Source organism: Nymphaea colorata, chromosome 12 (genome assembly GCF_008831285.2).
Source record: "Nymphaea colorata isolate Beijing-Zhang1983 chromosome 12, ASM883128v2, whole genome shotgun sequence".
Lineage (NCBI taxonomy): Eukaryota > Viridiplantae > Streptophyta > Magnoliopsida > Nymphaeales > Nymphaeaceae > Nymphaea > Nymphaea colorata.
In genome coordinates this window covers 10,167,059-10,238,549 of record NC_045149.1, presented here as the reverse complement: position 1 = coordinate 10,238,549, position 71,491 = coordinate 10,167,059, and the positions used below count along the sequence as shown (strand labels likewise).

The 71,491-nt window shown below is 37.7% G+C and overlaps 5 protein-coding genes across 8 annotated transcripts in view; 2 read left to right on the top strand and 3 right to left on the bottom strand.

Moving 5' to 3' along the window:
- LOC116265506 (OVARIAN TUMOR DOMAIN-containing deubiquitinating enzyme 12-like) overlaps positions 1-10,295 on the top strand; it is a 10,813-nt gene extending 518 nt beyond the window's left edge. For 2 of the 4 annotated variants that reach the window (XM_031646160.2, XM_031646159.2), the window contains exons 2-11: positions 765-1,272; positions 1,360-1,523; positions 2,531-2,604; positions 3,116-3,170; positions 6,040-6,114; positions 6,249-6,322; positions 6,429-6,477; positions 7,301-7,385; positions 9,672-9,728; positions 9,826-10,295. In XM_031646160.2, the coding sequence (XP_031502020.1) occupies positions 951-1,272; positions 1,360-1,523; positions 2,531-2,604; positions 3,116-3,170; positions 6,040-6,114; positions 6,249-6,322; positions 6,429-6,477; positions 7,301-7,385; positions 9,672-9,728; positions 9,826-9,842 (972 nt within the window). In that variant the 5' untranslated portion in view covers positions 765-950 and the 3' untranslated portion in view covers positions 9,843-10,295. Of the gene's footprint in view, positions 401-764; positions 1,273-1,359; positions 1,524-2,530; positions 2,605-3,115; positions 3,171-6,039; positions 6,115-6,248; positions 6,323-6,428; positions 6,478-7,300; positions 7,386-9,671; positions 9,729-9,825 lie in introns of all 4 variants that reach the window. The other 2 variants (XR_004175081.2, XM_031646161.2) reach the window with 2 other exon arrangements.
- A 1,389-nt stretch (positions 10,296-11,684) lies between these two features.
- LOC116265707 (transcription factor TCP11-like) lies at positions 11,685-13,319 on the bottom strand. The gene has a single exon (XM_031646518.2). It carries the CDS (start codon positions 12,604-12,606, stop codon positions 11,974-11,976), a length of 633 nt encoding a protein of 210 aa, XP_031502378.1. The 5' UTR covers positions 12,607-13,319; the 3' UTR covers positions 11,685-11,973.
- Positions 13,320-20,556: 7,237 nt separating this feature from the next.
- On the top strand, positions 20,557-24,252 carry LOC116265706 (ruBisCO large subunit-binding protein subunit alpha). Its single transcript, XM_031646517.2, has 8 exons — positions 20,557-20,717; positions 20,872-21,055; positions 21,653-21,774; positions 21,999-22,206; positions 22,294-22,439; positions 22,542-22,848; positions 23,142-23,593; positions 23,681-24,252. Exons 1-8 carry the CDS (start codon positions 20,664-20,666, stop codon positions 23,966-23,968), a joined length of 1,761 nt encoding a protein of 586 aa, XP_031502377.1. The 5' UTR covers positions 20,557-20,663; the 3' UTR covers positions 23,969-24,252.
- Positions 24,253-27,884: 3,632 nt separating this feature from the next.
- On the bottom strand, positions 27,885-41,424 carry LOC116265508 (pumilio homolog 1-like). Its single transcript, XM_031646163.2, has 12 exons — positions 41,149-41,424; positions 40,412-41,011; positions 37,438-37,966; positions 37,171-37,350; positions 36,538-37,084; positions 36,301-36,442; positions 36,113-36,220; positions 35,284-35,496; positions 35,093-35,203; positions 30,668-30,862; positions 28,445-28,619; positions 27,885-28,364 (listed from the first exon to the last, which is right to left on the bottom strand). The coding sequence occupies exons 2-12, from the start codon at positions 40,997-40,999 to the stop codon at positions 28,336-28,338; spliced, it is 2,817 nt and encodes a 938-aa protein (XP_031502023.1). The 5' UTR covers positions 41,000-41,011; positions 41,149-41,424; the 3' UTR covers positions 27,885-28,335.
- A 1,142-nt stretch (positions 41,425-42,566) lies between these two features.
- Positions 42,567-50,018, bottom strand: LOC116266023 (laccase-15-like). Its single transcript, XM_031647079.1, has 6 exons — positions 49,902-50,018; positions 49,510-49,661; positions 48,220-48,464; positions 47,061-47,189; positions 44,170-45,123; positions 42,567-42,878 (listed from the first exon to the last, which is right to left on the bottom strand). The coding sequence occupies exons 1-6, from the start codon at positions 49,974-49,976 to the stop codon at positions 42,748-42,750; spliced, it is 1,686 nt and encodes a 561-aa protein (XP_031502939.1). The 5' UTR covers positions 49,977-50,018; the 3' UTR covers positions 42,567-42,747.
- Positions 50,019-71,491: the final 21,473 nt, after the last annotated feature.

Genomic DNA, 71,491 nt, shown 5'->3' with positions numbered 1-71,491 from the left:
GAAGCTTGAAACGGGAACTGGTTCTGTTTTTTATTTTTATCTTCTTCATCGTCTGGTTGAGCGGTTTTCTACTTTTCTTTATGATGTGGTGGTTGCATCTCTGTTACTGGATTGTTCAAGATTATTGATATGGACGTCTTTGAGACTGTTATCAGTAGAAGCAGTGAATGGAACTGCGCTAGTGAATCTGGTAATTGATCAATTGAAGCTGAATCGGTGACAAATTTGCATGTGGAGTTATCCAGGCCGACATTTTTCTCAAGTACTTTTTATTACGGTTACGGAATTTTCTGCCATTAATGAAGAAGTATGAGCAGCAACAAGGATCTAGAGCACGTGCGTGGGCTGTAGTTAGAATGGAAACTTTGTGAGTAAGGAGAAGAAGGCTCTTTCAACTGAGGTATTTGAGAAGTTGATGTTGAATAGGTTTCAATTTGAATGCACTTGCGAGAAGATTTTAGTGATCTGTGATGACTTGTAGCTTCATGTTAGATCATGACCCCGTCCATATGGAAAGTCGATCTCCAAATCCTTATTTTTCTTTGTTGGTGAAGTGGGTACCATTGTGGACCATATGGAGTTGGTTCTGTTTCTTTCTTTGTCAATATCGTATGTTTGTCGAGATTCAATGACAAAAGATTCGGTGGAGTTCCTTGTTTAAAGCCACTACTTGAATATATGCTGACAATAAGCTGCTGCTTTGGAACATTTTTCTATTGGCTTTTTTTTTTTTTGTAACTGAAATAGATTTGCTTTATCGCTAGGTGTTGCTGGACAATTTTAGTCATTCCACTGGACAGGATTTAGAACCATATTTTCAAACAAGATATTTTGAACGCTCATGAGTGGTGCTGCTTGCTCTTGGTCGTTCATGTTGAGTGACTGCAAAAGAATTGATCATCTAAGGGACAACTGCAGCTCTTTTCTTGGCTTGACATTGAGAACCAGTAATGGTTACTTATGAGACCGATCCATTTGAATCTTGGGGTCTCCAAATCCTGGGTGATCCTTATCCTTTTCCGACTCCAGCATGCCTTTTCAGTTCTCAAAATGAACCAACCCTCTATATTGAGCAATTTCCCAGGGAGCTTCAACTTACCAACCATGACAACGTACAGAACGATGAATTACTTGCATATTCCCTTCAACAAGAGTTAAACCAACTTGCTGTCACTGAAGCTTCTGGTTCTGGAGATTCTAGTGAAGCACATCAACAGGAATCTTTTCTTGCACAAGATTGGATTGCCCACTCCATGGCATACTCTAGCTCAGGTGCTTTATTAATGCTAATCAGTTGCACTTAATCTGGTGGTCTTTCTTGGAGTCCATTAAAAAATTTTGGTTTATCACTGTCTGCAGGATCTGATCAAGACAAAGAGTTTGAGCCACCTACTTCAAGTTCAAGTACTGAAACAAAATTGTGTGATGGAGAAGATTATTATGGTTCCCTTCAAATGACAGACGCATGCTCAGCATGGGATGATGAACTCTGGAGGAGGTTAAATCATATGATACCTATTGCTGTAAGCACTTCATAATTGTATCATAAAATTTTTTCACTGTATTTATGTTTTACCAGATAGCAAGCTGATAGTGATAGGCAGCATATTTCAGGAATTATTTTGTTAAACTCTGGCTCTTTGATTGGTTCTAGTTCACTACATTTTCATTTAAGTTACATCATCTGAGATAAGCTGGCATCAAGCTGCACACCTTGGTTTGTTGGATACCTGACCCATTTCTGGCTGGGCTTGGTATCAAATTGCAGACCAGGCCTGATAAGATTCAAAAGGTTCCTGGCTTAATTATATCTGTGGTCTTGGGTCAGATGTTGCGCTCTTTTGGTTAACTGTGCTTATGATATATATTTATTTATGATGCCCATTATTTAATAAATAAAAAGCCATATTTTTATTTTTATTTTTTCTAAGTAACATATTCTTGTGGTCTTTTGGTTGTTAATAATTTAAATATTGTTAATTAAAATAAAAATGTATTTGGGATTCAGTTCAACCTGAAGAAGGCAAGTGCTACTTTTGGAAGCCAGGAACGTTATCAGTTATCCCAGCATAATCGTTGCTGATTCAGGGGATTAGTTTGTTATGGTAGTCAATCAGCTGTAACTATTGCAGCCTGATATCCACCCTAATCTGAAGGAATTGTTTGTCGTATGCATAGCCTACTCCAGAAAGAAGTGGGTGTAGGAAGTTAGGAACTATGCAAGAAATAACTTCTTTATATGTACATCTGAATTTGCCTTGTTCTATTCAGTTCATGTGATGGTTAAAATTTTCGAAAGGATGGGGAAACTGATTTTAGGAAGCCCATGAAAACTTAGCCCTATGAGCCTACCTGTCCATTATACCCTCGTACTGGACTCTCTTGATGCTATGAATTTGCTTGCTTGATATGTTGCGTTCATATGTTCTTGGAACTCTACTGCAGTTATTTTTGTTCTTGTTGGTTACTGTTTATATTTACACTTAATAATATCTTATTTTATCTCATGCGAACCATCAATTTTTTCCAGCACGTTCCTAAGATTAATGGGGAAATTCCTTCTACTGATGAAGCTACTTCAGATCATCAAAGGCTGCTGGACAGGTAAGATACAGTGATTTTTTGCAGAATCCAGATTATTTCTCTTAGGAAACAAGTAAGTCTTTAGTGGCAGTCCTGGGAATCTAGTGGAGGTGGAGGCTCTCGGCATGTTAGAGGCATGATTGTTATAGACAGACATCAACTTAATCTTCTTTGGAGGTTGTTTGGAACCTTCAATCTGACTCTTACCTCAGATTCTTAGATAATCAGACTAAAACATTGTTCTTTTTTCCTTTTTTTTTCTGTGTTTGTGGAGGACGTGGTGATTTTTTGGCTAATTCAGAGTGGAAAGGGTGAAGATAAGGATCTAAGAACATTCAAAACCATCTTATATTTGGCCTTCTCTCAGCTCATGTGCCTTTTTGTCACAAGAACATACTCAAATTGCATTTTGAGAGAAACTTATAGCATAGATGATTCAGGCATCTCTGCATCTTCAGCATTTCATCTCAAGGTAGCAACCTTTGCAATCATTATGTATGGTTAAACAAGATGGTTTTGTGTTGTTTGACAGATTGCAGCTGTATAATTTGACGGAAGTTAAGGTGCAAGGTGATGGAAACTGTCAGGTTAGTTAAATTGGAATTTTTTATGATCTGAACGTTCTATTGTATGATCTCTTATCTACAATTTGTTTGTATAACTGAAACTAATTTTTTAGTTGCTTCCTGTATAGTACTTTCTCTGTTTTCAATGAAATTGTTGTCTGTCTCCTTCTGCTGAATAATAGTATGTTATCTTAGGTGTAACTTTTAATCCTAATTAATAATGTTACCCTCTTCCGTTCACCAGTAAAGAAAAGAAGTCATGGAGAAGTAATTCTAGGAGATCCTGTTCATCAACAGGAAGCTTATAAGAAATTTTCTTTTGCTTCAATTGGAGTCTAACTTTGCATGTCAATTCTCTTGATAGTCCATTATTTAGAACCTTTTCATGTGTACGGTTAGAATCCTCAATGACTGTGAGTTAATGTGAGGAATCATTTCAAAGTTAAAGTCTCCATATCATTACAGTAGGGAACTATCTCATACTTGGTCATCTTAACAAGGCTCTAGGATGATGGAGGCAGTGTCACATGGCATTTTAAATTACCATAGTCTTACATTTATGCATTCTTGAAACGTTTACCTAAAACTAAAAAATATGATCCTGACCTTATGCCTTTTATGTTCGACAATGCTGTTGACATAGCATATGGTGATTACAGAAGCAAAGAGGGAGTGAGAGAAAAGAGAGGGATGTGTGAGAAAACAGGAGAGAGAGAGAAGCAGAGAGAGAGAGAGAGAGAGAGAGAGAGAGAGAGAGAGAGAGAGAGAGGGCTAATGGATCCAAGGATGTTGGTGGCATGCCTCTCTTGGGGGGCCTCTTGAGGTTTAAATAGATTATTCCTTAGCTCAAGATGAATGGCCTAGATTAATTCATGAAGCCCTAGGGTTTAGATCAGTTTAAAAAGAAGAGAGAGAGATCTGTACAAACCCCCGGGGTGCCTAGGGTTTTTCACCCTCCCTTCTTGGGTTTTGAATCCAATTTTGGGTCCAGTTGGCCTTATTTACAGATCTAGGGTCTGGGTGTCGGTTTGAGATGGATTTGGATCCGTCTTGGGCATAAGATGAACGCATTTTCATGGTGGCAAAAGTCTATGCAACAGGATGTACAAATAAAACACTTTTTCTTGGAGAGGTAAACCATCATGAGAGTAGTGGTAACAGTCTTCTATAGGTTCCCCCAATCCTGGAATGTAAACTAAGCTTTGAGTTGTGCAACTGTTGGTGCCCATAGGAATTGAACCTTGAATACACGTTTGAGTTTGACTGCTAAAACTGTCCCGCTACACCAATCCATTTGTATATATGCATACAATAATTTGAAAACAAGGAAAGGAGAAAGTAAGGACCAGAAGCAAAAGCATGGAAGCTTCTCATATGGTGTCCACATTTCCAAAGACGCTTCTGTCTGTCACTGTTTCACTCAAGACAAGAAACTAAAATTTTTCACCAACAAAAACTGACTCAAGAGATGAAGAGGAGAATAACACTGTTACTGGAAGCCCTGAAGTTACTCTAGATGAATTCACAAACTGGGGATGTATACATGCAGGAAGATTTTGTCCATGTGCAATCATTGAACAGGTTTACCACGTGTTAGGATTCTGAATAGAGTCAGGTTGGGAAGGATGCTACCTCGTCTTAAGTTGACATGCCAAGTGAATGCACTATATAATAGAATCATGTAGGGAATCTCAGATTGGTACTAAATCCAACCATTAGTACCCCTGAAGAAAGCAAGGAAAGTGGACATAATTGGATTTGGAATCAATGTTAGATGGGAAAAGACATTCATTTTTCACATGGGCTTAGAGCGTGCTACCCATCTTTCACTTTGTTACATTTCAACGCATGAATTTGGGAACAGTTAAACCATTTCTTGTCCCAGTTCAATTGTCTGTTACCTTGAAAACATTTCCTATCACCTACTTTCTTGTTAAGGGAATACATCAATGTGTCTTCGTTGTTGTGCTTCAATAAATTTCCTGCTATTCTGCTTAGCCATGACAAGTGCACCTAGGCAAGTGAGTGCACAGGCCCTGGCAAGCCCCCTTTTTAATGATGCTATAGTACTTAGGTGGGGTTAGAAAATCAATTGTCTTAGCATTGTAGGATCATAAAATTTGAAGTGCACATTGTGTGTTCATCAAGTAAAAGAGCTTTTCCTAGGCAACAAGGGCCTCGTATTGTAGTGGTGGTCCCTTTCCTTCCCCACCCACTGCAACTTTCAACTTCTCTAACCCAGCTGATTGGACAGAATGTAGACAAGTAATGGGCTTAAATAAAAGCTATGGTCTTGCTTTTTGGGAGGAATCTGTATATTTTCTGTCATTCCAAGTCTTATATGGAAATTTGTTAAAAAGTGAAAAGTTAAAAATGCTAGATGGCGAATTGTGCAGCAGATTTGTGTCTCTGAGGAAACTATATCCTGACTTCAACAATCCTAACAACCCTGACTTCTGTGTGTATCTCCCCTCAGTGAACTTTCATTGTCTAACATTCAATAAGGAGACAGATATGGTAGTTAGAGTGTTACGTTTTAGAGAAGTCAGGTTTTATCTTCTCTCTCTCTCTCTCTTTCTCCTTCACACACACACATATAAATATATATATATATATTTATATTATTTATTTATTTATTTATATTTATATTTATATATGTTCTTCCTAAGTGTTTCACTTCTGTTCATTGTTAAACCTCTATATCATAGTTCTTTAAATTTTAAACAGGTGGAAGCCTCTGCAAGATGTTTGTTTTCATAATTCACTATCTTATGAGATCTTGAGTCCCCTACTTATATCTTGTGAACAATAAAAGTCTTAATTGACTGGATTAATAATGTTTCTCTGTTGAGTGCAGTATGAACATTTTACGTTTTCCTTTCTTTCTCAGTTTCGAGCACTGTCCGATCAGTTTTATCGCACGCCTGAGCATCACAATTTTGTCAGGCAAGAAATTGTAAATCAGGTAAATTTCCCTTTTATTTGGTTTCACCAGGATCGTCTTTTAATAGTTCAACTCTTCCTGAGTTTTACTTTGGCAGTTGGACTGCTAATGTGTTATCCTGAACATGATCCTTTTTTGTATAATTCTTTTTTCAGCTCAGTGCCCAACCAGAAATTTATGCTGGATATGTGCCCATGGCTTACGGTGACTATATAGAGAAAATGTCAAGGTATGTTGTTTAGCTGCAACAGGCTTCCTCTCTGTGGACTTAAGTTTTTATTGATCATCTTTTTGGAATTTCTTGTACCTTAAAATTTTTCCCATGGCGAATACAGGGATGGAGAATGGGGTGATCATGTCACATTGCAGGCGGCTGCAGATTGGGTAAGATGTGATGTTCTGCTAGGCTGTGCCTTTCCTTTTTAGTGTTTAAGCTACATCTCAGAGCTTTACGTTTGCATCCACTCGAAGAAACTAGACAAACTAGTTCTGGCTTTTGTTCAGAAACTGCAGTTAGCTGCACGTTCAGGCCATGAATAGCCAAAATAATATAGTTGCTTTTACCAGAATATGAACTGGAGTTTTCCTAAATACTTAAATTTACAAGTGGCAAGCCTTTGGCTGATTGTGTAGTTTCAGATAAGTTACTGCAACTCTCATTGCCACTGTCAAACTTTCTGCAGCATTTTTGCCATAAGCCATCTCGATGTGTCTGTTAGTTCTCTCTACCTTGACTATTAAGCAAATATCTGTCTTAGCAGTCAATTAAGGCAGTGACTTATTCTTTATAACATATACATTCGCAGATGCAAAATCAGATTGACATATGTAGCATGCCCATGAACTCGTTCCAGCATCGTAGCTTTTCAAGAATTTTAGGCAATTCAGCAATGATGAACTCATGACGGGATTCAGAGTGGTAGAGTTTTCAAGCAAAAGTGCATACCATATTCGCTCAAATAACTAGTTCTATTCTCTATCCTGCTAACCTTAGTCAAATCCTAAAGTTTTTTAAAGGAAGAACAAACCTCAGTTGACCTAGTTGTATTTGTTTATGGCGTCTTGTCCTTGTTCTCCAACCTGAAACATTGTTGTCCACAGTATACCAGATTTCAAGCATTTCAGCTCTTGGAAAAATTATAATTGTATCTGAAAAACTAAAGGTAGACAGTTCTGGTGATGTCATAATCATTCTTTTGTGTTTCAGTATGGAGTTAGGATATGTGTTTTTACATCTTTCAAGGACACCTGCATCATTGATATCTCGCCAAATGTTCAGAAATCAAACCGAGGTATGTGCAGCATTTTGAGGTGCTTTCTGAAGAATCTAGGGACAAACTCAGTTATATAAAGCTTCATGTCATGTTCAAGTTTTTAAAACGTGTTTACCATTTTGCGGGATTTTACATTTATTTCATGTTTCCTTTCAAAATGTTTAAAGAGTAGAAAAAAGTTTCTACTGCACTTTAGGACAATTGGTTGAGACTTTATCCAGATTCCAGTTTGCCTTTGAAGATTAAAAGGGCTTTTGTCCCTTTCAAGTTGATGCTTCAAAAGGTTGGGAACATTAAAATTCTTGTTTGTATTTCATGTTATTGATCAGCCTTAGCTGGTGACAGCCCATAGATTTGCAGTCAAATTTTATAAATTTTAAATGGTAAATTTGGCCTGCTACCCATGAACACCTGATGCAAGATGTGCATGAGGTTCTGGTACTGCAGAAACGTTTAGGGATGCGATCATTCAAACTCATACTTTGAGGATGTTCAATGGGTTGAGCCAATTCGGGCTTGACTCGAATTCGCTCAGCTCGAGTTCGAGATAAGAACTCAGTTCGTTCAATTAAATGAGTCGAACTTGAGATAGACCGACAGGCTTGACACTATTAAAATCGTCTAAGCTCGTGGGAGTTCCGTGGGACTTGCAAAAGGCAGGTTCAATGTTTGAGTCCCCTTGTCCCTTGTCCATGAAAAACCATTTTTTTAATATATGGCATGTGACTCTGGATAGTCTAGAGTAGATTGTTTCTTATATTCGGATCCAGGCTTATTTGGAATTTAACGTTATTTTTGGGTTTGGATCTTTTAGTTTTATGGACCCCAGATCTACTTCAGATCTCAGGTTTAGGGCCCTTAAAAAGGCCTCTTTTCTTTTCATTAGGAGCTAACTGATGTTGAGAAAACCTTAATTTCCTTTTGCTATTGAATTTCCCTTTGTTTTCATGCATTTTCTCTTTCTGTTTTCGTCTTCTGGTGCTTTTCCCATGGGGATTAGAGTGTAGAACTCTAATCACTGTGTCAGCTTACCTAAGCTTAAGCCAGATTCAAGCTCGAGCATAGTCAAGCCGAGTTCTAGCTTTCTCCTGCTTGAGCGAAGCTTGTGCTGTGAGTTTAGAGACTTGAGCTGGCCGAGCTGTTCATGAACATCCCTAACTATAGTCTCATCCATTTCTGCTGCTGCATTGACAGGAAAAGAGGACATACTTTGTCTTTATTGCCACTCTAAATTTCATCTCAGAAGTTACATTTGGCTCCAGATGTCCCAATCTTGTGACTATCAGAATAAGTTTTAGCTATGTCACATGGGTGTGGATACAGGTGCAAAATATTTTTGAAAACTTATATATATATATATATATATATATATATATGGAGAGAGAGCAACAATGAGATTGTAAGCAAACAAACATATATATTTGTTGTTTATATTCATTAAGTATACATTACTAAACAAAACATACCAAAAAAATGAAAAATCTGCATCTGAGTCTGCTGTCTGAGCAGTGTCCCATACCCACACCCATGCCATCTGTGTCTACACAGGTATGGTGCCCCACCCATAGGGTTTCTGTCTTTGCCCAGGCTGAAAGCCAATGAAAGTGAGAACCTGATCGTTCATGACTGATACCTTGATATGTTCTTGAACAAGATCATTGGGGAAGACTTTTAAAGGACAGACAGTAAAAACCTACTATATGTGTATGCAGCTGTTAACTTTCAAACCCAAAATATTCATTTTGCAACTGTCAATACCTACATACTTCTTTTGCTCACTTGAAGTGCTCTGTTGGAAACAATGCCCTACATGAAGACTAGTTGATATAAGCATCCAGTAATTATGCAATATAGTGCAAATATATTTATCATTTAATCACATTCTAAGTAACAAATTCTACAAGTTCAGAAATAGGTTTAGTTCCTATTTTCAGAAGTTCATATTCACTATGGCTTCTTGCATGGTGTACACCTCCCTTATCTTCTGCTGGTTCATGGCCCATGTCGAATAATCATTTGTACAACATATTGAGCAGTTATGCAAAGAAAAACAATAATATAAACAGAAGTAAGCAACTCTCTCTTTCTCTCTCATTAACACAGCAAGTGCATATACTGGTGGATACAACAATTGCTTCATTTCCATGGATGCAAGTACAACTATATGTTTTATGCAATGGCTACTTGCTGACGTGTGTTTTCTTGCATGGCTTATGCTTGCCTAATTATGTCATTGATAACATGTTCCTTTTAGAAAGAAAATCTCTCTGATTGAGATATTGCATGCATTATAATGACGTGCAGTTATATTCTTGAGCTTCTGGGCCGAGGTGCATTACAACTCAATTTATCCGGAGGGAGGTAATATTGACGGCCAACTACTGTTTCCATAGGCTGCTTTGTTGTTGAATATTGTTTGTTCCCAAACTGACCAAAGTTTTCCTGGACTTTGAACCAGAAACGCCCTCCAACTGACTTAACTGATAATCTTGTTGGAAACCACAGAAGACAGGAAGAACCATCTAGTTCTGAAAATAATGGTTATGAGATGGTCCACCAAAGAGATTGATGAATTCTCTGGTACTGGCTGCAGTACTGATTACATTGAAAATATATTACATTTAATACCTCTCAGTTTATATGAGAAGGATATGAAAACAATATTTGCAGATCGTGCAGGGCACTTTATGAAGTTATAGTTGGCATTAGGCAACGCAAATCAATGGGATTAGGAAACATAAAGGAAGGCCGATGGTACACCGCAAGATACTTGAAGCATTCAACGGCAACCTTTCCTGCTTATCTCCTTGCTTTTCATATTGGTATTTATGAGGGTCGTCATTATTATTCTGTAATCATATGAGGGTTGACAAATATCTGCAAGAAACGTTGATGTTTAAGTACATAGTATATCTTATTTTCCCACTACTTCTCTTTGAAGGCTGTATTTTTCTGCTCTTCTTTCTGGAAACCGTCACTTGCACCTTGTTAGTGGAATTTTTTTTTACCTCGACCAACTTCAACTGAATGAAGTTGCCAAACCAAATCAAAATGATCCCAAGATTTCAATGTAATCCACACACATTCAGGTGGATCAAGATTGACCAAAGGTTTAAAACGACAAATGTTCATAACCAGGATTTCACGAAGGTCGTTAACTGCAATTTCTGTTGGCAAACTGTTGCAAAGAGTTCATTAACAATATAGAACCAGTACAAAGGCAAATGTTAGGGGACCACATCCTGTACTTTCGGATAAGGAAGCTTTTAACCTTTTAATTTAAAGCTAAGCAAGGAGTGACCTGATTTTCTCTATTGGGTTAAAGACATGGAGAACTGTAGGAGTGTTTAAATGACGCTATTTATTGATTTCACATGCAAAGTCCATCTAGAAAAAAAGCTTCGACTGCCCCACCTAAGTAAGTGAACATGCACCTTTTAAGTGAAATCAAAGGATGCCTAATATGCTGTCTAAAGAAAAGCTCGATGGCTTCAGATTCAAACCCAAGATGATGCAGAACAGTGTCTGTGCTATCATTGCTAACTCATTCTCATTTGCAATGTCATCAAATCATCAAATGCAAGTTCAATTTTCAGTATATATATATGGTAAAAGCTTAAAAGGGCACTTGGATGTGAGCCCAATTACCTCCACAAACAGGTTTGGGATGTGTTCTGATGGTGTGAAAACCCAGTTTGACCAACACTCTCCCTTAATTCATGAAAAAAAAAAGGTGTTCTTAGTGTACCACCCAAATGCAGAAACCCGTCTTTCAAAACCCATTAAAAATTTGGTTTTTACAAAATCAAGATTTCTTAAAACTAAGTTTGTGAGGGTGTCGTCCAAATGCATCCTACAGGAAGTAGAACTGTAGAATACATGTATATTATAAGATGTAGAGCTCAAAGATGCCCTTTGGCACCTGGATCCTGTTTCTGTCCAGTTTCACTTCCACATTATCAGAAAAATGGAGGACATGGTCCCGCATTCGGCGTTTTGAGAATACCAAACGCGGTGCTCGCTGAACACGACCAAGTTCGTAAGCTTTTGACGAAAGGGCAAACCTAAAGAGTCGTACAGCCGTGCAAATCAGTGACGAAGTTTACGAACTAAGCAGCATACGGATCCTGAACTCCAAGCGTGAAGGACACGCCTGGCACAATCATGCCAAACACGACCATGTTCATCAACTTGCCGTCAAGCCTTCCTCCCTAGTCCCTGACCAGTCGTGCTCAGTGTTCTCTCTAAAAGCACACGCTTCTGCTGCTGCAGTAAGTTCAACAGCGTTCTGTAATGGAGATCTAGGAACTCCGAAAGTCTCAGAAAATTCTCAAGTTATTGTGCTGCGTGAAGACCACCATGGACCCCAACAAACAGAAGAAAAAGGGCGACTCCATTATTCCTCTTGAATGGAAAAAGCTCTTATAATCTATAGGAGAAAGATTCATGTTAAAAAGAAAAGAAAACTCTACAAAGCCCATCTCCAACGCATCAGATCTCGGAACTTCTCCACAGCAAAGCAGATGAGAGAGAGAGAGGGTGGGAGAGAGACCGATTTGAATGGGCAGTCAGACAAGAAACGTTTCTTGGGTTCTCTTCAACTTTCTCATTCGTCGAGCCTCTGCTGCTCCTCTGTCTCCTCTGAGACGGGCTGCAGGAGCATGGCCATGTATGGCATCTGCCGGAAGGGCGCGCCAGGAAACTCCATGCCCATCCGGCAGATTGTGGCGGCGTCATAGCCGGAGACCGCGAAAAGGTTAGGCGCGGGCGGCATGGGAGGCGCGGGCATGGTCTGCACCGGCTTCGGGGTCGACGCAGAGACAGAACAAGAGCCGGAACAGGAGGTAGGTGGGGAGGATGATGAGGAGGGCGTGGCCGTGGCTGGTGGTGCGGAGGGGAGGATCGGACCCGAAACGGCGGATGAGAAGGCTGGGATGGTGCCCGTGCCCGTGGCGGCGACGATGGCAGGCTCGGCCTTGCGGAGGAGCCACTCAATGGTCTCGCCGTCGGACTTGTGGCCGAGCTCCCTGGTCAGCTGGAAGATCCGGGCGGCACAGAGCGCCGGCATTCGCACTCGCCGACCCCGCCCGTTCACCTTGGTGTGCCGGTCCTTCGATGAACCCTTCCGAGAGACGACGACGGCGCTCGCCTTCCGATCGCCTCCCAAACCGCTGCTAACCCGAGGCGGCGTCGCCTCTGGATGCTGCTGTGATTGGTGCAGTACAAGCTCGGTGCCCATGCCCTCGACACCCTCCCCGACGATCCTCTCCTCCTCCCCCGACTGGAAAAAAAGGGGGGGAAAGGGAAGGGAAGGTTGATTCAGATGGACCACCTTCCTTTCCTCCGTTGCCCTCTCTCTCTCTCTCTCTCTCTCTCTCTGTGTGTGTGTGTGTGTAAGGACTATATACCTGTGCGTTTTCTCTGTACTTATTTTTTGGTGGATGCTCTCTCCTGCAGCTGTGTTGTTTAAGCCATTGGAAGGAGGGTTTCTTTCCCCTTTCCCCTTTCCCCTTTCTCCAGATGTGTGAGAGAAAGGTCGGTGGTAAAGGGGTTTCAGAAAGAGCGAGAGAAAGAGAGGAAGAGGGTGTTGGTTGTCTTGTTCTGGCTATTAAGGGTGTTGCAGGATTCCCTTTGGGAGATGGGTTTTTGGGAGTTTCTCCTTTTAGGGTTTAAGAATAAGAGAAAGAGAGAAGAAGAAGAGGGCTCTGTTCTGTACGGGGAAAGGCAAAGATAGCTCTTATTAAGAAAGGCAGCAGGGAAAGGCTACTCCTACTGCTATTTTCGAGTTGCGACTGCTACTGCTAAGCAGTAAGTGCTAAACCCCGGGCTGTTAGATTAAAAATCTCTAGCTGCCCTTCACAAAGTAATGCAACTTTCTATGGCTCAAAGGAAAAGAAGAGGAGCATCGAATTACCAGGAAAAGGAAAAAAAAAAGAAGTTTGTCTCTTTACTTTTAGTTGTGCTTCCTGCATCGCATCGTTTTCTCCTCGAATCATTTTATATTAATGCAACATTTTTAAAAAAAGCCTCCGCTTTGTTTTCTTGAATGCTTTCATCCAATATTAATGCAATGTTTCACAAAGCTTTGCTTCATGTATCATAACCATGAGACTGAGAGAACGACCCCTCTTGGGTATTGATTAAGCAGTTTTAAACTTTGGTTTTTTTGTTCTTGGTTACTGCTATCAAATGATATTTAATGGCTTCCGGACAAGTTAACATGGTGACACCCTGCTTACTGTGTCTATTTAAATGATGGGTTTTTATGTCCGGAGATACTTTTGGTCCTGAAAGCGAAGTGCCAGTAAGAAGGCTTTTTGATAATCTTTTGAGGAGTAAATGCTTCGAATATTTCACAAAATCAGGCTTGGAGTTACAAAAGGAAAAAATTGTAGTCATATTATAAAACTTTTTATGTTTTATTAGCTGCTCAGATTAATGGGCAGTTGTAATAAAAAATTTTTTGAAACTCGAGCATGTGTTTCTTTTCTATTTCACTAAATGCTAGGCACTTTTTACTTAATAGTGAAGGGAAGATCTCTCTCTCTCTCTCTCTCTCTCTCTCTCTCTCTCAAAGTACAATCTGTTCAAAGCCAGCCTATCTATGCAACCATATCACAGATTTCAAAATGGCTGGAGTCTTGAAGACAAAGAAAGCTACTGTAGACGAACAGATTTCTTTAACAGTTCTATTGCTTAGGTTGTGAGCATAATGAGTCAACGCACGCATTCTCCAACCCATGCTTCTACGTTGGCAAGTTAAAGAGTTTTGAGACACTCAAAGAATTCCATAAAGCAACCCATCTTGGTGAAACTAAATTATCACAGCAAATTCATCTCTTTTCAGATGTATATGGGGCTGGGAATTTCATTGACAGGAAGCTCATAACAAGACGGTGTGTTTGTTGGAAGAAACCTATTTAGAAAACTAGAAAACAAAATGTCGTTTCCTGTTATGCTACAGAGGCCAGTACAAACTACACAGACGTGGTGGCCTTAGCTACTTGTGTTGTCGTTTAGGCTAAAAATTACCTCAGACATTTTAGCTTGGAAGCCAATATTTTGATGGGAATGCATCGTGACGATCAAACAGCAATGCGTGTCATGGCTAGTCCAGCTTTCATAGTGCACAGATGAAAAATGATCGAAGATCTAAAGTGGAATGAATGAATTGTTGAATACATTTTATCTACATCTAATACTAGGAACGTTCTCTCCACACCTTTTTCAGGTTACTATATTCTTTTGATAAGAAGGTTGAATCAAGCCGGCAATTTTCTTCTCAATGTTCTCATGAATGTCTCACCAGTTTTTTTTCTTGAAAAAGAATCTTCTTGGTGTTGTCATGGGTGTGGGTGTTAGCTCATAATGTTTTAAGGTCTGAACCATATAAAAACACCTTGCCTCCTCTAGCGCATGTTTGTGATTCAAAGCACGAATTATCGTCATTTACCTTGTCATTATGCAGGACAATTAAATGGGTAGCTAAAAATGGGCGAATGGCAATTACTCTTTCATAAAACAGTAAAGGGCTTGCAATAAACCTATGTCAATCCATGGTGACAGCATGGCTTGCATTTCCTAGTATAAATTATCTCCAAATGTAGGTTTATATATATATATGGAGGTGACACGAGATCAACAACTCAAGGGGGAGGATGGTTCTCAAAGGGAGTTACAGGGTTTCATCACTAGAAACCTAGAGGAGAAAGGTGGAGCTGAATGGAGAGATATCAATGGAAGAAGAGAGTCAGAACGTGCAGGGATACCAGCGTTTTCAAATTCATGGTCAGATTTGGTTGGTTCTTCATTGGAAATGGAGGTTGAGATGGGAGCTCTGGTGGTTGTGGAGAAAGGGAGTGGGCATTCTCATACCATGATTTTAGCATCTGCTCTTGAGGAGATGAAGTTTCCTTCCAAATGGACAACTTTGTGTTGTTTTGTTGGCAATATTTATAGCAAAAGTTTTCATTATGATTTCATAGCTAGGAGATTGAAGAAACCTCGGGGAAAATTAGAAACCCTAGGGTTTTTTTTTTTCTTGGTGGGGGGAGGGGGATTTCTTGGATCCTGTATTTAGAAGTTGGGCAGTTGGATCCTAATTAAGGACAATCTTGAAGTCCTCTTATGCAGGTTGATAATGTGTCTTGTGGAATAAATGGATGCTTGAGATAGTGGCAAAGGCTTTGCAGGCGATTTTTTTTGTGCAGACACTTTAATAGTTTCTAGGTTAGAAAGAGTTTTGCATGTGTTTATTTGGATGTGTAGGTGAAGCTTGTTCCAAAAAAAGCAGTAGAACTAGAGATGGATGAGAGTGAGACGATTAGGTCAGGAAGCTTTGTATGAAATTTGTATAACATTTTGCACACGGCATGAGGCGAGTTTGTACGTTACAAAGAAAGTGGAGGTAAGGCAATCTGAAAAGCAATAAAAAACTGTAAATAAGGGTTGAAAAGAAGTGAAGCTAGCAAGAAGAGGGATGATGTAGGCAGGGATGATGAGAATTAGATAGGAAGGGCAGAGGTTTATTTGTGGAAAATAACCAAATGAGGGAAATGGAGCAGATCAATGAGATAAGTTTGGGGTTCTAGTAGAGGCTTTTTAAGATGAGAAAGACAAGACATTGATGGAGGAGGAGAAGGATCTTAAACATAGAATTGATGCACTGGTGGATCGGCGTTCTAGTATGGAATACCACAATATAGAGGTAAAACTTTCATCTTATGAACAGGGGACATCACCCTGCCCAGGTACACTCGTTATTTCCTAGAATTTCCTAGATGATTTTTCAAATCATTCTGTGGAGAGTTGGGCTGTTTAACAGGTTGAGCTAACTTGAGCTTGACTCAAACTCGCTCAATAAACTTGACTCGAACTCGATTCATTTATTAAACGAGTCAAGTTCGAGTTAAGAAATGAACTCGACAACCTAAATGAGTCAAGGTCAAGTTAAGTGGGCTCAGCTCGAGAAAGAAAATATATAAAATACGTCTCATAAAATTATAAAAAAAATAGATTTCTCAAATGGGTATGCACATGACTGGTATGTGGGAGATTCTATGTTCAAATCTATATGGTGCCTCTTTCTTTAAAAAAAGCTCAAGCAAGCTTCGGCTTAAATGCCGAGCCAAGTTCATGTTTTGGTTCAATGTATGCAGAATAAATAAACAACTAATATGAAGGGGACGGTTCAAATGCTTTTGACAATAAACCATTAGCACTTGAGAAGTAGAATCTTGACCCTGAGGAATTGGATGTTGCATCAATTAGGAAGTGCTTTGTAGAAATGAAAATTTTCACTTGGAACATTAGGGAGATAGTTAAACTAGTTGTTCAACATAACATGAGTTGGAATTTCTAGTAGTAGTCTCTTGAGGTGGTGCTTTTATTTGCCCCAATGTTAAAGAAAAATAACTTTATGAATTGCAATAGAATGCATACTTGAAGATGTGTTGGTAACAATAAGAAAAATTTGTAAATATTGGATCTTTATAGAATGTATGGATCATCGGCCGAAGGCTAGGTATGTAAGTTTTGTTATCGTTTGCATCCTCGTAGGCTGTTTCATAGTGAGTCTTTTAAGTATTTGGTTGAGAATATTAGTAGAGTGGACACCCTAATGATGTCGCACGATCTTCATTTTTTGAGGGAGAATCAATATATGCGCCATAGATCATCGAAGGACATTAATTGGTTTGTAAGAGTTTGTATTATTGAAGTTGTTATTATTAGATACAATAGCCGTATAGGAGAAAAAAACAACCAATGTAATATAGATTGAGCAATTATAGACAGTGATAGCGGGCATACTTCACATGTGTTTTCTCATCTGAAATTCTTCCAAGTTCTATGTCAGATCATTGTGTTTTACTTCTAACTGTTGAAGAAATAATGGATGTTGGAGAAAACACTTTTCAGATTTTTATAACTACCAGACTTTTTGCATCTGGAATGTCAAATAATGATTAGAGAGAGCCAGATCAGGTTGTCCCCTGATTTGCCTGTTAAACAAATTGGAATCCGCAGAGGAGAAGTTTATATGAAATCAAAACTGGAATAGTAACATAGAGATAAGAGCTCAAAGTTTGAAATGGAAATTTGGGAATATTTAACAAAGGTTTTATTTGAAGCAGGGGTATGATGTAGAATATGAGAGGTACATCTAGAAAGAAGTCGAAAAATCTTTGTTAGAATTGGTGATATTTAGAAACAAAAGGTCAAAATAACATGGTTAGGTGACAAAATCTTATAAATTCTTTCAAATAATGGTAAAACGAAATTAGTTGAATACGAAAATATTGATGATGGAAGTGAATGGTTTGTTGCAAAAATTGAGAATTATCCATTATGCCTATAAGAGCTTATTCATAAAGTTTTTTAGGGGTAAAGAGATGGAAGTTGGCTTGATTGGACATTTAGGGGAGAGATATATGGCCAACACTTGAAAATGAAAATATGTTAAAAGCCTGTAAATATTGATGAAGTAAGATGATGGTGTTTTTGATGAAGAATGTGAAAGCTCTAGGCCCTACTGGGTTTGGGGTAAATTTTTTAAAGTTTATTTACATATAGTTGGTTTTGAAATTTTTGGGCAGTGTATGACTTTTTTAAATCTGGCATGTTGGTTCATCAAGTGAATAAAACATAAATTGTGTTGATTTATAAACAGCAACAGTTACTATAAATACAGGAGACTTTCAGTTATTAGCATTCTATAATATAATTTATAAAGTAATTGTTGAACTTATGACTAAAAGACTGAACATTTTATTAGCAAGGATAATAGATAGAGACAATAGTGTTTTTTTTTTTTATCAAGGTGATTGATCAAAGATTAATTTTTATTAGTGCATGAAACGTTTACTAGTATAGACAATGGCAACAATTAAAGAGTTGCTTTAAATTGGATATTTCCAAGGCATGTAATGTAGACAGAAACTCGGGGAGATTCATTTTATAATGCTATAATATATTTGATATTCCATGAGCACTAGGTGAAGGAAGTTTTAATTGTGTGACTGAAATCTTAACCAGAAGCCTAAAGCAAATGGTTGAGAGAAGATTATGGAAGTGTTGAAAAACCTGAGATTTGATGAAGTAATTCGTGCTGCACTTTTTGCAGATAACTTAGTCTGGTTTAGTTGTGCTGACAATAGATTAATCAGAAGTGTTAAAAGAGGTACTGGCTGAATTTGGTGAGAAATTAGGGTTAGCAGTTAACCCATATAAATATGTTATTATCCCTTTTAATTTGCAGCAATCTAGAAGTGAGATTTTATCAGCCTTAGGGTGGCAAAATGGTGGTTTGCTCGTATAGTAATTGGGTTACCTCTTTATAACTTTATATGAGATGATGGAGATTATCATGATATTTCATTTGCTTAACTAGCATGATGTCCACTTAACTCAAGGTCCACTCGTTTATGTTGTCGAGTTCATTTCTTGATTCATACTTAACTCGTTTAATAAACGAGTTGAGTTCAAGTCAAGTTTATCGAGCGAGTTCGAGTTACCTCGACTCGTTGAAAAGCTCTATGCCTTGCTCAAGTGCAAGGATTCTCTGTTCAAAATGCCTCATCAGAGCGAGGTCACAAAATGCTTGCTCGAGCTCGAGGGTATTGAAACCATAGATCCAAAGGTTTTTGTAAGCTGAAACCCTTGTTGGTCTGAAGTGTTTTTTTTTTAAGGTTTTTGTCATTGTTGCTCTTCTCTTCTCTATAGAGACCTCTAAAGCTCCGCTCTCATCATCTCGCCTCCACTACCATCTCCTTCTGTAGCAGGCAGAAGCCCACGCCTTTGCTGAAGCTAAACGAGTTAAACAAGCTCAAACGAGTCGAGGTCAAAATGCATCACTATGATAGACTCGTGTTCAAGCGAACTTTATAAAGCTCAATTCGAGCTGGTGCCGAGCAAAATAAAAGTCAAGCCGAGTTCGAGCTGACTGAGCTCGGGTTCGACTCTGCTCGTGTTCAGTCCTAATTGGAAGGGGTAATGGCAGAGAGAGTTAGGTTGTGCATGACAATGTAGCCCAAGTCAGCCTAGAGCAGTAGACCAAGCCAAGGGACTCAAATGTGGACATAGCGTTGTGGTTATCGACCCTGGTTGTGGCCGTGAACACCTGATGAGTGCAAAGCATGCTCAACTACTGCCATTGTGTTGGCTGCCACCTTTTGCTTGTTGTCTATAGCAATTGGTTGTGCTAAAGCACTTGTGTATGATCGAATCCCATGTGTGTGAGCTGCCCGGTTGTTCTACCGCCCTTGAGGTTCTCCCAAAGTTTGCATAATATGTCAATTGAATGATGTTACTTTATTTAAAAGAATGTCAAAATCTATGTAAGAATGACATAACTCAATTTGCTGGATTGGAGATCCAAGGAAGTATTGAAGGAAGCAGTTTGCCCTATAACTGTTTAATCTAATAATAAAGGATGATGTTGTCCCATGCAGGTGGGTCAAAGAGTGGAGGGATGCCATCAGCAGGTACCAGTTTGGGTAATAAGAACATTTTTTTTTTCCCTTTTTTGTTAGGGATTTTCTTTAATAGCATTCTTTTAATAATCTTGGGGGTAGTTGTATTTATGTAGTCAACCCATAAGAAGTATGATACAGTGTGATGTTATTTCTTTGATTCACTTTATTCTTTGATATAAATATATGTTCTTTTGCAATAAATTCACTTTATTCTTTGATATAAATATCAGTTTTTTGGTAACAGATTGTCATTACAAAAACATTTTATATAGGAAAATAAATGGTTGGGATATTTCTAATTTCTTATTGCAATTGAAGCCATTTAGCTGGATCCCAGTTATGAAATTTGGATCCGATTACTAATCAGATTTGGACTTGACACGTGGTTTCATAGTTAAATAAGAACTGACCTTGACAAGGTTTCATTGGAATCCTTTACATCCATGAACACCTAAATCTAGTAACTATTCGGGGCGACCCGAACTCCAACCCGAACTAAAAATATATTAGATGGGACATGTTTACTGACCCAGAGGGCTTTTTTAATGTATTTTAATGTAAAAATATGTCCTTAAAAATTATATATTTTCGGGTTCAGAATTCATCCTTGTTGAAATCCAAATAACCATTAGTTTGGTTTGATACATATCCGATCCCTTGGAGCTCTATCTCGAAGTGGAACTCTCCAGAGATGAGAAGCTTCTGGAACCAAAGCCCTCGCCTTAAAACCCTAACAAACTGTCCACTCTCTCTCTGCTCCCTTATCTTTCACCTTGCCCACCACAGCGTTCTTCTCCAGAAACAGTGGTGTTCCATTCCCTAAATGGCTTCTGCAAACGCTATCTCTTCCACCTTGAATCTGCGTTACCCTCAACAGGTATTCCTGAATTCAAGAGGAAAATTCGTCTGCTTCTCTTGTTGCTGCTCTGAGACGTTCTTCATTTGTTTTTGGGTCTTATTTGCCTTTAATTGACGTGGGACTGTGGGTTTTTTCTTTTTCTCTCTCTGTTTTCCTCGTTTTCGGCTTGAAGGAAGGGTTGAGAAGAAGGGTGAGCCAGAAGCAGAGGCTGAATTTGTCCCGGCCCAATGGAGGGAGGAGGTTGAAGGTGCGCGCCGTGGCCAAGGAGGTGGCCTTCGATCAGAGCTCCCGCTCTGCACTGCAGGCCGGCATTGACAAGCTCGCAGATGCCGTCGGGGTTACCCTCGGTCCCAGAGGTCATTCCCTCCTTCTCCTCCTCCTCCTCCTCCTCTTTGCTGACACTTATCATTTTCGATTCGTGTGCAATATCTTAATGTACATCGTAAGACTTAGAATTTAGGTACAATGTAGAGCCTAGACATTCTGAACTTCAGGATTTTCTGTAGTTCATGCTGGAAATGATGTTTGTTGCTCTTTTACACCTTTTTGTGGGGTAGGGGTCGGACGTGTGTGGTTACTAGCTTGTCTTCTTGTATCAAAAGTATCTTGGCTTATGGTCTAATTGGAAGCTCTGATGCCTCAATTTGAGTTGTTTTAGAACGTAATGAATCGTGGTAGTCGTTGATTATGCTTTCGCAGAAATTGAAGTAGTGGTTGTTTTATGCTTGTTGTATCTGCTTGTGGCTGTAGTGTGAGTAAAATTTCATGGGTACTGGTTCTTTTTTATGTTGGTTTTGTTTCGATAGTAGTTCTTTTAATGATCAATTGTATTTATGACTGCTTCGTTGTGGGTCAGCTCGCCTTGATGTGTGGTACTGCTGGAAGCTTGTCTATCTCCTGCTTGGTAGCTATAGTATTCTGAAACCTTGACAAAGTTTATTTGTGAAATGCAGGTAGGAATGTCGTCCTGGATGAGTATGGCAACCCGAAAGTGGTGAATGATGGCGTCACAATTGCTAGAGCTATTGAGCTTGCAGATGCCATGGAAAATGCTGGTGCAGCATTGATTAGGGAGGTACACAGGATTCACTACCTCTTCTTTCATCCGTATTTCTTACTATCATCTGATCTCTTGAACCCACTGAGTTTTCTAGATGTTTTCTTGCGGAGCTTGGGCACGGGAGATTCTTTCTGTTTGTGTTTTCTAAGTCTAACGTGTTCTGCAGAAGGACGATGTTGGCTGTTTTAATATATTCTTTTCGGGACCGCTATTGATTATCTCTAATATATTTTAAAAAGGTTGCTAGCAAGACAAACGATTCTGCTGGTGATGGCACTACAACAGCTTCTGTACTAGCAAGAGAGATAATAAAATTAGGCCTTCTGAGCGTTACATCTGGAGCAAATCCAGTCTCTATTAAGAAAGGAATTGATAAAACTGTGCAACGGTTGGTAGAGGAGCTAGAAAAGAAAGCTAGACCAATCAAAGGGCGTGATGATATTAAAGGTATAACTCGTATCTGAAATTGTTGGATATCGTATTTGTAGCTTCCTTTCTTTTTTCCTGACTGATGAACATGTATTTTGTTTGAAGCTGTTGCATCCATCTCTTCTGGGAATGATGAGTTCGTGGGAACCATGATTGCGGATGCCATTGATAAAGTTGGCCCTGATGGTGTCCTGTCTATTGAATCTTCATCATCCTTTGAGACAACTGTTGATGTTGAAGAGGGGATGGAGGTGCTTTCAACTGCACCATTTTTTGTTCTTATGATGTCTTATGGGCTGCTAATTCATTTGCTTGACTGCTAAATTTCCTTGGATAATGAATTATGGCTGCAGATTGACAGAGGCTATGTCTCCCCTCAATTTGTTACAAATCCCGAGAAATCAATAGTAGAATTTGAAAATGCTAGAGTGTTGGTGACTGATCAAAAGATCTCAACCATAAAGGAAATCATTCCTTTGCTGGAGAAAACCACCCAGTTGAGGGCTCCGTTGCTTATCATTGCTGAAGATGTCACTGGAGAGGCATTGGCAACACTGGTTGTGAACAAGTTACGTGGTATACTCAACGTTGCTGCAATCAAAGCACCTGGTTTTGGTGAGAGAAGAAAGGCCCTACTGCAAGATATTGCTATTGTAACAGGTTTGTATTTTGCTTCTCACCCCGGTGGTTAAGATGCCAAATTTTCTAAAGTTGCTCATGCTAATGTGGTTGCATGAACTATGGTAGAGATGGCTAGTGTAAAAGGTGGTAGGTTATTGGTGTCTGATGTGTATGTTGTAAAAGGTGGTAGTTCATATGTCCAAGATTATTTCTCAAGCATATGATATTATGAAAGAAGATCTGAAGAATGGAGGCTCCTCCTTTTCCTAGTATCTGTTTATTCAATTTTGCTTTTGCTTTATGTCTATACCAATGTTTTCATGTCATATTAGGTGCTGAGTACCAAGCTAGTGAGCTGGGTCTTCTTGTGGAGAACGCAACAGTTGAGCAGCTCGGTATAGCAAGAAAGGTGACGATCACCAAGGATTCGACAACTATTATTGCAGATGCTGCTAGCAAAGATGAGATCCAGGCTAGGATTGCGCAAATCAAAAAGGAGTTAATGGAAACAGATTCTGTTTATGACACTGAAAAGCTGTCGGAAAGAATTGCTAAGCTATCAGGTGGTGTGGCTGTAATCAAGGTAGGTGCTGCCACTGAAGCAGAGCTTGAGGATCGGAAGCTGAGGATTGAGGATGCCAAGAATGCAACCTTTGCTGCCATTGAGGAGGGAATCGTCCCTGGTGGAGGAACTGCTTTTGTGCACCTTTCATCCGCAGTTCCAGCCATCAAGGAGAAGCTGGATGATGCTGATGAGCGGCTTGGAGCAGACATCGTGCAAAAGGTACTACGAGCACCAGGTGTGCAATCTCCTTTTGAGGAGAGCATTTCCTTGGCTTATTAATTTAAATCATCTACTGCTATTTTGCAGGCACTGGTGGCACCGGCAGCATTAATAGCACATAATGCTGGAGTAGAAGGTGAAGTTGTGGTTGAGAAGATAAAAGGAGGTGAATGGGAGGTCGGCTACAATGCAATGACTGACAAGTATGAAAACCTGGTCGAATCTGGAGTCATTGACCCAGCCAAGGTCACGCGCTGTGCACTGCAAAATGCAGCATCTGTCGCCGGAATGGTTCTTACAACGCAGGCCATTGTTGTTGAGAAGGCCAAGCCTAAGGCACCTGCTCCGGCTGCACCACAAGGTCTCACTGTGTAAATTGGAAGTACATGTTCCTTGTGGCTGTCGTTAACCATGTTGGGAGGAAAACTAATGCAATAAGGAGACTTGAGGGGGCTTGTGCATGGAGGGGCGTTAGGATAAATATTATTACCGATTTTTGTACTGGTGTATTGGGCAGGCGAGATTTTGTAGTTTCTCACTTTAGTATTGGAAATGTAGTCTCCAGCAGGTGGCAATCCCCTAAATTTTGGGTACACTGGTATGTGCTGTGGACTTGGTTGTTTCTCTTAAAATATGAGATGGATGGCTTGGTTCTCTTTGATCCAGTCTACTCGGTATGTTTCTAGCCATATTAGAATTATAGCTGGAAGTTTATGTGCTCCATTTCTTAAGATGGGCTCCGATGAACAGCGAGTGTCGTGCAAACTTGTTAATGTATGATTCCCAATTTCTCGGCGAACTTTGAGATGAAGGTCGAAAAACTTCAGTACTCAAGGTGGGATTGTTTAGTCTCATCTTTACGTGTTCATAGATAAAAACGAGAAACACTCTCAACTGTTCTTGGTTTTGAAATAGTTTCAACCGTCCTTGATTGGTTGCTCATTAGTTGTAGGATTAATGCCATTGATAAGCTTGTTTGAAGTGCTATGCTATTTGGTGCAAGACTCTAACAACTACGGCCAAGTGCGAATTGAGTTATCGGTGTTCGTTTACTAATCTAAATCACATGGGCCCTTGCTTGTGCTATTGAGTATGCTGGAGCCTGATGAAGCCCCCAGGAAGATCGTGTAATACAAGCTTTGACCTCCCTCACTTTTATGCCTTCGAGTGTGGCCGGTTCTCTTCAAGGACCCAAGAGAATTTTTGCTCAGACTCACATTGCAACTGCCGATGCGCTATCCTTGAAACCGAAGGGTGTAAAAGAATTTTGCAGCAACAAAATCTGTTCAATCTTTCTGGTTGGTGTTAGAAGAGTGCCCAAGTAGGGTAGTTAGTCCTCTTGGCTTGGCGACGTTTGGGTATGTCTAAGCTTCAAATCTGGTAGAATAATTACTTGGAGTGATATTCTCCAGCTTATAGACAAGGCAAGTGCAGTCTTAGCTCCTTCACGTAAACTCAATCGGACATTGACAGTTTCTTAGGAGAGCAAGTGCTTATGGTTGGCCAGGTTGATTTGCCCCTCATGAATTTATGGGCCACACCAGTGAGCACCTTGCAAGAGCCTGGAACTCAAGAAAATAATTTCACTTCTATCTTTGGAAAAGCTTCCTAGCGCCAATAAGGGGTCGCAGATGTTGGTTGTTGAACTTCCCCTAGTTAAATGTTTCAGGAGCCCCACCTTGCAACTTCTTTGGCCATGTTCAACAAAAAAGAACTGCCACTGTGCTTGCTTGGCACAAGTTTTCTTTTGGTGGCACAGAAATACATGAATGCTGAAATTTTCCATGTTCATTGTGAAAATGACTAACTGTGCTAGCATCATCCTGAGGGGTGGAGGCGCCAGGACAAAATTGCTTCAGAAGTTCTCTGTGGATGACTGCGATCCTTTTCCTAGCGACTAAGGCAAAACGTCTTCATGGCAACTGCAACTTCCAAGAGACAATGTTATTAGAGAAAAGACAGTGCACGGCTTCTGGTGTTTATGCAATCTGGTTTGTGTCTCACGATTCAAGCGTATTTACCGTAATCACCAGATTGGCTATTTATTTGGAGGCTGTTTTCTGTGTTTAGAAGCCAACAAGGGAACCCATCTTCCTCCTTTTTACTGGAAGGTCATTTTCATCCTTTTTTAGAGGGAGCCATCGGAACGTTTGCTTCCAGGGCGGATCTCCAACGCTCTCTCCATTTGTGCCTTGATTGGGACATGTGGGTCGAGCTCGCGATCAAAACACTTGCCAAGCGAAGTAACAGCAAAGCCCACAAAGCATTCGCAATTTTGAATGACACTAGTGCAAAGCACCCACTGTTTTTGGATTCTATTTTTGGCTTATGGCTCAATCAAGGGTATCTGCGTTATCTCTGGCCTTCTCCTACACTGTCGCATGTTAGGGCCTACCATATAATCTGCTCTGATTTATTTGTGCCTTTCAGCAATAAAAGCACATCTGTTGAGCCAACAGAGATTGGCGCATTAAAATCATTGATCTTTAGGGTACCAAGAGAATTCATTGACATTTATTCTTACTTTATAAAAGAATTCTTGACATTGATTGGATTTTATGAAACAATTCTTGACACCAAAAGAGTTCTTGGCATAATTGAATTCTTTTGGATGGTGTGCCAGCATTCAGATTGCTAGTGCAACAATCCTGGCCTTCTTCCCTTCATCGTAGCCAAGCAGCCGAGGCTCTAATACACAGAACAAGTCAATCGCGTGCAAGCTATGCAAAACTGAGTCCGGGCCAACAGGGACAGATCGACTCACCACTTGGTAACTTTCCTTGCTACAGCAAGTGGCCCAAAGCCACCCATTATATTTCCCGCATCTCTCAGCAACACCAAGCAGCAGTGCTCAGAAACCGTTTTCCGAGCAAGAAATCTTTGCAGCTACCCAAGAGCTGTCTAGCTGATCTAAAAGCTCCAGGATTAAAAGGTTTCAAAGTAGACTTTCACAACTGGTTCTGGGACACAATGGAGGTGGAAGTCCTTGTCTTCAAGGAATTTCATCAAAATGCTCGTCTTCCATCGGCTCTTCACAGGGATGGAGCCGGAAGATGCACTAATTATTGAATTTTAAATTCTTGAAGGGCGGTGGATATGTAAATGAGAAAAATTGCATGAAAATATCGATATGAAATTGAGCATTTTTTCTGTAGTTTTGTGTGGGCAGTTGCCCACATGTGCCATAGCTGCCTCTGCCCTTGCCTCTTCATCAAAGTATTATTTCTTCTCCAAAAGAAGGCCGACTCTTGTGATATATCAAATTTTCGGCCTTTACCAATCATTTGGGCCCCAAAAAGAACATTTCCAAGGTCATAGGCTCATGCCTCACCTGGTGTCATCTTCCTAGCTTTTTTTTTTTTTTAAACTGCTGCCCGCACTGTGAATTCATTTTTGCTTCCGAATTAGCTCATTCTTTGGCTTCTTTCATTCTTTGGCTTCTTGCAGTTTCATTCTTTGGCTTCTTGCAGCTACCCGCTTTACAAGTTTCTATGTTAAAGGTTGATTTGACGAGGGCGATTGGTTGACGCCGGTGGAATTTTCTTTTACACATCTGCCAAAAATAATTTGAACTTTAGCTTGATGCACTCTTCAGAGTTAAAAGACACTACTGCCATCACTAATGTTAATGTAGCTTAGAACCCTAAAAGTAGAGAGAATGGCGGGCTTTCAGACCTCTTTTTCAGGCCCTGGGTTTTTATCCACTTGCTGACCGAAAAAACTATTGCACTCGTTTCCATCAAAATTTGCAGGACTGGAAAGATCTTCCGTTCCCTTGATGGAGAATGTTAAGCAATTCCCTTTCACCATTTGTCTTTGTGTTTAGGTGTGAACCAGCAATACCACACAACCACATGTGCCAAATCTCCCAGGACGAAAGAGCAACTTGCACTTAAAAAACCTAGGCATTACCGACAACCGGAACATGTGGGTCACTATTCAAGCTACAGTAGGCAGCTATTTGGGTTTAATTGTCAAAATTCAGAATCAGAAAAAAACATTTTGCCTAGATCACTAACTAACACAACAATTTTCATTTGCAAAATAATATCTTAAGACAAGTGCGCAAGTTTTCTAGGTCGATTCAAGAAGATATAACAGCAGGATTAACATCATGTCTCCATGAGAACCATAAGGACTACCTGTTATCATTCTTTCCAAAAGAGGCCTATAATGACCGACAATCTACTCATTTTATTCAACCGTAACCACCCACTGTGGTGCATCATCTGGACTCGAGAAGGTTTGACAACTTCAACCTTGAACCATGCAATAAAACACTCGTTATATGTACAGGGGAACCAACATTTTATTTATAATTTGGTAAAAGTATAAAGGTAACAAAGCCAGAAAATTCCCGACCTTTCAAGAGATGCCGCTTGCTCAACATTTTCTTTACAGTTTGGCTACGATATACTCATCTCTACAGACTGTAAAATTTTTACATATACCTCAAGATGACTTGAGCATCAATATCTGCAATTACTAATCCTAAGAATCGGCATCACCACCGCCATTTACTTGAATTACAGTTAAGGGATTACAAGATATACACAACAGGAAGATTATTAAGCTGGCCTACCATTTATACAATTAACCTCAACATCTATTGCCTCTCAATTTCAATCTACCAAAAAGACAAATGAAGATGGGAAGGAGAACAAAACAAACATGGACTGGTTTCCAATTACGCCAGCCATGTTAGCTGTACAAGGTCTCCTGATCCTCTGTTTTCAAGGTGCTTAGGAAGTAGATGCCCCCATGCGCCTCTCTGTTACATACAGAAAGAACATCAGCAACTGCTAAAAGAAAAGAGCATGACTGTTAAGGGTGTTTTGCAACTTTTTCTACCTCCATTAGCTATGAGCTTCTCCACACGAGCAACAATGTGCTTTCCATAAGTATATCGCTTCAGAGCATTCAAGTGCACCTTGATCCGTGACAGAATGAATTCACGTTGTTGGTCATCACAAGTATCGATTACCTTTTGCACAACATAGTTTGCAAACTGATCTTTCATCATAGCCTGTTCAAGTAACCAACATCAGGCACAAAATTTAGAACACATATACAAATGGTGACAACTATGCGAAAGGTCTGACCAGTGTCAGCATCCCATTCAAAATTCCTCATTTCTCATATGTTTGCCAGTACATGGTGAAATTGTGTATACATCATGTATAAAGCTTCTCCATTGATCTAAAGGAAGCAACATATTGCACTCAATAGACACAACAGTGCATCGGTTTTTATGAAATTATTGTTCATTTCAGCTTATAGATTGACAGCTGAAAATTAGCTGTCTATGCATGTAAAACTGTAATACGATGACCTTGCTGCTGCCGTCAAACTGTCACAGCAGATCCACGTCCTCCACTTGTAGTGGAGGCAGGAACATGAAGATTGCTTCTAACGGTTGGTCTCATAGCTGTAAAGAAGACCACCAATTAGGATGTCCAGAGGAGACTAGATGACAGCTCTTGTTTTACCCCAGGAGGGTGGGAGGAGGGGAGGTTGGCAGTACACGTTTGCAGGCCAAAAGCAAACTAGACTAAAGCCTAATTCAGCCTGACATATAATCATATTGCTTGCTTTCTCATTTAATTTTTTCCAAATAGCTTTCAACCTATTTTACCACATTCTGAAGGATTTTAAGATGAATACATGAAAACAGGCTACCTATGTGAATTGGCAACTGCAAATCCAGTAAGACCTAGCCTAACCTAAGCTGTCAGCGATAATGCCTTTCTCCTGTGTTGAGCATCTCGAATGACATAATACGAGCCTGAACCTCCTCAAGCAAACAGCAAATTCATCACCAATGGGCCATGAACCCTATATGTATCTACATATGCATAAACATGAACATCAGTCCAGAGGCCACGATCTGCAACTTGCAAGATCTGGCGATAAAGCTTGAATTGACCCCATATGAGGCGGAGCCTGCTTCATAATCAGCTCATACATCAAATATATACAGAAAAGAAGCTCTATACAATGTTATCACTGGCGTATCGTATCGCGTATCGGTCGGGCCGACCTATACGCCGTATCGTAACGTATCGTAAATGTATCGTAACGTATCGTAAAATTAATTTTTAATTTGTAAAAAATATTAAAAATTATAAAAAAATAGAAAAAAATCAGAAAAAAATTAAATAAATTCGAAAAAACAAGAAAAAATCAAGAAAAATGTATTTAAAGGAACATTCATCATTCATGTATATGAAGTATGAACTATGAAGTATGAATATGAACAACACATTCCAAAATAAGAAATCAGACATTCAAAAATCAAAATAACATACTAAGCAGCCGAAGAGTATTCGATTACATCACAATTCATAAGTTCAGAAGTCAAAACATATAGACATAGTTATCATCTTTCATGATCCAAAAAGCCCTCTTTCTCCAAGCTTTCCACTGTGCCCTCTACGAGAAAGAAAGCTATCTCACGGGCAAAACTTAAAGCAAATGAGGAAAATCTCTTCCTCCCACGTCTCTTGCAATGTTTAGAAACAAGAAGAGAGAGAGAGAGGAGCATATCTTTTGAAATAAAATGAAAAAAAGGGGCCATCGGACCCTTTTGCCATTTTTCCCCCGTATCGTACGATACGGGGGTGTATCGACCGTATCGTACGATATAGTGCCCGTATCGTACGATACGGGCGATACGTCTACGATACACCTCCGTATCGTGTATTGTAGGCGTGTCGTATCGTTTTTGTTGATACAGACGATACGTATCGTATGATACGCGTCCGTATCGTACGATACGGATAACATTGGCTCTATATACATTCACAAGTACTTGTTCACACAAGCACAGGTGCAAACATGAGCAAGTAACCAAAGAAAACAGTTAGACACGTACAAACAAACATGTTCGTGTAAAAAGCAAAACTGGTTCACAGAAATGCACATACACATAAACAAACAAGTGCATGTCAACAAGCAAAAATCTGCTTCAATGCATGCAAAAAATAATTGTCAAAACACCGTGTGGAGTGTAAACAATATACGACAGTCAGCAGAGGTTGAGTCCCTCAATGGAAGCTTAGAAAATTGTTAAACCTGTAAAGGTTCATTTTCATCTGTGGATCCAAGCATCTCATTCACCAGAAGCTGACGTTCCCCGGGTCCACCAAATGTCAAGCATTTCTCCACAACATTGGACGCAAACTTCTGTTGACTCATCCGAACGATCTGGCCTGCCAGCTTTGTAATTATAGCAGTACGTTCATGTAGTTTTCCATGTTCTATTACATGCTGTAAAGTCAATTCAGAACAGTAAGAAACGAGAAACCCACTGTAAGAAAGAGGCAAAATATAACAAGAATAAGATGAAGTGGCAATTCTGTCACACACTTTAAATTCAATTTCAAAAATTAGTAAGTGGAGAGAAGAAAGCCACTTTCAAAATGAAATAAACATAATGCCATTTCAATGGCTTGATTAATAACAATAAAAGCATCTGGATCTATTACAATAACCAAATGTATCATATTAAGAAAAGAGTTTGAAGGCATTAATTGCATAAAAAGCGGTCCTCGGGTGCAGATGCAAAGATTATATTACTATAAAATAATATCATGTGTCCATTATCCTTTTTGTGACTTTGTCCTACAAGTGAATCCATTGGTTTAGCTATGTAAAAGATACTGGTTAGCAGTAGCACAGAGATTAATACAAAGTGGACAGATAAATTACTAGGACAAGGCCTTCAAGAAGGTAGCTGAAGAATTCCACTTCAGAAAGATGAGCATTTAGGACACAAAGAACCACTAACCCAGGTCTTATTTTGAACTACATACATCTGCTTGAAAAAATGCAGTATTCGAAACAGGTTTCTTTTGTGTAAAGCAAACACAGGATAACAAACAATTCTGATTCCAAATTATTGTGCCCACCAAGCTGCACATCTTCTAAGTACCAATGCACTGAAATATAAGAGAACCAAATGGCACAACATAATAGTTAATTTAAGAAACCTATCGCACCCTGATTTTTAAATTCTTTCTAGCATTCTAATTAGATGATTAAAATTGTACATGGCCATTTGCCTTGTAAACTTCTGTAAAGTAACTTCTTGTGACCAAGCTGCCCATAGTAGGCTTGTATTTTGTATTTAGTTTCTTTCATTCTTTTTAATAAAAGGTTTTGGGAGCCTTTTCTCCCAAGTGAGTTGGCATCAGAAGCTGCCCATAGTAGGTACCATTTCCAGTGATCTTGAGATGAACTAAAACCCTCAAGCTTGAATACACTCCGATCCATAGAAGCATCTGAACACACGGCCATTTTTGCTTTTTGCATGCTTTCATTGTTTTCAATGCAGTTACTTGTTTGTTTCCAAAATTATTTATTACCAATTACCATTTCATTGCAAATTGAATGAAGAAATAATTTCTTTGAACCCTTTTCATCTGCATTATTGCATATGCATCTTTTGATGTGTAATGGATCCAATGACCCATGGACTCCCTTGTTGTAATATAATTGAAAGAGTCTTAATATCTCATTTTTTGGCCTTAAATATAGAGAAGGCAGCTTCCTAATTATGTGCTAATGTGTCACTGAGACAAACTACGTTCTTGAAATTAGTTTTTATAAAGAAGGTTATTATCAACAGGTCATTCATAAAACAGACATATCTCCATCATGAAATTAGTTTTTATAAAAAATATATCAACAGGCCGCCAATAAAACAGTGGGCAAAAAACTGCTTTGTTACATGATGCCAACAGCCAATAGCAAATACCATCAGTCAACAACAAAGTCATAAGATTTTAATGCCATCTCCTTCAAACAAAGAATTAAAGTTCCTAGAACAAAAGTTTTAGGTATTCAAACACCATCGCAATGTGGAAGGTGGAACCTTTGTTCCACCACGCCAAAGCCTGGCATTAAAAACTTAGGCATTTTAACACCAAACATTCAAACGCCCCCTAATGGACATGCATAGGAATATGGAATAGACTATGAATAAACCTCCACATTTGTAGCTCATTTGTCAAATCTTAGATAATTTATTGCCATTGCTTCTATTGAAAAGCAGTCACTCTATCAAATGGATGCTAAAAATGTCTTTTTAAATGGAGAACTTAATGAAATTGCTTACATGGAAGCTCCTTTTGGAATGAATCTGCCTCAAGGTAAAATTATTCATCTTAAAAAGGTTCTTTATGTTTTAAAACAAAGTTCAAAGCTGAGTTTGATAAATTTAGCAAGATAATGGAACAATATCGTTTTAAATCCCGCTATATTGACACTACTTTTATGTTAAAATTTCTAAAGAAGGATCTGCCATTTTCATGTCGTATGTTGATGATATGACGATAACCGAAAGTGACAAGCAAGGAAATGCTGAAACAAAAAAAGAATCTTAAAAAAAAAAATTGACATGTCATATTTAGTATTTTTCACTTACTTTCTTGGTATTGAGGTAGTCTACTTAACAAGTAGCCACCTCCTATCCCAAACTATGTCTCTAATAAGAACTTTAGATGATAAGGTGGTGGACACTTGTAGCTCTTGGCATGAAATAAAAAGTTTAATGATAGGGAACCTTTCTCTAACCTCACTTCCTACATACAACTTACTGAAGCACGATCTTATCTTACCATCACTAGACCTGATATAACTCGTTTTGTCCATGTAGTCAGTCAATTTCCACATGCAACAGCTATAAGGTCATTGTCAAAGGACTCTTCCTATCATCGTCAGCATCCTTGGATTTTTCAGCTTATACTGATGATGATTAGGAGGTGATCCAACCGATCATCATTCTACAACTGGATCCTGTATCTTTTTTTGGAAACTCATTAATATCATGGAGGTGAAAAAGCAACAGAAAATCTCCCTTTCATCAACTAAAACTGAATATCATGTAACGGCTACAACTAATTTCGAGCTAGTCTGGTTAAATGGTTTTCTAAAAGATATGAGCAGTCTGAATTTACCACCAAAGTTATTTTGCGACAACAAAAGTGCCATTTACATTACCAGCAACCATAAATTTCATGAAATAACTAAGCACATTGAGATGAATCACCACTTAGACTATTGAGTTGCCATTTATCACATCAAAATATCAGCTAGCTGATTTTTTTCACAAAATCCACTGCTAGTCTTTGCTTTGCTTTCCTTCTCCAGTCTTGACAAACTTTCAGTCACCAGACTGTGAGTTTGAAGCGGATGCTTATATATATATATGTGTGTGTGTGTGTGTGTGTGTGTGTGTGTGTGTGTGTGTGTGTTTTGTTTTGTATATTATTATTCTATGTACATCATTCTTTTTAAGTTTTAAACTTGCATTTGTGTTGCCTTCTGTCTGGCCAAGGAGCAGACTACTCGACATCGGACTTGTCCAATGTCTCCAACGAGAAACGTTGGAGACCAAGACCTCGCTCCCTCTCTTATGTTTTCTGTATTATAAATAAAGGACTTTGTCCCTCTTGTTCTGAAAGCATCTTTTCAAGCATTCATTGATTTGTATACACATTTTCTCAATCAATTCCGATGCTCCATTTTTATATATCATTGTCGAGATCTATATTTATTTATAGATGGTATAGTCCAAAACTCCAAATTCACATAACCTTCGATACAAAAGGTTCATCATTTGAAGGAAACAAAAGGTGCAGAGAAGTGGCCCTCACCATGAAAAGAACAGATTTCGCTGTATACATCAAGTGGGTCCATTTCATGCCAAGACAGGACTCTTAAACTAAGTTTAATCATAAGTGTAACATTCATGTGTACACCATCATTTCGAAGTATATAGCATGGGCACGTAGTAACTATGGTACTACTGCATATGAAAGAACAACTTGCAACCAGAGCGCTTTCTTCCTTTTTACCATTGGGCACAAGCACATGCAGGGATAGATATTCAGATTCAATTACATATATTCAGACTGATCTGGTTCAGGATCTCATGATCTAACTGCAGTATAGAAACAACCAATATCTTGGATGGAAGAGATTTGATCCATTTACGTTGCAATACATAGCCGAGCCACCTGGAATCATTGCACTATAAAAACCAGAATGTTAACCAAGAATTTCTCCCTCTGGCATAATAAAATGTATTTTAATTATTTGGTTTCCAACATAAATTCAGATTAATTTGGTATCAACAACTAGAACCTGAATGATGCGAAGCCAGACATTGCATATTCACAGAGCCATCTGGGATAAATGCAGTAGGAAAACCATAATTTTAACCTTAATTTTGCTCCTTGTGGGACCAGAAAATGCATTATCATGAATTTAAATACCACTGTATATTTAGATTGATTCTTTTGAAGAATTAGAACCTGAATGCGACATGAATCTAACAATAGAGTGTTGATCAGATCAGACATCACCAGTTACAATCTGATTCAAGCCCAAACAACATGCAGAGTCATCCAAAATTTGTAAAAAATCTACAGGAAGCCAAAAGGTAATTTTACTGAAGAATGATAATGCTCAAGATCTATAAGATAAAACACAAACCTGAACAACATAGTTGCCATATTGGTCCTGTGCTAAAGTGCAAACAGATTGCAGAATCTCTTCCATCATTATATGTTGAGTTTTTGCATCATCACAGTGCTCCAAAACCCTCTAGTTAGTGAAAACCATAAGTTAACCAAAAAATTGACACAGGAAATGAGAAATTGATAAACAAGACACTGGTGCAGCACCTGAATAACACGACAACCATAAGGATGTGTGGACAATGTCACGACCTGCCCATAGAAGGCTGAGATAATAAACTGGATCCTTTCTTGTGGGACACACTCAATACATTTCTGAATAACATGGTTGCCATTCTGATCTCGCACACATTGCATTATATGGCCGTCTAGTTCTAAAACCATCCGAGTCTGATACTCCACATCAACCACCTCTAAAGCCTGAAGGATCCAAATAAAAAAGAGAACAAAATTACACAATTTCTATACCACAAACTATCTGTCCAAATGTGAGTGCATAATGCCAAATAAATTGACAAACACTTACAAACAATTAGTGCAATTCAACTACTCCTTATTGGGATACAGTTATTATGCAAACCCTTAAAAGGAATCAGACCCAACTCCAACTAATCTACATTTTATAGTTACAAAATCAGTACATATAAGAAAATAACCCAGAAAAACCAAATAAGAGTTAGCAGGTCTTCTCAAATTGCAGCTCGTAAGAGAGTAATGAGTTGCCAATGTGACATCTGTCTATAGAGTGCCCAAAGTTTGTATGTGGAATAACACTACTTCTAGAATTAGCATTTAGAGGGAGAGACTACAAGTATGAATTGCATGGGAGTCATTTAGCCATTTAGCAGAAGGAAATGGGTTACTGATGGATATTAAATCAAAAATCACACTAAAATCTCTATAAGGATATATAATAATAACAAGGCAACACCAATAATAATTATAATACAATATTATGAAAGAAGCACAAACAGCTTCCTGCTGGATGTCATGTACTGAAGAAAATAATACTTCCAGGTAAAATTCTACAACGAACCTTCTGGATAACCCTACATCCATACATTTGAAGACTGAGAGGCAACACATGACCAGAAAGATGATCAGCTAGTTCTTTCCTTTGGCTTTCAGCACCATGCTCAAAAAACTGCATAAAAATGTTCAAAGATTCTTTACAAGTCAAATGCCTTGAGGAGAACCCTATTGCCTAATAACTAAAATATCTACCTTCTGAATAACATAATTTCCAAAAACGTCAGTCATCAAAGAAAGGGCATGAGGAATGATCTCTTGGAAAACCATTTCTTTTTCTTCAACTGTAGCTGTTTCCAATTTCTGCTGGATGAATCGACTTCCATATTGATCCGCACTGCAAGACAAATTCCCATAAGGCACTGGTGAAGTTATATGGATAAAAATGATTCAAAAGAGAAAAAAAACAGAGTCTGATTAGCCAGTAAGTACCTAAATTCAACTACATGATTTGTGATCTCAGAAAGTTCGAAACATCTTGTCTTATTGCTCTTGAACTCATCCAACAGTGAGGATCCAAAATTTCCTTCCATATATCCATCATTTTCAGAATGCCAAGGCCCGATAAGCCCATTTGAGCCCCTCATTGAAGAAAAAAGGCGTAGATTTCTATCAGCCTGTCTGTTAGGGCTTGCAGCATTCAAAGAACCAGATATTGGATTCCCAGTACATGGCACGCCATGATCAAAAGGAAGGCTACCATAATATCCATGATTCAAAGTTCCAGTTTTTCCTACTGAATTCATACTGTACTGTGATTTTTGCGCAAGCAATGCTTCAAAGTAGGCTTTCTGAAGTTCAAGCAAGTATGTGTCTGCATTATTCCTTCGGAATGAAGTGTCACTTCCATAGTTGACAGCCTGAGGTGTATATTCAGCAGCGCTTTGCAGGTACTGCAGTTGCATTTGATCCATGACAGACTTATCTAAACCATTTAATAGTTGGTTTCCACATCTAAAATCCTGGACATCTTTGGTACCTGTTGAAGTTACTAAGTTAAAACACTTGGCAGAAATAAAGTGTTGGAATTCAGCAACATTCTTTAGCATAAACAAACATTCTGACCTGCACCAAACTTCTCATGGTTTATCATTGATGGAGGCGTTTGACTCATGGGATGTAAATTCAAATCAAGTCCAGGAAAGCTAGCATTTGCCTCTCGATAATGCATCTTATATCTTTCAGAATTTCCAGGAGAACCTAAGGATGGCAATTTATCACCACCCCTCTTCAGAAGATTGAGATCTGCAAGAATTCTAACTTTGTTATGCAAATTATTATACATAGTCTTAGACAAAGATGGCATAGACAGCATGTCAGCACTGCACTTACTTGTATGTTGTGGATGAGAAAACTTGTGGCCCTTTGGCAGATCTTGAATAAAACTAGAATAATTGGTAAGTTTCTGTTGCAGTTGAGGTTGTAAACTATGCTGTTCCCCAATTAGTCCATTTTTGGATAAATCTAAGCCAGAGAAAACTGCTGAGATGTCTGCTTGGTCATCCAAATATGAAGAAATAGTATTGAAAGAGTTTGATCTTATTGTTCTTTCTCCCACCGGAGGAAGTCCTGGGCTTGGAGCCCTGGCAACTAAATGAGGATCAGGGGTTGAGCTTCTCGACAGAGAGGAACCCATACCAGAAGAAAATGAATGAGAAATGGATGATCCCACGGTTGAAATTTTTGGCAACAGTAAGTTATTTGTTCCAGAATGAAGACTATCAACACTGTCCAAAACACCAATCATGTCTGTGGGATGAGCTCCGGATGGAAGGGCATGATCCACACCATTTTCAAACCCACTGGAACTAACTGGGCGAGAAATATGACCAGGCAATGCAGGTGAATGCCTCAATTCCTCCTGCAAATTGAGTTGATCACCATTTAGCATGCATATTGGTATTTCTTTTTTTTTTAAAGGATAATTAGAAAAATGGACGGCAAAGCCACAGAAAGTTAGACGGAAGTTTCCTTTTTACAGAAGCAAACATGAAGTTTAAGAATTACTATGAAGTTTTTCCCCCACAGGCACATAAACAACTTTTGCTAGACACAGAAAGAGAGATTTGCAAATTTAACCTTGAAGTAAATTCTCATAAACCATGATGTCAATCTCCATGAATTTGAAACTCATGAGAAATCACTGACCCATGTTTAATAGCAATAGTGAAAACAAATAAAATCAATTACACGAAGGGGTTAAGAATTAAAACAGCATCTGCAGCTGTTGACTCTCACCATCTGCCAACTAATGATTCCATCTGCTCGCCTAGACTGCTTGAAATAACAAAAAATTGAAAATTGTGCACTGGACCTGATATGCTACAATTATTAATTTGAGAAGAACTGAAATGAGACCAACAAGAGCAAGAAAAAAGCAATTTCACAAGAATGCAAGAAAAATAAAAAAAATGAACTGAAAATGTATACAAAAGACACTTTTTTCCATGAAAAGGATTATGATAAAACACGCATATCCCCCTTGCCAAAATGCAACTCTCATTATCCTGCCATGGTGTTGGATAAGCATCATAGCAGATGTAGACCTGCAGCAGTGCAGCTTGCCTCCTTTATTAGTGAGATTAATCATTATAGATACCTTTTGTGCCTAGAGCATCATGCTTGAAGCTAATAAAAATCCAACCACAACCATGATGCTTAGCCTAAACCACAGTGACCAATTTGCATTCTCAGCAAGGGTTTTTTCTGGAACCTTTTTCTCAAGATTTATTTTTCCTGAAAAAATGTCAAGAAAATCTTGAAAATATTAGAACTTGAAATATATAAAGAATAACAAAAATAGTTATAAGGCAATAGGTGTTCTAGTATGCTTCCTGCAAAAGTATAAAAAAACAAGTAGTACTTATTTGAAAATAACAAAAATAAAACAAAAATAAAAAAAAATGAAATGAGAAACCTTTTTGAAGATCTGACCAACACATAAACATAATATTGTTATAGTATCTCTACATTTTTGTTTCTGACCATAGTTTGAAAACGCTGTAGATTTTATTCATACTACCGGGTAGCTTCAAATAGAATAATATTGTGGGATATTTTCTAACATATCAGTGATGTTTGTGAATCTGATCTCAATCAAATGCCCAGAACTCTCCCTTCTGGAACCTTTAGATCATAAAGACACAAACAGCTAATGGAAGTACTAAAAGAAACAACTGGTTTCCACCAAATTGACAGCCACCGTGGAAGGTGTGATATCTAAGAAAATATCGCTAAGGTTACTTCCATTTTTAAGGGTGAAAAGCATCACAACTCCATTCTTTCAGACGACATGATTGAGAACAAACATATGGATTTCCAGTAACTAGATTAATTTCACATTGTTACCTGAACATGATACAGAACTTGGACCCTAATAGATTGGATGAAGGGTAACAAGTGTACTTCACTCGTAGATTAAGTTTGATGCTAAAGCAGTAATCAAAGTCAAGGACTTCCACTCAGTTTTCTAGCATACGAACATATCTCAAACTCTGGTTCCTAGTCATTTTCTCACGAGTATTCAGTAAACGATGAATTTCTCATATTGTAAAACTTTTACCAAGTCAGAAAAAAGTGATAGGCCACATACCAATATAATATCTACCCTTAGCCATAAAAGACAAAGAGTAAAAATGAGCAACTGAGCTGCTCACAAATGCTTGACTTGATAAAGTAGCAAGAAAGCATATCTGAGGATCAATAGACCAACTTCTATCATTATGAAAGGCAACAATTGGAGTAAGAATGCACGTGCACAAGGAAACCACCAATAATCACCAACTAACCTCTCCACTTCAGGACTAGAGACTGCTCTCACAGTTTCATTTTAAATCAAACAGGATCCTGTAATACCTATTTGAAGATGAAACCGATAATAGTATTGAATGCGAATTTTAAGCATATGAATACTTGACTACATTTGACTACAGATGCAAATTGAAAAGGAATACTGAACCCAACTACACAAACATCAATATGATATAAGTACAACCGACGCTAAAATTCAACTGCTTATTTAGCCTATCGCCAGACTGATAGATCAAATAAACAGAAAACGAGGATAAAAAAGAGTTGGCAAATATTGGTCCTCTTAACCTGTCCGCCTCCAAGAAATCATGGAGGAAAAAAAACAACAGGAAAATTAATCAGCAATTAGTACCAACGGTATACCGGTTAATCAAAAAGCAAATCCAGCAACTGCACCAACCATAATGACAACAAAGAGAAGAAGGTTGCGACATCACCCAAATATGATGACAGGTTCACCACAAACATCGTCTTGGGAGGTAGCCTTGTACATTACCTGAACGACATCAGCGAGGCTTTTCCTCCTCGCTCCCATCCCCACACCCGACAGGCCGATCAGTCCGTCTGCTCCTCGTTCAATCCACTCCGCCGATGGTTGCCGAGCTAGAGTCCTGTGTGCAAACATGGAGCTCTCGTCCCCATTCTGGGCCGCCATCGCCGCCTGCAATGGGAACAATGACTTCTTCCCTGCATCACCCACCGCTCCCACCTTCCTCCTATCGCCAATCCGTCCGAAAGACGAGCTCCCCGCCTGGAACCGCTGCGCCGCACGCCAATCCTCCCTTGAGAGGGAAGGATGCGGGAGCCTCGGATTCACATCGCCGTTGGAATAATAGTACGAAAGATACGCAGGATCCACTCGCAACTCATCTTCAACAGAATTGACGTTGCCCAATAGGCCGTCGATCGCAGCAAAGGAACCCTCAACGGTCGGGGGAGCGCTGCCACTCCGGTAAGGCAGCAACTTCCGATCCCATTCACTGTCATCGATCTCGTGATGGTTTCGGAGGATGAATTCCAACTCCTTCCCCAATTCATCGTCCACATTCACCCGGTTAGGCTTTATCCCCAGATCCGTCACCATTTCCAGAAGACACTAAAACGAATCCGTCCAAACCAATCATCAATATCGATTCAAATACCCAGTAAAAATTCAAACAACAACCCAGACTGCAAAAAAAAAAAGGCAGAAAAAAGAAAAAAAAAAAATCTGTCGCAACGATCGGTGCCAACCTTCGAGAGACTACTGATCTACGTCTCCGTCCTGGCATCAATGTCTCGCATCCATCCAGAAAAATAGGGGATATTTCTGACGATTTATGTTGAAATTTCAAGATTTTTCACATGAACGACGCGTTTTTTTCCTTCTTCTGTTTTCCCTTATTCATCGAGCTGAGGAAGCACCACGATCAAGGATCGTAGAAACAGTCGACAAACGGTAACCCGCAGATCCAGCTAGGGTAGGACCGGCCAGAAAAAGAGAGAGAGGAGAGCGGTAAAACAAAAATATCTCCACAAGATTAAACGGGCAACTTCGTTGTTTTTCTTTTTTGTTCTTTTTTACTGCCTGGCCGGTCAAACGGCTGAATGGAAATAAAGCTCCATTTCATGACCGTCCGATCGTCATCGGACGGCCAAAATTGTTCTTCCTTGCAAACGTTTGTCCCGGCCTTTAATCGGGCGGAGGAGGCGATGGTGGACGGTGGCCGACTATCGGCCCTCCAGGCCAAGTCAAGAGGGTCGGCCAACAACCGATCAAGTTTTTGAACAGGAAGGTTCGGGATGGCTCGGACCCACTTTTCTTTTGTATTTTTCTGTGTTTTATAAGGTTTATGGTCACTTGAGACCTTTTTTTTTTTTTTTTTTTTTTCTGGATGCGATTTTTTGTTGATTGGCGATTCAATGCAATTGGCCCCTTGTTCTAAGTTGGTAGCAAGAAAATGTAATAAATGTTCATAAAACTGTTTATGATTGCACCATTAATGAATCATTGAATACTTGTATGATTTATCAAAATCATAGATGTACTACTATTTATAAATTATTTCTTAAACTAAAAATTCAGAGTTTTCTTATATTTATTTGCAATTTTGTAGTACATATTTTTCTTATATTCAAAATTTTTTTGCTTCTTTTCTTCAGCTCATTTGAGTATATTGAAAAGCTAGTTCTGCTTACTAAGCATGTTTGTTTGTTTAGAAAGAGTATTTTCATTTCATTTTACCACCTAACAAGAAAGCTGAAACCTTACTTTTACTGTCACTCTTTATCACTGGACTTCACATATGCAAATATGCATTTTAGTAGTTGTATCTTAATGTTTTTATAATATCCAAAACACAAACACAGAAAATTGCATTAAACTCACCCACTAAATTGTCGAGGATTTATCAGCCCGTTTTCTTTTTGTTTTTCCTGATTAAAAAAATGTTTAAATTATTTTAAATTGATTTAAAAGCAAACAGATATGAGCCGATACGCTGTCGTTTTGACATGGATTCAAATTGATCTGAAAAAAAAAAGATGGATTCATGGGTCTTCAACAATGTCGTCAATAAACTAGACATATGATAATCAATTCGGATCATAGATTATGGGATTCCAATTAGACTGCAATTGTTTAAAGTTTGTCTTTCTCTTCACTTGCAAAATTTAGAAACTTTAATTCGGTCAAAACCGAGAAACATGACACTGCCAGCGAGTGTTTCACAATAGAAATGTTGTCTCTAAAAAGTTGAAGAGAAACACAACTAAAAAGAAAATACTTGTTCAACTACTGCACACGCAGCATCTTTATTGATAAAGAAGCATCTAAAGATAGTAAGTTGATCATCAGCATCTGGGCATGTTGGGGGGAGGAGGGAGCAGGCGTTCGTCGGGGGATTCTCCATCTCTGACTATGAAAACGGCATCCATTCCCCAACTGAGGTGACGCTCCAAGTGGCAATGCATAAACCACACACCTGAGAGCAGAGACAGAGAGAGAGAGAAATGTTTTATGGATATAAGTTTGATATGTTAATTAAAATAATTAATCAGTTTTGAACTTGATAATTATCAAATTAGTTAAGTTACAGGTATTGGTATTATGGGTATACGATAATTTTAAAAATTGTGGATACGAAGATATGACAAAGTATATACACACATACGAGCGCAAGTTTCATAAAAAATGCAAAATTAATGTGAAACAGGGTGAGAAAATGCAAAACACGCGGAAAATACATTTTAAACAGTTAATATGCTAAAGTAGTATACAAAATATTTAAAACTAATATGGAAAGATGTTGAAAATAATATACTTGTCCAAGTGTGGGTTTTCTTATGAAACAATAACTATATGACTTTCGTGGACATCCTCGATCAATTGCATGCTTTTTAAATTTGGATATTTCTTTATGTTTTTGCTAAATATTTGAATCTGATCTCGTATTCAAATCAAATAAATAAAGCAACATCGGAGTGATCGGATCTGGTTATATAGCTATGTCAAATCCAAGCCTCGTCGGACCTACAAGTCGATTTATACCAATTAAACGGCTTGATCTATCTTGAGTGTTGGAAGTCTCGACCTTCTTCAACTGACAGCTAGGTCTAAATCGAACCCCAGGGTCAGTTGCAGACAAGACATGTTTACTCGGTACATTTCTCCGACCCCATCTTGCTCAGGGCAGGTTTTTAATTGATTCTCTCTCATTTTTTCTAAGAAGTAGGGATGTTAATATAGCTGATTTGAATTGAATATCTGACCAAATAGTTTTGAAAAAATTAGATATAAAAAAATGTAATAGATTAAGAAATCATATCAGATTAAGGTTTATGAAATGACATCTAATCAGATTTGGATTCATATTCGAATTTGGATATACATAAGCATCTGATCGGATTCAGATTCAGATTCAGATTGAAATAAGTATCCTACACATAACACTTTTATATTTCGAAAATCGGTCTCGGTTCAAAATTCAGATTTGGCTACGTAAGAATCGGATTAGAATCAGTTTCGACTTTTTTCATTGATTCCAAATTTGAACGAGTATATGAATATGAAGAAAAAGCATGTCCGATTCTAACCCAATCCATTGACATCTCTATCAATAAACAAATTAACCACGTTTAAGAACTCGATCAAATTATTAATTAATTTTGTAATATCTATAAGAATCTTGGGATCCCGATCGTTGCTTAGAATTAGCCCAGCCAAGACTTTTGAAATCCATTTAAATGTAGAACTTATACTATAAAATAATTTACCTGGGTTGTCAGCTATGAACCGAAGGGCGACCCATCCATTCCTGGGCACACTCACTGTGTTCTTAGAGGGAGGATCCACCAAATTATACTCAAGTGGGTCCTTCACAGGATCATAGTTTCCAAACCCACTCCCAACCACATAGAAGCTGAACCCATGTAAGTGCAAGGGATGATCCTCGCCGGCGACCAAGTTGGTCCCTTGAAACACAAGCTCAACACATTCACCATACTTGAGAACCTTCACCTTGGTCCCTGGCTTTGGTATCTCTAGCACCATTGGAAAACTGTCAGCAGTGAAGTTGAAGATGTATGGAGGAAAGCTCGGAAAATTCTTGCGGAAAACACCCCGGATTCCGGCGTAGTAAGCGTCAAGTATGTCAATCTGAGGTGTCTCAAAGGATATGTTGTTGATGCTGGCAGCAAACCTACTCCCATTGGGTCCTCCACATGAATTTTGAGGGCAAGGAAATGTGTTAACTGAGACTGAGTATACAAGATGGGTGTCTACTTTCAGAGGGACCTCAATGGGATGGTCACCAGAGGCCAAGCTTCTTAGTCTTTGGGTGAAGTTGAAGGCTGCTAGAGTGTTATTGTAATATGGAAGTTGTGGGTAGATGGGGGATGGTGCAGTTGAGTGAGGAAGAGTGTAGTTGGAGTATTCTACAATGGCAGTGGCAGTGGTGTTATCAAAGGGAACACCAACTCCATCTGAGAAAGCTCTAGCGGCCATGTAATAAAGATTTGGAGGTTGGTTTGCCTCTAGTAGGACATCCATGGTCTGCCCTGGTGTTATCATGATATACTGAGCCTGGAGTGGCTTGGTGTAGGCGCCGTCGGTGCCGACTACTGTGAGCTTGTGATTGGCAATGGCGAGGAAGAATTCATCATTCAGGGCAGCGTTGACGATGCGGAGGAGGTAGGACTTGCCATGCTCAACCAGAAGTCGAAAAGTTCCTGTTGGAGAAGAAGAAGAAGATGACTTAGAAGCACCAGTTTTAGGTATATATGTCAGGCCATGCATGAAATGTGTTTTAGGTTCAGGAACTCCAGCTATATGATGAACTTGTACACGAATATTCTCCTCCTTACTGAGCACTGTATAGTAGAGGAGACTTAGATGTTTTGAAATGGGCCATATAAGAACAATGTCCTGTTATTACAGGAGTAGATATATATTCAAATTACTCAATTCTACTAGGTTGGCAATAGTAATCTTAACAGTATTAGTATGTTAATGTTTCCAAATATTGGAGCAGATTCATAAACACACTATAATGTAACAAGTCTGCTTATTAAAATAGAATAATAAAACAATTCAATTTCGACGGTCTGTTCAAGGCTTCTACTTGCCTACTTTTACCTATTTTTTGAATATGTTGATTTTTTCATTTTACATTATCTTTATATTTTCAGGTATTTCTTTATTTTTTATATTTTTGATAGTTCACAATTGATTCAGCATAATCAATGAGTCAAACTATTCACAAGATCAGCAACTCCATCAATTTGGTTCAGGAATCAACTTTTACAGTATTGGTTTGAGCATTTTCTATGCACTTGAACATGATTCACAGGTTACAAAAAAAACAAAAAAGACTCAGTCATGACCTTTTTAGGGATGTCAATGTATCCCAATTGGATCATATATTTGACCAAACCATTTGAAAAAATTAGATATCGAAAAAAAAGTTAATATCTAATTAATAATTAAGATTTAAGAATTAGATCATATTAATTCATATTTAGATATATTTATGTATTTGGAATACACACACATATATATCATATCAGATTTACAGATCCTATATGTAATGCTCTTACACTTTGAACATAGGCCAGATTTGGTTCAGAATTCAGGTTTCAATTCAAATATGAATGTAAAAATTAGATTCAAATTTGGATTGAACTATGAAATAGAATTTTGGATCCAGATATAGCTTTGCCTTGCTCATATCCGAATCTGAATTCAAATCCAAATATAAGAATATCTGAAAAGGCAGAGATGATTAACGGTATAATTGAGTCAAATCTGATCCATTGACATTTCTAAACTTTTTACTAACAATCTGTGATGGGTGTCAAAGGGTCCTTAAGAAAACAATTTGATCGCTGGCTGAGAGACATTGTTGCTCGCCGGGCAGCACAAAACCTGGAGACTAACACCCCCACCCCAAAGGTTTATGCTTACTTTACCACACGGGAGGGTTGATGCCAATGCCCGAGCCAGGATTTTTCAGCTGTAGAGCACTTGCGTTGGCGACACAAATTTGGTGTTTCAGCTGTAGAGCACTTGCGTTGGCGACACAAATTTGGTGTAAGCACTGCATATAATTTTAGAGTCATAGAAATGTGATGTTGAGACAATGTTATGCTATTTCTCATGCACTAGCATGGGCAGTGGCCCACCCCAACCAACAACTAGCTCATTTACTGGTTGTACTTAAATTAATTGAACAAGGGATTGGCCTTTTACTAGCACCTGACCCAACGAACTACACCAAAACTTTAATTTCTTGAACTTGTTCAAATGTTAGGCAAAGTCATGTTGGTGCTTCAATTTCTAGGATGAAAAAGAAAGAAATTGATAACGGCACGGAAGGAGGCAAAAGGCAGAGGAGGAGGAAGCAAAGGAGACTAGAACAGAGAAAAATCCATGAAAATTTAGTTCATCTGTCAAACCTTGATTCCCTTGAAGGAAACTTCCTAAGACGCCGGGAAAAGTTAGAACCGGAACTTGGCAGACTTTCTAACGTTATCCCGCCAAAGCCAAGCCATGGAATATCGAAGCGAAATAGAACTCCACCATCGGGACATTAATTTGAATTGCAAAACATCAAGAACCGAAAACCAAACAAGAAAAGAAAAGAAGAATTAAGTTGCCGCTTGCTTACCTTGCTTTGAGCAAGGATACCGATCTCCCGGTTGTCCATTTATGGTGAAGGCATCAGAAACGTTGAAGTCAGCACCGGTTATTAATCCCAACGCTAATACCTCATTTATATCTTCCTTCCACCATTCCCCTGCTTGGAATCAATAATATTAATGCTTGAAAACAAAAATATCGTAAGTATACATTTCAAGGAAGTTTTAAATCATAAATATATATAAAGATCTGTCTAAAAGGAAATATAGGACAAGTCTGTTAAAATATATAGAAATGGTCAATGATACACCTAAGTTTCTTATGTTTGTTAAAATATATATAGGCATTAGTTGTAAGTTGTAACTAATATATAGAGAAATACGAAAGCCAATCTGTACTCATGAAACCAATTTAGCATATCAATCAATGTAAATAACTAACTGGCTCCACGAGTATCCATGTGGGATATCTAACCCAAGCTGCACGCATTAACAAGACTGATTTAGTTTGTATATAATCTCAATAATGATGCTCATAAGCGTCATTATATATGTGGATGTAGACACCCTTAATTTAAAGCACAACTGCATACAAGAATTCAAATCTGTTGGACAACCAATTACTAAAATACAAATCCTGCATTGAAAGCCCCATCAACTGTTTCTAAAAACATCATAACCGTATATCATAAACCATTGTTAATCTTCCTGTACCATCTTCATTTCACACACACATATATATATATACATATGTAACATAGTAACTGTTAAATTCCAAACCACTTGGATAAGGGATCAAAATTGGACTTTTAACTTGTGTTAAAAAGTGTTTTAAACAAAAGGTTAACATCCTAATGTGTTTATAAACGTTAATTTTATGTAAATTATGTTTCATTTCAAGTTTTTTCATAAAAGGATGATCCTTTCTACTATTAAAATTTTGATGTTCTAAGATCAGTTTATTTTTTAATTATTAAAAAACGTTATTAAGTAAAAAATGACCAAACTTTATATATGTTTGATCTCACCAACTCACTATTAGGATCCTATCTATAAGGTTAGATTGTAGAAAAAAGTACTTCAATAATTAGTTTTGATACGACAGCTTTTTGTCTCTTACCCAAATGGTGTATATATATATATATATATATACACACACACACACACATTATATTTATATATATGTACCTAGTATGATGGGAACCTCACGGTCAGGCTTAGTGAAGGGGTAGATGGTTCCAAGCTGTGGGTGCACAACGATGGCTCCATGGACAGTGGCGCGGGACCAGTCGCTATGAGCATGCCACCACACAGTACCTTCTTCATTGCTAAGGATGATGGTGTACTTGAAGCTCCCACCTGGTGGGATTGGACACTGCGTGATGTATTCCGGACCATCCGACCATGGATTCCTTGGCTGCTTCACTCCATGCCTGCACATTAATGGAGATTGATCAATTGTTCGCCTCTACTCTCGCGCTTCACTTTCTTTGGAAAATAGATTTAGGTGGTGGTGACAATAATTAGTCCACAATAGGTAAATAAGTATAAATCTGTCAGACCTGATCACTCTAGACTAATCAACTAAATTACTGCCGCACATATATATCAGAGTTACTTTTGAAGACATCTTCATGATCAGAAACCTCCATGTAGATTGCGATTTTGAAAGTGAAAATATCACCAACAATTAATTGTATATCAGGTTATTTGAATCTTCGATGTGTATTGGCCTAAATAAACAATGGAAAAAGGTTCTGCTTTTGTTGTTTGTGTTTTATTTTATTATATCACAAAGATTTCATGGTGTTGACGTTTGTTTGGTTCTCTCGACCAGGGGCGGAGGCAGGTGTGAGCAATTGCCTACACAGGCCCACAAGAAGTGTTTATCTTAAAATTTCATGGCAGTTTTTCTCATTTATATACAGGTGCCCCTTAAAAATTTTAAATTATGTAACTAATGTCCCTTAGCCAAAATGTTTTGGCTCCCTCCTCAATCCCAACTTTTTTTTTCTCATTCTAACAAAGACATGAGAGCGGAAAACATGCCGTGGGAGTTTGCCACTTCTTTTGATTTCTTAAACTTTTCTTAATTTTGACAGGCAGGCTGGGGTTGCAGAGACACCGCTCTTTGCAGCCATAAACTTTCACCTCTGCCAGATCCAATAAGACTTCATTTGTTGACATGAATATTGAAAATACAAGTTTATTTAATAATTCAATTTCAAGCACAAAATAAAAAAAAGAGAGGTAAAGATGGTTAAGTAGTACATGCAAAGTTCATAATGACTGAAATTTGCCATCTTCTTTTCTTGAGAATGCAAGAGAATTAAAGATCACATCAATCTTCTTAAGCAAAAAACTAGCATAAACAAAAAGCCGAAGCACCAACAACAATATTAAGAAGAACTCAAGTGTTGCATGGTAAATTAAAAAACTTTCAACAGATGCATGGGAAAGGAAAATATGAAGATGTACCAATGAAGGGTGATATTATACTGCGCTCTGTTGTAGGTTTCCACGACCACTATGTCTCCTTTATTAGCATATATGGTTGGTCCAGGGAACTGCCCGTTTACTGTCAAGATCTTCTTGGTGCTGCATAGTCTAGTGTAAGGAGTCGAGCTTACCTGCAAGACCAAAACGAAGAAAATATACAATATTACAAATTAACATATATATGCTTCTATCTTCTAGTTACTGTCATCATATTCTGCTACTAAACGTAGACCACTAAAATGCACTGAAGAAAAATGCAGAAAAGAAATTGAAGTTCGGCAAATGGAAAGTGTCATTCTGCTATGACAGATTGGAGAGATGGTTATTCTCTTCTAGTAAATGTAAACATAACAAAGAAGCGAAGATCTCACTATGAAATCATAGTAGCGTGTTTCTCCCCAAGCGAAGAGGAAGAAGCATGGCAGCAGAAGCCATGAAACTTTCATGTCTGCAATCACAGGAGCAGTTTTCCTTTCTCTCAATTTCAATGGCTCACCTCAAACTTGCAGTCCTTCCTATAGTCATATGGCCTTTTAATAGCTTCTTTTCTTGCATGGGACTCATGAGACAGAAACGTACAAGCAAGTGCCTTGCCGTAGGCTGTCAGATTAAGATGTAGCTTGGTTGACTGAACAAGACAAAAGGTCACCAAAACTGTGAAATAGGGCCAAGAGCAAATGGGAAAGAGACTGGCTTCTATTTATGTAATAAGAACTCTGCATCTCGTTCCACCTGAACCAGAGCCAACGGCAAGACACCGCCTTTTAAAGAAATATAGAGTGTAGCAACTCAAATCGTAAAACTGCAGATTTGACAGGTTGGTCTGTCTAGGCATGGTCGAAGAGGGGACAGAATTGGAGAAAGCTTGTTCACCTGTGTTGCTTCGAACAGCCTATTTGTGCAGAAAAAACGAAGAGAAGAAATGCATGGCTTGAATGTTTTGTCAGAGTGTGCTGATCTATAATTGGTAGGTTTCTCTAATTTTGTATGGGCTTTTCTGTTACTTTTCTTTTGCACTAAGCTCCATGTTTAATGGGCAACAATTATCTTTTTTCTTGTACTCTTGACCTTTAATTTGAGATAGTGAAAAGAAACCTATGCGGCCATGGATGTAGGAGAACTTTGTTTTCGAACTAAGTAAAAAATCCATGTGTGTTTTTCTTTTTCCTCGTCATCATTTCTTCTCTTGGTGTTGTGAATGGGATAGAAAAAAAGCATTTGTTCCTAACATGTTTAAGGGGACAAACATAGGGAGAAAAATTTGTCACCACTATAAGGAAGCTGAGCAAAGCAATTAAGGCCATGATCACATACACACTTCGAACTATAGTTTCAAAATTTTAACATGGACCAAAATATATATATTTTTTAATTTTAATATAGAGCTAATTTTTTTTTTTTTGAAGTTGCATGTAAATTCTTTTTTTTTTTTTTGAAATTTTGAGAGGGGCCCAAGGCCCCTGCCGGTGCCAATGTGTGCGTGCATGCCTGCACATGCGTGTCTGAGGAGCATTGAAGCATCAGCGGATACATGGGTAGCATGCATGAATCAAACTTGGCAGAATTTGAAACTAGATAATTTGATTATCCTTATCTATCATGAATGAGATAGACCCAGCCAGAGCTCTAGATCAAGTTTGAGCTCACCTACGTCCAGCCTTGTTCAACGGAGGGACAGTGACGAAAGTTACTATAACGAATATGATTTATGGCGCCTGGTTGTAGTTAGTAGAGGAATCATGGGCAGATGAGTTAGAATTAGAGTTACAAAAAAAAAAAAAAACATTAAAAAAAAACACGTATAAGACAAGAGAAAATGTCAGCTATTGAAAACAAAAATGATCTGTTGTTTGAAAAAAATACCAAAATGAAGAAACCATGTTTTTCCCATTTTTCTGCTTTTTGAGGCATCCTTTTCATGTTGTTTCAAGCCAAATTACTTGTTTTCATTTTCTAATTTTCATTTGTTGCTTATCTACTTATGTTTTGATGTTTATGTTATTATTTTCTTATTTATTTTACATTTCCATCATTTTTAGGATTTTGTAAAATGTTTAAAAGTTTACCTTATTTTTCCATACTTTTTACATTTTTTCATGCTCACTGTATTATACATGAAAAAAACCTTGTCATTTAAAACATATTTTGTGACTATGATCTTAGAATACACGGCTAAATTGAACTAGCTCAAATGATTGTTCATTTCAGCAGCAATAAGTTGTAAATGCTGTATACCAATTTAACACAGTTGAGCTCTACCAATTTCTGACATGAACCTGAAACTCTTGCTCACTCATCCTTGGTTCAGATTAAACTTGACTCAACCATTGACTGGTAGAACTGAAACTTGTTTTGTAGCCTCTTTTTAAAGCATTGATGTGGATGTGCCACCTGAAACTTCTAATTCGCAAGGCCCTTCGTTCTACTTTGGCGCAGTGGAGTGCTGGAGCCCTTTGCAAGCCAGAATAGGCGAATCATTATGAGATCAACCTAACTTGAGGTGGAAAAAAATATCTAAAAATGGATTTTAATTGATGTCATCTCTACCTGCTAAATGAAGCTCGCGTGTTAGAAGGGCTACACTGACATTCATGAGATCATATGCGAGATGAACAAGAACTTAAAGCTCTGCAGCTGTATTTTGCCATGTATGGAACAAGAATTTCATATACTAGAACTGGAATATTGGCTATAGATCATCCGCAGCTGATGAAACGGATTTGAAATAATTGGCAAGAAAGTTGCAGGCGGTAATCACGGGCAGAGTTATGAACTTTTCGTCGCAAAGGCTGAACTATAGTTTTTGAAAATTTTTACATAGTTTAAACTAAAGTTTTTAAAACTTATAAGTAAAATTTTTACATAATGTTGTGTTCTATGATGACAAACACCAACGTCTCATTATTTAAGCAAATGTAGAATTCTGTTTGGTACGAAAATAAAATCTCTAACGAGGGGTTTAATGAGTTGTTCTTGAGTTCAAGGGAAGTCATCGTGCTTATAAATTAACATTATAGAGGGCTTTAATGAGATGTTCTTGAGTTGAAGGGAAGTCATTGTGTTTAGAAATTAACATTAAGTCAAAAAACTGTTGCCCAAACTTGGACTAGAATGCAATCGGTGAAGACCAAATAATGTAGAAGTAGAGGTGGGTGATGCAAGAAGTGGATAATGCTGTAAAAGATATCGGTGTATAAAACAAGCTTGTGGAAAATGTCGAAAAAACCGTGCATAGAAAAACTTAAAAAGGGGAAGCTGTTATAAAAACAAAGTTAAAAAAGTTGAAAAAAACTTCTTTTTCAAAGGGATAAAAACACTAAACAAAATGAATAACCTTCACAATGCTAAGTAATAGGGGAGAGAGATATCCCGAATAAGCCCTGGTGTTCTAAAAATCACCCTCAAACCTCAGTGGAATCGATGTCAATCAATTTGATTCTTTTTGAAGATATGTGTAATATTTTTCCCCCAATTCATGCACCCAGGCCACACACACACACACACACACACACACATATATATATATATCAGAACTTGGAGCCTTCAGTTTCTGGATATGAAATTTGATAGATGATAACGGGCTTTATATATCCAGACCAGTAAGTTAGGGATAAAAAGCAGACCACTCAAAATCAATTATTAAATCAAATTACCTTATAGATATGATCTTAAGAATGTTTTGATCAGAATTGTATAATAAGTTAGTAATTTTTAAAATTTAATATGTTTATATAAATAATAAAAAAATGGACGTTTCTGATGTCATCTAATTTTCATAGTGAAAAAAATAACGTCTTTCTTAAAACTTGAACTAAGACATATTTTATGTTAAATAGCATTCATAAACACATTAGAATGTTCATATATTGTTTAATTTTTTCTTTTTTAACAAGAATTATGAATTGTTTGTTTTTTGACAATGCGCCCGGTGGTCTGGCGTTTACCAATTACTCTCTCTCTATCTCTTCTTCGCGAGAGAGAGAGAGAGAGAGAGAGAGAGAGAGAGAGCACTGCATTATTATACCAACTGTAACAATACCAGATGGAACAATCTTGTTTGGAAATATGAAAGACCTAACAAACGTTATGATATGTCCAACTCCTAAAATGTAGTCCAAACCTGCAATCTTAGGTGGGATAGTACTGTATTTAGTATATTCCACCTGGTTTTACAATAAAATTAATTGCTGTTACATGGTAAGGCTTGTCCTGAGGCAGCATATTTTAGCAAAAGAATAATCGAGACCATGTCATACATAAGGTAAGGCCGGACATAGATGTTGGTGACTATTTCAAAAATTATTCATAGATTGCTCGCCGTTTTCCCTTGGCGCTCTGAAATGCAATGCTGGAAGTGGTTTTCTGTGAGAAACATCATATGCTAAGGGGAAGGTTGCCCGTGGGCAAGTTCGCTGGGGTAGGCCGTCAGTGGAAGAGGGGAGCGTCGGACCTCAATGCTCACCTTTTTCTTGAGAAAATTTTGAGTCGGCCGAGCAAATATATATACATAAATTATTTAGGAAAATAAAATGGTGTTACCCAATTGAAAGAAAAACAATGAAAAAAATGTGATGGACATTTCAGTCGTTTAGTATTAATTCATACATTCTTTTTTCATTATTTTTTTCTCTCACCCATCTATCCTGATAACCTTGCAGTCGTTTAGTATTAATTCATACATTCTTTTTTCATTATTTTTTTCTCTCACCCATCTATCCTGATAACCTTGACAACCCTTATGAGTGAGCTGGGTGACTCTAGACAGCTGGAGTCACCATTCGCTCATTATATATATATCTCGAGTGAAAAAGAGAGAGAAATCAATTGACTGCTTTTATATATATATATATATATATATATATATATATATATATATATATAAAAGAGAAATGTAGCCAAAAAAAAAAAAAAGACAGATCAGGTTTGGATGTTGATCGTGAATGCACTTTGCATTGAACAACCATCTTATGCTTTTGTTAAACCGTAACTCCGATGAAACTTCATTCTCACCCTCTCTCCCCAATCACCTGACCCTACCCTCCACTGCTTGGCTTGCCATCTGGTTGACGCCGACATGATCTATTTTTTTCGAGGAACTAACAACTGGACCACAGGCAACCAGCATTCGATATTATGATGTGTCAATGCTACGTGGTGAGAGATGTCTAGCAGTCAAGGTGTCGTGAGATTTTTTGCTTACGGTTTTCTGTTTTTGTTTATCAGATTTGGTTCTAGATGGTTTTCTTTGTATGGTTGAGCTCAGTTTTTTGTTCTAACTTTTTATTGGGGGACGGATACCCCGGAGAAGTTGAAGCCCCTCCCCTCTTTCTCCTGTTGCTACATGAAGGGGAAGACCATTGTAACTATCCGGACTGACGAGGCCTTAAGGCCCGGCGTCCTAAAAATCAACCTCAACCCTCAATAGAATTGGTGGTAATCAATTCTTCTTTTTGAAGATATGTATAATATTTTTTCCCCCCAATTTCATGCACCCTGGCCTATTCTTGATTACATTTATTTTCAATTTTGAGAATTGCTTCCACTCTGATAAGTAAGCTCAAATAGATGTGCAGCAGATATATAAAGCCTGATATCATCTATCAAATTTCATGCCCAAAAACTGAAGGCTTGAGCTCCAACTATATATGGTGATCATTGCATTGGGCTTTATTTCAAATATTTAAAAGTATTCTTCTTTTATCATCAAGATAAAGCTACAATTTTCTTCTTTGCATTTAAAAAGGTAATAGTTGAAGGGGTAGGCATTATTGGGGAAGAGGAAGCCATAAATTGGAGTTTAGAGGTAGCCACATCAAAAAGCAAGGGTAATACACTGATTGCAGATCATTTGGCTATCTATCTCTTGGGGAAGCATAGGCAGAGCCTACAGTGGAACTGTTCATCAAAGACGACTACACTCCCATAATGAATTTTGCCATCATGTGTAGCTAAATAAAAACTTAGTATATTGTGTAGGAAGCCTGTTGCAGAAAATAATGGCTAAAACAAATATAATTTAATTTTAAGTCATAATGACTCATACAAAAACGCTCAGCCATTCAAGTTAGGGATCAATAATTGGCCTAAATTTAGAAACAAGCAAGTTGCAGATGTATCCACATACACAAGAGTCTAAATGGCCATGCATCCACACACACGAGTCTAAATGGCCATGCATCCACACACACATTAAGAAACCAGTAAACTGATTCACAGTCGGCACTGCTTACTTTGCACATCACAATCCAGCAGTTGACCATAAGCTTGAACCAGGTTGCAGATGCACATACACGAGTCTAAATGGCCATGCATCCACACACACGAGTCTAAATGGCCATGCATCCACACACACATTAAGAAACCAGTAAACTGATTCACAGTCGGCACTGCTTACTTTCCACATCACAATCCAGCAGTTGTCCATAAGCTTGAACCAGGTTGCAGATGCACATACACGAGTATAAATGGCCATGCATCCACACACACGAGTCTAAATGGCCATGCATCCACACACACATTAAGAAACCAGTAAACTGATTCACAGTCGGCACTGCTTACTTTGCACATCACAATCCAGCAGTTGACCATAAGCTTGAACCAGGTTGCAGATGCACATACACGAGTCTAAATGGCCATGCATCCACACACACGAGTCTAAATGGCCATGCATCCACACACACATTAAGAAACCAGTAAACTGATTCACAGTCGACACTGCTTACTTTGCACATCACAATCCAGCAGTTGACCATAAGCTTGAACCAGAGGTATGTAGAACATCCCATACATGGAGATGGCTTGGAGGAAATCCCCTCTATTCGTTAGATTCAACCAAAGATACATATAACATGTCATCCGTTCAAATGGCTTGACAACAGTCCTTGTATCTATGAAACATCTAAAAAATTGTTCCCCCACATATATTAATTCTGTTCTCCTTCTTTTTTTTTGTTTTTTTTATTTACTAAACAAGCCAAATATATGTTTTATATGTATATTGTATATGTGAAAAAATATACAGAATACAAAATGGAAAAAAGACTAGGCGAAAATAAAAAAATAAGAAAGATCAGCGGAGGAACCTAGTTCATAGCCTTTCAAGGTGTTGAACAGAAATATCTACCAATCTACCAAACTGATAAAGGATCATGAGGTCCACAAGACTGAATACTTACATCAGTTTTAGGTTAATTCATTAAAGTTGGTACCCATCTCATGTTTAACTGCTGGACTTGGAGTCTAAAATGTGATGACATTCATTCCTTAAGATGGATTTGGTTCAGGGACATTGTGTAGCAATCAATTATTGGACATTATAGCACAACACTGAGAGTTAATTGGCCAAAGCAAAACATAAAGAGGTCGGCAGTATATCAGGTGCTAGAGCTTGCGTACCATTAGGAAATTGCACTGAAAGTGTTTGGACTGGATTCTTTCATACAAAAAAATATTCTGGAACCTTAGTAAATACTTTTTTTTTATATATAAAACAAATCAACATTGGTGCATCCTTGATTGAACCAGACTATACAAAATCTGGCAGAACTGGCATTCCTAAAGCATGCATAAACTGAAATCGCCATCCTACCAATGAAGGCCAGTACATCACATCTTGAAATGAGATATTGCAGAGCAATTTTCTTCTCAGAATGGTTATCACAACCAATCCGTCACATTTTATAATACAAATCAATCCAATGTTCTAAAAGATGTAAGAAAGAGTAGCATAAAGGAAGAAGAATGAAACTAAATAATGGATATTAAATGTTTCATTCATGTTCATCCAAGCTAAGCTCACACCTTCTCATTCAATGCTAGAGAATAATAACAAAAAGTATACCACAGAAACAAGTACAAGATAGAGGAAAACTTAACAGATATCCAAATAAACAAAATTCCACAAGAAATGTATACAAGTATACAACCATCTATGGACATATCATTGACAAACTGGTAGTGAAGAATGAAGGGAGAACTACACCCACATCAGTGTTTTCTTCAGAGCCATCATGTGATCATGACAATTCATGTCTTCATCTATTGTTTCTCTGACAATGTCATTGAAAATCAAAAAATATATTTAAAAACATGCATTAGTATAAATTTGTATTAAGCCAATGAACACATAACTAGATAATAGATGAAAATTGGTATTCCCTATGGCATCGGTTCTTTCTACCTCTTTCAGCAAGGGATACATATTATAGAAAAAATTAAGTTAGTTATTAAAATGTTCAAATAAACTTAGTACAATACAGAAGAAATGCAGAAATGGTGATATTTTCATGTTAGAATTTTTAAATATTATAATTTTTTCACATTTTTCTTTCATTATTTATTTTCCCATTTTTCTTTTCACATTTGGGAGAAAAATGAAGACAGTTGTGGCAAGGAGGTAAGCTGTTTTAAATGATTGGTTGTCCATTTCAATCGCCCAATATTGACCCAATTTGTTGTCTTCTTCTAGAGAAGCTATGCATTGGCAATGAGAAAAGTCTAGGATTATCCCCTCTTGACCATATGATATTGACCCATCATGTGCCTAATTCCAGGGGGACTTATAGGTACAGAAATAGTATTTTGAAAATAATGTTTTACAGATGTTAAAAATGCCTTTTAAAATGGTGAATTAGATGAAGAAGTTTACATATATCCTCCTCCCAGGTATGAAGTACCTAATGATAAAATAATTTGTTTAACAATGCTCTCTATGGTCTCAAGCAGGTTCCTAAGACATGGTATAATGGATTTTATAGTTTTCAATAAACAAATGTTTAGATCATGCTACTCCTACACCACATTTTTTGTCAAAACAAAGATTATGGTCTTGTAATTTTACTTATGTATGTAGATGATATGATCATAACTGGTAGTGAAAAGAAAAGGGTATGTGAAATTAAAAAGTTTTTACAAGAAGAATTTGATACGTTAGACTTGTGATATCTAACCTATTTTTTTGGAATAGACACATGCTATTCATAGAGAGGGTATTTGTTATCACATATGAAGTTTGCTGCAAAAATTCTAAACATGTTGGGACTTACATCTAACAAGATTGTAGAAACGCCTCAAGTTTTTGGAGTAAAATGAAGATTAATGATGAAGGACTTTTTGAAAATCCAACACCATATCAACAACTTGCTGAGGCCCTGTCATACTTGACCATCACTAGACCTGACATAGATAATGTTGTACATGTTGCTAATCAATTTCAACATGCACCCACCACCGTTGAGTTGTCACGAAAATTGTTTGGTATATAAAGAAGACATCAAATAAGGGAGTCTTCTTTTTTGCATCGTCTTCCTTAGAATTAATTGCTTACACTAATGTTGATTGGAGTGGTGACCCTAAAGATAGACAATCTACCACTAGTTTTTGTGTTTTCTTGGGTTCTTCCATCTATTGGAGCTGTAAAAAACAACAAAAGATTTCACTATCATCAATTCAAGCATAATATCATGCCATGCTAACAACCAATACAAAGATTGTTTGGCTAGAAAGTCTAATCGAGGATATGAGAATAATTATCGATGAACCTTCCAAATTATGTTGTGACAAAAGCAGCCTAAATATTTGAAATCTATCACCAGCCATTTTCATTTCTCCTATGACCAAAAGAAACTTGGTTCAGAAGATTTGAATTCAGATGTCAAAGTATTTTTCTTTCTCTTAAATAACATGTTTAATAGTTTAGACTGTAAAAGCATAATAAAAAAGGCAGTAACTGCTGTTGTTTTAAGGGCATGTAGCTCCAAGTTGGAAGAGGAGATTGGATAAGTGATGGTTGGGTTCCACAAGACCATCTTCATATCCTTTTTGAGTTGGGACATGCTTTCACATAGCTTCCATTCTTCTACAAATTGGAAAAAGAGAGCAATCAAAACTTGGCTCCATGGAACTTGAAAGACTTCTTTTTTCGATTCAATGCCAATCATGAATATATATATATATATATATATATATATATATATATATATATATAAAATTATGTATATATATATATGTATTTTTTGTTATATATATATATAATTATGTATATATATACTGTTAAAGAATAATTTATCAGGTTGAGTTCAGCTGACTCGGGCTGGCCCGACGCTCAATTTTAAGGCCCAGGCCCAGGTGGGAATAATGTATTAGCTGATATGCATTTGGGTTTCTACAATAGGTACTAATGTAGCCTTGGTAGTGAGATACTATTCCTTCGACTCACTCAAAGTGTGTGCAAGAGGAGTTCTATAGTATTTTGTAGGACATATATAATAAATTGTCTCTTCATTTTTGGTGTCCTTGGGAAGCCCTCGTTGAGGAGGGAAAAGGGCATAAACAATTTGGGTTTTTTTAGGGGTTATTTGATGAGGAGAGAATTGAAATTCTCATTTCTGATGAATGGGAATTGCATTACCAGACAAAAAATTTTGATTTTGGATTTATAACCTCATTCTTGAATCAAAATTCTGGAATTGCGGTTCGACCGTAGAGGGTTGAATTATTATTCTAGAATTTTGGAATTTATTGTGTCCCTTTAGGGCACAAGTCAAGAAGGTTTTACTTCATGAATTATAGAATTGCAAGTTTTGCTTTATGATAACGCATCATTTCAATTTTGGACTCAAAATTCTATAGTATCAAACAAAAAGGGAAACTAGAACTGCAATTTTCATTTCAAAACCGGTTTGAGCTAGAACTTTGCTTCTTAATTTACTTTCAATTGAAGGCCATCAAATGCACTAAGCTGCTCAACTTTGGTCTTAATCTTTTGTTTAGAAATCCACTCACTCAGGCCCATGTGTAGGTCTGCCATCGCCTTGCGGCCTCTATCATTTAAATAAAAATGTGTAAAAAGAATGCAAGTTAGTTAAGAAAAGTATTTTTCATTCAAAGCCTACCTTTTGCCTATAGTATAAAAAGAAAACCTGATTTTTGTTTGACATGTTAAAAAGACGCTTCCAATTTAATGGGGTAATGTTAGAAAATGTGAAAATCACGTTAGTTTATAGTTTTCAATATTGAAAAGCTCCGTTGCCTCTCACTCTTGCCTACAATGGGGAATATATGTTTTTTCTTATCTAAAAAATGGATGCCAAGTGTCAACACTGTCACAAACCCCGACATAGAGGCAGAGCCATGGGGAGGCCATGGTTTCCCTCATGTTTTGGAAAGTATGATTTTGCATATAAAAAATTTTAAAATTAGCAGTTTGGCCCTTGTAAAACTTTTGACAAATAAGAGTTGGCCCCTGATAAAAGTTTTCAAAAATTGCATTTAGTATTTCACATGACCATCCCCTCCCTCCACCGTCCCCAATTACTGATGAATAGGTAATACAGTTACCATTATTTTCATCATGCTTAGATACTATTTGAATTGAAGTTAGAGACCCATGATAGAAATATGTTTTATTTGTCAGTTATAAGTGAAAGTAATGGTGGCGTAGAGCACAAAGTTTTGGCTGAGAGGCAACAATATATAGATAAGCAAATGATTACGGCCAACTAATATGTAAATAAATGAATTTTGGTGGACTGTGTTGGCAACTGCCCATGCAATGCTACATGTGACACTGTGCTGATGTGAGGCCATCAAGAGAACCCAAAAAAAATTGAGGTTATGGCCTTATGGCGGCCTCCTTGAAACCAAAATAATTCCTTTTGTGAATGTGAATATTGAATTAGAACTAAGTTTGGATGTCAAAGGGTTTTCACTTTCCACCCAAGTTGGGTTGGTGGTTGCATCAGGGCACACATCGACTGTTAAATGAGGGTAGATATAGTTTCAATTAATAGGTATATGTCTTTAGCCAAGTCAAAACTATTATATAAGAGACAAAACCTCTTACCCTGCTATGAGAAAGTTGCACTAGAATTTTCAGGTTTAACATAGATATGCTATTCACATTTAAAAGCAGGTCTTGGTGAAGCTGCCACCCAACTCCTCACCCTCCTAAGGTACATAGCATGTTTTCGGTGCCTTAAGGTATTAGTGGCCCCCTTTTGCAGCACAGAGAGTTGATTCCTTAGGGATTGAAATGGAGACTGAGTACTTACCAGCCCCTGCCCTATCCATTGCACCAACCTTTCAGGGACTCGCACTGAAAAGAAGTTATGAGTCCTAAAACGATAAGGAGAGAAGACTACTTGATTTTTTACACAAGCTCAACCTTGAATTCTCATGAGAGCAGTAGTGTGATCTTTCGAGATGGTCTTGAGAAAAACATTGTGTCTTTAGAATGCATGATATACTTATAACACACATTTCAATAAAGTTGTCTTATTGTTATAGTATGATTAATCTAGCATTAGATTGTGGATCTATAAATAACATCAATAATCATATCATGCTTTATGAAGCATCTTGTTCTTAAACCATGCATTCTAAAAACATGTACATGTTCCAAGATTAAAATATACATTCTTATTATCAAACACTCTCTTTGAATGCACTTCTCATGTCCCAATGCATGGAAAACTAAAGACCATAAGATACAAACTTTAACTTTCTATCAAATTAACACTGCATGATCTCACTAAGTGGACCCTCAGGCTTGAGTGAAAGTATCTACACAAGAAATCACTTCTCCAAAAGGGATCCACAAGAGAATTTTTTTCAATAGAAATTTTTAAAAATTGGGCAACATGTGTGAGACCCATGTGTAAGGTCTTTTTCACTTGCGATGGGTGAATAATTTAAGGTCGGGTTGAGTTTTGATAAAATTGACTACTTTAAAGCTGGGACGAACAACAATATAAAGTTATTACATAAATTATGGTGCAACTAGGTTTCAGCAACTATACTTTATGTTTTCCTTTTAAAATTTTAATCTATGGATGTCGTCAATGTTCAAAACCTAGAACTAAAATGAAAATGAGTTACTTTGTGGTTCAAGAAGTTTGACATCAACAATGTAGGTTTTGATTCTTATAAAATCCTATTTCAATACATTATTTTAGAAGTACCAAGTTTTGAAACTAGAGATGCTTCTAGCATAGTTAGCACTAGAAATTGACATGAAATGATTGTTTTTGACATTTATGCAATTATGCTTTATCATTCCGACTTCAAAGGAGAGTGGCACAATGCCTTCAGTATTATACAAGCTTTTAGGTAGGCAGCGTTCCACTGATGTATTCATTTGTATGTAAAAGACTTCATAGGCTCATATTTACCAATTCTGCAAATGAATTAAACCAGCCTCACTTTGGAACTAATTCTTTTAAGTCCCTTGCCCACTTAATCCATCAATTGTAGAGCTGGAAAGTTAGTTGACTAAAGGAAAAAAGAAGAGAGAGAGAGAGAAAACATAAGAGGAGGGGAGAAAATAAAGAAAGAGCAAGAGAGGGTGAAGAAAAATGTGAGGGGTGCCAAAATTAATGGAGTCCCATTTATGCTTGGTGGTGAATCCTACCAATCAGCGAAAATTTCGAAGTAAACAGGTGAGGGCGAACTGTATTCTAGGGATGCTTGTTTTCACAAGTTGGTTCCTTACCCATAACATATCTTGGGCCTCCTTCCTTCAGGGCATGCTCAAGGAGGACTGATGCAAAGAGCTTGTGATAAAGATCAACAAGAAGATTGCTCCTTGTAAGATGTAGAAAAGTTGCCATATGCAGGCAGATTATACCATTTATGGCATGTAATTGATCAAATAATATGGTTTCTATACAGTAATATTGACAAAAATATGCTCCTCATTGGCCAAGTTTCGATGGTATTCGATTGATGAGAAGCCAAGTAGGTGTTAATTGCCTAAGGGACTCCATCAAGGCTAGTATTTGGGTGTGGAGAGGGTATTTCAAATCCCATGTTTCTTGGTAGAGCTGTTATGGCTATCAAATTAGATGAAACTTGGTTGACTCAACAACACAAATGGTCACCAAAAATAGGACCAAGAGCAACGGGGAAGAGACTGGCTTCTATATATTTAATAAGAACTATGCATCTCATTTTACCTCAACCAGACCACAGTGGCAAGACACAGCCTTTCTAAGGAAATCTAGAGTTTAGCAACTCAAATTGTAAGAGTGCAGATTAGATGAGTTGGTCTGTCTAGGCATGGTGGAAGATGGGACAGAGTTAGAGAAATCTTGTTCAGTTATGTTGCTTCTAACAGCCTATTTGTGCATAAAATGGAACAAAAGAAATGCATGGCTCCAGTGTTAATGTAGATCCTGATCTATACTTAATAGGTGTCCAAACAAAAAAATTTCTCAAAATTTTCAAATGGCAATATTAAAAATTTTACAAAATATTTTACACAAAATCTGAGGAAACTCACTTCGATGCCTACTCAACCCCATCCTAAATCCTGAGGCTAGGAACCAATCACAACTTCAACATTAATTCAAATTTGAATTACAAGATCAAAATTTCTATCAAATTTGAAGCAAGGTTTCAAATCGGAAGTCAACTAGAGCCAAAACAGAGCTTTAAAAATCAAAGCAGACCAAGGCCAAAGAGCTAAGTCCAAAATTCGATTTCAATGTAAATTTGAAAGAGAAAAAAGGGAGCAGGAAAGTAGGCAGGCCAGAGAAATAAACAGATAATTAGTGTAGTGTTTTGGATGACACACTGAAATGTTTTTTCGGAAAACTTGATTTTATAAAAATGATTTTTTTTATTGAGTTTTGAAAAACTTCTCTTGCATGTTTGGGTGGACAGGCAAAAACTGGTTTTTAGACGAATAACCCAGAGGAGAGGTGGGGGGGCAGGTTTCACTCCTTTACGAAAACAGTGTTTTCAGAAAACCCATTTTATCCAAAAAAAAAAAAAAAAAAAAAAAAAAGGCATTTGCTGTTTTGCTTCCAGAATGCCTTTTTAGGTGTGTATCCAAACGCACCTTGAAAATTTTCGTTTTCTTGCCCAAATTGATCATTTTAGAAGGTTAGCTTTGAACTGTTTTTCATGAACTTCTAGGGTCTATAAATCAAATTGCTCTTAAAATAATTTTGAAATATTTTGTAGCCGATTCACAATTGAGTTAGCTAAAATCAACAACTCCACCATTCAGTTTAGAACCGATTTTGATGGCACCCACATTAATTTTATGAGGCAATTAAGGCCTGATATATAAAATAATTGCTTATTTTGATATATAATATGCCGGTGCCGGAACGGCACCCAAAAAATTTCGGTGCGGCGGTGCGGCGAGGGAATTTTATTTTTATTATTATTATTATTTTAAATTTATTATATATAAAAAACAGAATAAACATATTATAACAATTTAGTTATTAATGTATATAACATACTTGAATAATTGTATTGCATAGAAAAATATCAAAACAACAGATATTATATAAGTAATTTATTAATATGACATTCTAACTAGGCTCCGGTATGAGTCGGAGCTGCACCCATGTCCAGTGCGCACCCGACTCGATGCGGACTCCGATACAGCAGTAAAATAGATTGCACCACCATGCATAATGGTCAGAATACATGGGCACCTTTTTCTGTATGGACAAAAAAGATAGTGAAAAAGTTAAACATATAAAAAAAGGACATTTTTTTTTAACAAAACCCCTAAAATATCCAAACTCCCACCTTCATATCATATCTAGGGGTGCATATTTGTTGTGCGTTATACCCTGGGCACCCTGGTGCACGCAACTCGCTCTCTGATACGGGAGACAGGTGCCGGAGGAATCCATTTTTTCCTTTTTGCACATATTGTTAAAAGAGGCAATCGAATCTACAATCTCCCTGTGAGATCATGAATATTGATAAGATTGTATCCAATTTCCATGTATATCTCTTGTAATAAATGCAAAAACACACCTATATATTTGTACATTTGTTATCCTCAAATCACCAAGATACATGAACTTCATCAGTATATGGTGTTAGTATCTTTTTTTTTTCTCATAAAAGTAGAATGTCTCCTTGTTGATTCCCTTCGTTGCAGACGAGTTCATGACAACACCAACTATTACACAACTTTTTAACACATCATGGTTGTTATCTTTGTCTCCTTCATTCACGTTTGGCTTCTTCTAAACTCAATGTTCTCAATTGGAAGATATAAGTATGGACTATTTCTGCCTTGACTTGGATCTTCTTCTAAGCTCATTGTTCTCACGCACGCGATCAGGTATCACCTGCTCGTGTACTACTTTTCGTCCATGAGGTCATCCTTGTCCTAAAGACTAAAAAACCGACCCTCCTTCTGATATTCCAGTCCATGTGCGATATATTGGCTATAAAAACTCGGACATTTTTGTAATTTTCAAAAAGATGCACAAAAGATATCCGATTTTGATCTTTCTCTTTTTGAAATTTTCAGTTTCTAAGTAACCTTTAATCACATTAATCGGAACTTAGCACTTTTCCTTACAATTTTCAGAAAAAATAATGCACTTATTAGAAAAAAAAAAGGGATAATGTTAGCTACTTTGGATTAAAGGTTGGATAGAACCCGAAAATTCCAAAAAAAAAAAAAAAACGAGAGGAAAGTTGGATATTTTTTGGCTTCTTTGTTGAATTAAAAAAATATCGAAATTTTTGCAATCAGTATATTGCACATGCACAGGAACGAGGGTCAGTTTTTTAGTCTTTAGGACAATGATGACCTCATGGACAAAAAATAGTACACGAACAGGTGATAACTGATCGCATGCGTGAGGACGAATGCAGGCCATTGGATTGAGGTGATGGATGGTGGATCTTGAGCCGATCGTGCCAGTTGTATCTTTTGCACGCATTCCTTGTGAAATGATCAGCCGGACCTAACCTGATTACCTGCAAGTGCAACCTGGGCTCGAGGCCAGGCCCGGCCCTGTCCAATTAGATCTAGAATAAATAATATATTTTTAATAAAAAATTATATATAAATATATTTAATTATAATAAAGTAAACATAAATAAATAAATAAATCACATATATATATTATTATAGAATAAGTTATGGGTCAAGTTGAGCTGATTCGAGATGGCAGAATGCTCAATTAAAATTCTGGAATTGTGATTCCACCCTAGAGGGTGGAATTATGATTATAGAATTCTAGATTTTTTTTTTTTATCTCTATTTAAGGAAAAGTCATGAAGGTTTTAATTTATGAATTTTAGAATTTTAGTTTCCGCTTTATCAAATGTGTACCCTCAATTATATTCTTTCAAACACATAGAGAAACTAGAACTGCAATTTTGATTGCAAAACCACTTTGAGCTAGAATTTTGCTTCTTAATTCTAGTATCAATTGAAGGCCATCTCTCAACTTGGGTCTTAATCGTTTGTTAAGAAATCCGCTCGCTCAGGCCTGCGTGTAGGTCCACCACTGTCTTGTGGGCTCTATCATTTAAACAAACATGTGTAAAAGCATGCAAGTTAGATTTAAAAAAAAAGTATTTCCATTTAAAGGTCTACCTTTGCCTAAAATGTGAAAAGCTGGTTTTCAATATTGAACAGCTCTTTTCCCTCCTCCCTCTTGCCTGCAAAGGATAATATCATGTTTTTCTTTTCGAATTGAATGTGAATCCTGTCTAAAAAATGGATGCCAAGCGTCAACACTGTCACTAACCCAGAATAAGGGCGAAGCCAAGGCGCTTGGGCAGGCATCATGCCTCCCTCACGTTTTGAAAAATATGATTTTTTTTCATAAATTGTATTTAGTATATATGTCGCATGACCATTCGCCCCTCCCGCTCCTGAAAGATGAAATCCTGGCTCTGCCCATGCCCAAACAAGCCAAGAACCATGCATCCATATATACATTACAAACATGGGTGGGTGGAGCCAAGGGGGCCCCGGTAGGGCCATGGCCGCGCACTCAATTTTAGAAAATTACATATAAAACTTAAAAAATTTAATTTATTTTATATAAAAATTTTGAAAAATGATAATTTGACCCATATTAAAAATTTGAAACTATAATTCGATTCTTTTCATGAAAACTATAATTCGACTCTTTTTATGAAAAATTCTTAGCTCTGCCCCTAATTACAAAACCAATGGTTTCATAGAAATAATGAAAAGCCAAAACATTACAAAGTCCTCCCAAAAAGAGTTGACTGAGGCAGAGGTACGCAAGGCTGCTCGTATCTCTCTCATTTATCTCATAAACATGCATCTCTTGAACTCAAGTATTCTCTGCACACTCTTGAACGCTGGTTCCTGCAGCAAGAAGAGCGGCAATGGGAACTCAGCATGATTCTTCAATCTGAACGTATTTTTGCTGCTGCCATTCAAAAAATTGATCCCACTTGAAACAAAAAACAATGGACAAAGTTGCAATCAGCCCAAGTGCAATCATGGTAGCGTTTGGGGCCCGATGTTATCACTTTCATGGATTTCATAAGAAAGGATTTCTCAAGATTCAGGTTAGCAACCAAAGGTAGACTCCTCCACTTCTGGTGGGCACTGTCGTCCTCCACACCTTCCACTTCTGACATACTGATAGCATTCACACCCGATCTCTACAAGAAGCTTGTGGATTTTCTTAATTCACAAACACCTAAAGGGAACCTTGCAGGTGTGATTTCATTTCCTCAAAGCTCATCCTATGTTGAGCAGGAAGAATGTTTACAAACACCATTCAAGTATAGGAGGTTCACCAGCCAAAGAAAGAGTAAAAGAGCATTCGTGGTATGTCAACTGCTGATAAATAATCCGTATATATATATATGTCAAGGAAATATGTATAATTTCTCATCCACTTTACCACAATCATAACTAGGATACAAGATTCGTGAAACAAGAAGGGAAACTTGTTCGGACAGCTTCTTCAACATTCTTTGAAACAAGGAATGACCATCTAGGACATAAAGAGAAGATTCTTAATATCTTTAATGTAAAGAACAAAAGGTTTTGCTTTTTCAAACCATGACTAAAACCTGTTTAGAAAAATTAAAATGACATCAGACATTATGTACAAGAATATATTAAGGCAAAAATTAATCTTAAAAACTATAAGAAGAACCACCACCCAGAATAACAAAATGAAACATAAAAAGACATGGAAGTACAAAAAGAAAAGCAGAAAAATAATGAAAAAAGAATTATGCATCTAGACATAAAAAGCAAAACATTCTAGAACTTTAGCATGTAAGGGGAACAATAAAATTTTCTCGTCAAGTACACCATTGACAGTATGCCTAAGGGGAACCATAATGACAATGGGCAACATAAAAATAATTTCCTAAGAACGATATTTTCAATAATTTCCTAAAAATGGATTTTGAGCATGATCCCATATAGCAGAACAAGCAAAAGTAGTATATGCACAAGGCTAGATCCATGTGAGCTGAAAGCTCTTGAAACTCGGATCACCCTAGCTGTTGTACCCAAGTTCAAAGCTTGATTCAAAACTATGCTTAACATAAAAAGAAATCTCATTTTTTTATGGCATTCATAATGTGGCAGGACAGTGGCATCCCCTCTGCAAGAACAAGATTCTTGTAAACTCTGAACTCTGGTTTATTCATTGCTCGCTTGAGAGGATCACGGCAAAGGATCACAGCTCGAAAAATATAGGGCAGAATGTGGCAACTGGCCAGTGCTGTATTACATGCTAGCAGGGGTATCACCCACTGCCATCAGACCACCATATCCAGATTGATGAGTGAAGTGCAAAATAATAAGAAAACTATTAGATCAAGTAATCAATCCTGTGGATTGGAGTAGAGTTGGCTGGTACTTCTGACAGCCGGCAACTCCAGCAGCATCAAGGTGGGTGGAGGCCAAGCTCGTTCAGGTTCATCAGGAGATCTACGGAGTTCATTTGTGGAACAGACAAAGTAACAGAACGACAATCAATAATGTGGGAGCAACATACATTTGAGGAAGACTGATCCACCTCTAGCTCAAACGTGGCTCCGCCACTGCTCTATGACAACAGCCCCAGCACTGTGATTAGACCTGAATGAACTAAAATCTCAATTCCGTTGGAAACAAAAAGAGACAATGATGTTTTTTAGAAGAGAATACACGATACCCTAGTTTCAACATCAATAAGGCCAAAAAATGAGAAACGAAAATAAAAAATGAGGAGAGAATATTTTGGTAGAAACCTAATATGTCAAAATCACAAGAAATTAAGAAAGAAGAAACAAAGCAAATAAGTCAACACAAGTAGAATACCTATAATGATGATTACAAATGATCAACCGATTAAGCAAGAAATCAACCCGCTGAAAAGAGAGACTCTAGTCCAAAATTTTTACAAGCGAACACTCGTCACAGGAGCAGCACACCACAATTTGATTGAATGGAGAAGCTCGCCGGACCAGGTGAACATGATCAGCATGGGCAAATAGAGGAGATGCCATAGTGGCTAGCTGTTGCTAAAAATGGAAAAAGACGACGACCAGAGAGCACCCCGGTTGCCCTAACATTAATAGGGTCAGATGGCGGGAACAGGTCCAAGGGAGAGGGTCCCCATATTAACGAGACTTTGTATTTGACCTGTCGGCAAATGAGTGTCGATATATGATCTGTTTGCTGTTGCATCAGTTTCCAGCTAACTTGTCCTTAATGTTTTGAGGTGACTGTGTTTTGACTGAACGTATTTGCTTTACAACTCAACTTCCAAAGGGAAAGATGCCCTTTGAAGATGCATAACTTTGATCTTTGCTCTCGCAAGTGTGTTTTTATAGGATATCTTTATGGTCAAAATGCATAAAAATTATATGATCTTCAAACACATAAAATTTTTACCTGTAGATACATCTAGTTTGTTGAAAAATGATTTTCCCTTTCAAGGTGACTCTTGTGATGATGATCGTATTGTATTGCCTCTACCTTCACAAGAGTCATTGGAAGATGAATATCCTTCTTCAATCTTTCTCTTCCGTATCTTTCACAAAACACATGCACTTTGCCTTCCCAACCAGATGATATTCCTTCCTTAGACCCATCCGCTCCACCAACCGCTACTCCACCAGAAACTTTCCATCTCAAGGACTAGCATTGTTTCTACACTAACCAACTCAACCCAACCAATTCGTGCATGGTTTTTTATCATACAAGGGCACACAATATCGGTTACACAAGTATCTCTTCCTAGATAATTTATCCACCAACCACTGGGCCTTTCTTGCTACCATTCTCAACAATCAAGAACCCACTTCCTTACAAGAGGCAATGCAACATCAGCATCAGAGAGATGCCACGAGTGCTGAACTTAAAACTCTGGAAGCCAATTCGACTTGGGAAATCACCACTTTACCACATGGAAACACCCGATTGGTTGTCGCAGGGTTTATAAAATCAAATATAATGTCGATGGTTCAATTGAACGTTATAATGCCAATCTCAATCAGAAAATGATACACACAAACTAAAGGAGTCGATTACACGGAGACTTTTTCTCTGGTGGCAAAAATCCACTATTCAGTGCTAATCACAACACTTAACTGATAGCATCTTTTCCAAATTGGTGTCAACAATGTGTTCTTTTTGGGGACTTAAATGAAGAAGTTTATATGATTTTACCTCCCGAATTTATACGATAGGAAGAAAATTTGGTATATTGGCTATAAAACTATCCATACGCGTTATAACAATCTTCTAGAAACTGGTTTTCCAAGCTCACTGAACATCTAAAATGCATGTTTTTCTCTCAATCAAAGGCTGATTATTCTCACGCCTTCGTAGTAATGTATGTGGACAACATTGTTGTTGTATGGGATAACATTCACGCTATTCAAAATATGAAATCCAACATCAATGAGGATTTTTAACTTAAAGATAACATTCAAGCTATTCAAAATCTGAAATCTATCATCAATGAGGATTTTCAACTTAAAGATTTGGGTGTTCTGAAATATTTTATTGGGATCGAGGTTGCTAGGTCAAAGAAAGGAGTTTTCCAATCTCAAAAAAAAAAAAAAAATCATTTGACATATTGCAAGTATCCGGTTACATTGGAGCCAAACCAAGTGATAGCCCAATGGAAGATAACCTTTTAAAGATCCAATGTTTTTCAAAAAGATGGTGGGATGCCTGGTCAAAGTGCATCTGGAC

Coding starts and splice junctions, on each gene's coding strand:
- LOC116265508 (XM_031646163.2), bottom strand. CDS start 40,999: ATGGTGACGGATCTGGGGATAAAGCCTAACCGGGTGAATGTGGACGAT. Junction 36,443..36,537: donor AATCATGTAGTTGAATTTAG/GTACTTACTGGC, acceptor TTTGTCTTGCAG/TGCGGATCAATATGGAAGTC. Junction 35,204..35,283: donor ATGGTTGTCGTGTTATTCAG/GTGCTGCACCAG, acceptor TTCACTAACTAG/AGGGTTTTGGAGCACTGTGA.
- LOC116266023 (XM_031647079.1), bottom strand. CDS start 49,976: ATGAAAGTTTCATGGCTTCTGCTGCCATGCTTCTTCCTCTTCGCTTGG. Junction 48,465..49,509: donor TATAATATCACCCTTCATTG/GTACATCTTCAT, acceptor ATTAATGTGCAG/GCATGGAGTGAAGCAGCCAA. Junction 47,190..48,219: donor TGAGGTTCCCATCATACTAG/GTACATATATAT, acceptor GATTCCAAGCAG/GGGAATGGTGGAAGGAAGAT.
- LOC116265706 (XM_031646517.2), top strand. CDS start 20,664: ATGGCTTCTGCAAACGCTATCTCTTCCACCTTGAATCTGCGTTACCCT. Junction 20,718..20,871: donor ATCTGCGTTACCCTCAACAG/GTATTCCTGAAT, acceptor TTCGGCTTGAAG/GAAGGGTTGAGAAGAAGGGT. Junction 22,440..22,541: donor ATGTTGAAGAGGGGATGGAG/GTGCTTTCAACT, acceptor TTATGGCTGCAG/ATTGACAGAGGCTATGTCTC.
- LOC116265707 (XM_031646518.2), bottom strand. CDS start 12,606: ATGGGCACCGAGCTTGTACTGCACCAATCACAGCAGCATCCAGAGGCG.